Source organism: Gigantopelta aegis, chromosome 8 (assembly GCF_016097555.1).
Source record: "Gigantopelta aegis isolate Gae_Host chromosome 8, Gae_host_genome, whole genome shotgun sequence".
Classification (NCBI taxonomy): domain Eukaryota; kingdom Metazoa; phylum Mollusca; class Gastropoda; order Neomphalida; family Peltospiridae; genus Gigantopelta; species Gigantopelta aegis.
The window spans coordinates 42,530,645-42,602,733 of NC_054706.1; the positions used below are offsets into that span (position 1 = coordinate 42,530,645).

The following is a 72,089-nucleotide window of genomic DNA, read 5'->3' on the forward strand; positions in this document are numbered from 1 at the left end:
ACCTTGTCATTTTAAGGGGAGCTATAACTCGCACTCCCCATCACTCCTCTGAGACTAGTTCAGCAGTCATTTTTAGCTGCCATTAGCATGTGTATTTATATAGTACTTAACAATATGCTAATACCATATAAATGTACAATGTAGTACGAATGTTGGCAAATAAATTGTGACTTTCAAGTGAAGCTTGAGAACCACACTATTTTGGCATTAGTAACAGTCTACGAACTGTTTATTAGATTTAATAAATTTCCAGAAGTATTTCTCGCGAATCCCGATAGATTCGGATGTTTAATGCTAACGCGAATCAGATTCGGAGATTCGCGCGAATTTTTAGCCCTGCAGGATCTGCAATTTACTACATAGAGATTATATGCTCTACACAGGTTTAATAGTTTAATGTCATGACTTTCTACTGTACGGTACCTGTATGGCGAAAATGACTCTAAATCAGATGTATAATGCGCTTTCTTTGAATTATAAGATCGATTCTGCGTGCCGCTTGCTACATACATTCAGTCGAGAGCATACAACATATCTCGAGTTTCATAACAGACCATTAGTAGTGTCGTCATATGGGAGGCTATACATTTAAAATGTATTTTTAGTAACACACAAGCAGGGTTCATCTACACTAATCAATATGTCGATTTCAAATCAAGAATTAAAAATACAACTGCGAGCAATGCATACAACAATGATTTATTGGATATTACAAACTCTTCTAGGGGCCATTTTTAAATATTACTCAAAACGAAGTTTACGTCGAAAGTTATTTGACCAGATTATCGGTTGGAAATAGATACTGGATAACTGAATAGTGTAGATGAAACTGTTTAAAATTCCCAAAGAAAACATTGATATTTAGTGGTGGCAGATATGTAACAAGAAATCACTAAGATGTTCACATCTGGCAGAAAGTTCGTATATAGTGGTATTTTGGTTTATTAATTTAAAAAAATTATCAAACCAAGAAGTCTGACACACTGATTAGCCGCCATGACAAAATATCAATTGCTCAGGACAATGTTTTTGTGTTCAAAATGATCAACAAGATGAGAAGACGAGCCGCTGAGAAGTAAAGTGGGCTATCCCACTTGCTGGGCGAAAATTAGTTAGATGTACCGCAGAGTGCATTGAGGGTCTGTGCATGTTTTAATCATATTATAATTTTCAGTATTGTAATATACTGCCATATACTGGTAATTCATCCTCAACATATCATTTTCTGTGACGTTTAGATTGTTTATGTCTGTATCAATTATAGTGTACTCAGGGAAGCTGTTGGTTCTAGCATTAAATCATCTAGTAGTACCAGTGTGTTCTATAATTTCAATTTCAACAATGTCAAACATGTCTTCCAACTGGGGGAATGTATACTATATCGATTGTTAGTTTTTACCTGTCATTTCTAGAAATCTATTTTGGTAGACCGTTAATTTTCAAAGGCTATTCCACCTGACGGATTTAATTTTCTTCTTTTTTGTTTTTCAGAAATATAGTATAGCCGGGTAAAAATTTTATATGCAGTCATTTTTGTTTCAGTAAAACTAATTTTCTCATACTTCGATATAAATTCTACAAACTCAAGGATTTTTAGTTTACTTCTCAGCCCACACACTTTAATACTGGTAAAGTTTAATGAAGGAAGGAATGAAATGTTTTATTTCACGACGCACTCAACACATTTTATTTACGGTTATATGATGTCAGACATATGGTTAAGGACCACACAGATATTGAGAGAGGTAACCCGTTGTCTCCACTTCACGGGCTACTTTTTTCGATTAGCAGCAAGGGATCTTTTATATGCACCATCCCACAGACAGCATAGTACACACCACAGCCTTTGTTACATCAGTTGTGGAGCACTGGCTGGAACGAGAAAGATTAATGGGAAGTCAATGTTAAGTCAACACCAGGTGACGCCACCTGAAATAAGTGTCCTACGCAAAAACGGAAACCAGTCTAGCAAATGGTTTTTGTACACAATTAAATATTAAATCACATTAGTGACATCTATTGTTGTAACGCTCCATTATTTTTTAGGAATGGACCGCTAACCCTTCAGCTGACTAGCTCAATGGCTAATACAGATCAATACGAGTAAATGAAACAAAACTCACTGAAAAAACCAAGTACATTTTACTGGTCTACTTTTGAGAATACAGAATTGTCATTATACATTAACATTTACATTTATGTTGATGTTCTTTTTAAGATCTTTATCACATGGAACGGAATATTTTGACACTTCCCTTTCGCTCTTTATGAGGCAGCCTGAATTATTCCACTAACAATTTTCTTCTGAATATCTTTGTTCTCTTGTAATTGCGGACAGCAACGGGTCTGTGTCTGGTCACATCACATATTATCTGTTTATCTACGCCCGCTTCATAAAGACGACTAGCAGCCGATGCACGTAGCGAGTGATTTGTCCGATGTCATGTCAGACCCGCACAACTACATATTCTGGAAACGGTACTAGCCAGTTTATGCCTACCCAACGGCCGCTCCGAATACCAAATATCTTTGGTCGGTTTATCTAAAGGTCTCCAGTAAAAGGCGTCACTTTGTGTAGAAACAGAACAGTGCAAAATGTACTTTTCGAAAACATTCACCACACACGTGTCTGGTTGTTGTACATTTTCGTAAGCTACAACACACTTGTTATCTAATTTCCGATGTTTAAGTCCACTATTATTGGTTTTGGATATCTTCTCGGTATACATAAGATATCGTTCCTGTGCACTTTCGCCAAATTTAAACTGTGATAAAGCTCCCCTTCGTAAATTTCTGTGTTCTTGTCCTCGGCGTAATGCAAAATGTAATCCAATTAAATACACAACAGTACCAAGAAGCTGCCCTGGATGTTCTGTACCTAGACAGCCACAACACTTCTTCTATCTCGGCCTGTCTCTTTTCCTTTAACGTCTTACAAGCATCTTTCTTAATATTATCCAAAGTATTGCGAATCTGTGAGAACGAGTCATCCATTAGAAACTTGCAGTTTTTACCCAATGTATCTATGTATAACTGAATGCATATTACGAAACAGCATATAAATCGGGACACCGAGTAATTCAGTTCGTTACGCGTCATTTCTTCCAAGTCCTCCGAGATGTAACTAATATTCAAGTCGTCGGCCAAAAGGTTTCTGTTCATCTGCCACTCTTTAAACGTCTTCACTGCCCATCTAATTGCTATCATAGTGTTGTCTGCAAACCTTAAAATTAAATACAAACTGCATCAAATCAAGTGTTACAAATTTTGACAGCATAGCAAGATACACTTTCACTTCCTATCTTTAGCAGTAATAAAATGGAGTGAGTGCTCCGCAAGGCTCAATGGGTAGGTGTAAACCACTTGCACCGACCAGTGATCCATAACTGGTTCAACAAAGGCCATGGTTTGTGCTATCCTGCCTGTGGGAAACGCAAATAAAAGATCCCTTGCTGCTAATCGGAAGAGTAGCCCATGTAGTAGCGACAGCGGGTTTCCTCTCAAAATCTGTGTGGTCCTTAACCATATGTCTGACGCCATATAACCGTAAATAAAATGTGTTGAGTGCGTCGTTAAATAAAACATTTCTTTCTTTCAGTAATAAAATGTATTTTAAACAATGTAGATACATTTGTCAAAACGTACCCAAACCAAAACGTACCCAACCAAAAAGTACCCAATTTTGGTCAAAGCGTTCCCACGTTTTGGTCAAAGCGTTCCCACGTTTTGATCAAAACGTACCCTTACCTAAAACAGTCCTTGCCTTTTGAAAAACAAAGGCGAGTAAAAAATCGCACACCTCAAAACGCTTAGGGGAGTGAAAAATGGCACTCATCAAACTGCTATTCTTTGAGAATGGCCAATACAGCACAAAATTGAAGTTTTGAGTAAAAGTCCGTATCTATCTGTGATAGTTGTGTTTTTGCACAGTTGTTTACACTGTGTTTTTGTTTAAATCTTGAAATTTTATATTGATGTTGATCATCACTTTATTTGTTTGCATTACCATAGTTTGACACCCAATGGCCGATGTATTTTTCGTGCTGGGGTGTCGTTAAACATTCATTCATTCATTCATCAAACTGCTATGGCGAGTGAAAACCAAACATTTATTAATTTATGAAGTAATTGGTACATGTAAATGCAGAGACATATGTTGCAAAAATTAATCAATAAACCAATAATGTTTTCTTCTAATTTTATGTTGTTTGGTTCATTAGTGTAGTCTGACTTCTTTTCCATTTCAGGAATGGAGTTATAGTTTTAAAGTCCAACTAAGCCCCCCAAAAAGGAGGTTACCTGTCCTAGTTAAGGTTGCGCCGCGGGACTCATGGCGAACTGGTGGACTGCTCAGGTCTGAAGTTGGGGAGTCCTTCAGTCAGGGAGACGATGTTTCTGTCTATAGCTCCTGGATAAATGTCCTTCAAAACCAGCTTTAAAATACGATGGATGGTCGTATTGTCCATGGATGGTTTTAGGAGTCCCTGCCTGAACAGTCCGTCCCGCTCTGCCGTCACGTAAAGTTGGTCCGAGTGTTTGGCTCCTTGGATCTGGTACTTCCCTTGTCCGGATGGAAGTTGGCGCCAGTATTGATCACTCCACAGACCCTTGATTTGCGAGCAGCTAATGAAGTCCCCTTGAAACCGCCACTCGGTACCTCGCTAGCAGCTTGTCACAGACGAGAGTCCAATCGGGTTGGTCGGACGTCTTTGGTATGGTAGCCGCTGACACCCTGCTCTTGGACTCCCGCTGGACCGCCGCTGGGGCAACAACAGCCTTCGGGGGTGCTGGTGGACTCTCTGGTGGGTCACTAATGACCACATGTCCGGTGTCCATCCGCGTTGGAACTTGAGCAGGAGGGGCCGCCACTGTCAGTGGAGCTGACAGCTTTGCCCCCTCTCCCCCCCCCCCCGGCCGCTCCTGGCGAGTGCTTCGGTCGAGTAGGTGGGGGCGGCGACGCAGAAGGAACCGCACCCGGTGATTGAGCCACCGGCTTTGGATCCCCTTGCACCGCCCCTGTCGGTCTCGTCCTCTTCGGAACAGGTGGGGCCGCCCCTGGCGGTTGAGCCGCCAAGTTAGGCCCCCCCCCCCGGGTAGTCTTAGGTCGCCTCCTCCTTCTTCTACTGGTCGATCGCCGCGTCTTGTCAATGCCGTAATACAGCGTGACAATAGCTGAATCTCCGTTGTGCTCCACGCAGTACTTGGACAAAGGCCCAAGCGTGCGCAGCACAGCCCCTAGGGTAGGGTGGGGGGGGGGGGGGGGGGGGGGGAGGGGAGAGAGATATCGCCACTTTCTCAGAACACAACTTCATCGTCCGAAAGTCAGTGTAGAAGTGTACACTGATGCAGACCATTTGATTGTTTTATGCACACAAATATATAGATATATATACCTTTTCAGTGTTAGATGGTTTGATGAACGTGCAGTTAAACATATATGGGAATCAACTTGTCTTGAATTTCATTATTATGTACAACGAACGTGATTAGGATAGTTGTCACCTGGACATGGGAGTCCACGCAATGCTGTTAGATCTACTGACAGAGATAATGTTAATCATATTGACGTCACCGCTTCCTATTGGCTGACCTCTAAGTGTGTGGGCGTGACATAATGGTGTCACGGCGTGGGGTTCTGACCTCTAAGCGTAGCATCGGTGCAAATTAGGTTAATACCTTTAGCAGCTGTCAGCATCATAACCTCGGTGACCTGGGTTAATGGGCTTGGCAGCTGTTAGAGGTCTATACAGGAAACAGAACAGAGGTTGTTAATGACCCGTAGAGTGGCTTATGGAGGGGTTATCTGATTATGCATCGTTTAATGTACTGGAGACAGATTGGTCGTCTATAACTCGTAGAAGGGTATTGGGTCACGAGAAAAGAGCCAGGGTAGCTGCTTTTATGGCACAAAAACAGATGTCGGCCTGTCAGATGTCGAGATAGCGTGGGGGATGTAGACGTACTTGCGTCGGGATGCTGATCTCTAAAGTGATGTCAGTCTAAACTCTGTTAATTTATTTTGCAGCTGTTGGGGTAAGTGTGGGAAAGGGGAAAAGAACAAACTGGTTTCAGCCAGTTCTAAAAACGTGTTCAGACCTCGAATTAGCGTGAGTACGCCATTTGGAGGGTATAAAACAAAAACAGAGTTAGAACAATAGGCATTTGCTCAGAGAAGTTGCTAGATGAAAGACGTACAACGTTCATAATCTTCACGATATATAGTATACTCTTAAAAAAAAAGAAAAAAAAGAAGAAGAAAGATACATATAGTGTTTTGTTTATTATATTTTTTTTAAATATTTATTTATCTTCGCCGCGAAAAAGAAAAAAATAGCTGCATGCTATTTATGCCTAATACAAATCTACGGAAGACACCTTGGTTGTCAGCAAAACGCAAAATCTTATGTTAACCAATGAAAACGCTGCTTGATAACAAAGGCCATGGTATGTTAAAGGATCGCAATTTGCACGTGCAAATAATGCATGTGTATCACATGTACATATTAGCTCAAGTTGGATGGGTTGACGATATTGTGCTGTGTTTGTGTATGCTATACACTACTGTGAAGTCATGCCCAGATTAACAGATGCTCAACATAATAATGCAATAGGCCAAGCAGTCAATTCCTTTTCATTTTTGGTTAGTTAACGTTTTAATTTTAATTTAAAAAAAAATCTTTTTCACTAATTGCTATTCCAAAAGTATGTCCATTTCTAATTCACCTTCCCCCTTCTGTCCCGGACCCAGTCACTGGCGACGTCAGAGATTGTGCCCGAGGGAGACGTGCTTGAACCGTAATTGGATATAGGCACGTTAATGTGTTATCCAATCCAATCGTGTTTCTCATTAAAGGGACATTCCTGAGTTTGCTAAACTTTTTAAGATGTTATCGACTAACAGACTTTTTAACGATTGTAATTACATATTTTTTTCTGCATAAATTAGTAGTGGCTGTATATTAAACTTGTTTCTGATTGTTCTAATATTTGTACTAGGTTAAATTTCATTTTATTTCCAAAATATAAAATGTTTCGTATGTACGAAATTATTTGAAGACAAAATTCAGTTTGGGCTTCTTACAAATATTAAGACGACCAGAAACACATTGAATATACAGACTTCAGTTATCTAGGGCAATCTGTCTAGGACAGTGGGTGTAGTGGTCGGGTGAGAGAGTCCGTGTATAACAACACTAGCAAACTTCTGATTAGCTAATCTTGTTATGAATATATCTGGAAATCTCTGTGGCATTCTTTCAGTTCATTCTATGAACAACCCCTGCGCGTGCTGTAACGTCACCGTGGTGCAGGGGTGTAACATTCTCTTTGAGAATGGCCAATACAGCACAAATCCCTTTGTTTTTTTCTAGATATAATTGAAATTTAGAGTAACCATAGATTTAAATATGTCTGGGGAATTCTTGACAAGTCTTGTGACGTCACATCCCACGCCATCCATAGCGTACCCACGCTCAAACCAACATCTGCAAAATCCATTAAGCCAGTTTACACTGACTTCACCTTGCAGGTCAGCATCCCGACGCAATAGGTCTGCGCCCTCACGCTATTTTCACATCTAATAGACCGACATCTGTTTTTGTGCCATAAAAGCAGCTTCCCTGCCTCATTTCTCGTGACCCGATAACCCCTCTACAAGACATTAACGACTTCCATTATTGAAAAAACTAGCTTATTTATTTTAAAAAATATCTAGTCCTGTAAAATTGTGAATTGATGTTTCTCCTTCGCACTTTTTAGATACCGGGTGTTTTGATTAGGTATATATAGGCATTCTATGCTGATGCGTGTTCTTGCCATGTATGCTAACTATGTATTTGTACACTCCTGCTGTACTGTGTCAGAGTGTTCGTAAATAAATCTATCCGAATACGTTCAGTCGACATTTCAAATCGTTTAAAGCCTGAGCACTGTCAAGTGTTAGACTGCTATATTTTCTGGCCAAAGACAAACAAACAGCAAAACAAAACAAAAACAGGTGAACTGATATGGTGGTTCCTGTATGAGTTACCGCCGCATATTTGTTTTCGGTCATATTGTTTATAAGTCAGTAAAAATATATAGCTAGGTTAGCTACCAGTCACTACTGCATCATGATTTTTATTTGCTGTCTGTCGTAACTTGCTTTTTGAGAGTTATTCAAAGTTTATTACACAGTTAAAACTATATCAGTAGTAGTTAAGTTAGTATTTGCTTATTCGCTCGTCTTTTCCATCGAATATTCGAACACCATTTTCAGACCGAATACTAATTGTTATACACTTCCCCATGCATTACAGCACATACTATGGCCTTTAATATACCAATCATGGAATACTTTGTCATAGAAGTCTAGTTATTTTACAAATTTGAATGAACAAAAAGTAAATTTTGCATTTGATATACCTTTTCTTTTCTCCATTTAATAAATTATGTCAATGTATTCCATTTAATGCTGTTGTTGGTTGTGTTTTATGTTGTTGTTTTTTGCGGTTGTTCTTATTTGTTTGTTTGTTTGTTGGTTTTTTGCTCTTGTTCTTATTTGTTTTGTTTGTTTGTTTGTTGTTGTTTTGTTTGTTTGTTGTTGGGTTTATGGGTTGTTGTTCTTGTTTTTTTGTTGTTGTTGTTTGTTTTTGTTTTGTTTTTGTTTGTTTGTTTGTTTGTTTTTGTTTTTTTTTGGGGGGGGGGGGGGGGGGGGGGGGGGTCCAGTAATAATTTCATAAAGATCATGTAAAAATTACATTTTAAGAATTAAATATAATTATTGGTTAACCAGACGAAAGTCAAATTTGACTACGGTGCACAAGGTAGTTATACATTTAAAGTGATCTTAGCTCTCAGATCGCTTCGTGGAACGAAGCCCTGGATCAATAAAACTTAAGTGCATGTTCGTCTCAACACGTTTAAACCAATAATAAGTATTTTTTATTAATTAAATTAAAAATATTCCTTGGATACAAATAAATTAATGATGAATTTTACAATACTAATATCAAGCCTGAAATCCAACAGCCTATACACTGGGCTAACCACCGCTTCAAGAGAGTTCCGTGTCAAAGTTCGACGTGCACCTTCAAATATTTACGGAGTAAAAGCAGCTGTGGGTGTGATTGGTAGTAATATGTGACATTGATTATTTGTGCAAATACTATTATCCATTGACAACAAATACATACACTTTTATTTGTTATACAGTTGTTATGCAGTATATACCAGAGGTTGAAACTAATGCGGGGTACCCCCAAAAATGGAACTGCGATTTTCAGCAAAAATGACGGTTGCTATTAAAAACATTAATTAAATCTCTTAAATGGTATGTGACCTCCCATTTTCTTGCAGGTAGATTAGATGTGAGGTGCCACGCGTTTTATTGCTGTACGTCCTGGGTGTGTTGATACGCTGCTTATATCAATTGTATTAGTAAACGTTAACATTATCGGCAATAGGAATTGATTTGGTCTATTAGAACCTGTAGCTTATTTCAGAAACAATGTCATACACCAGTATATCAAGTAAACAAGTATTTCGTCGGAGACACGTGCGTAAGCGTCATCATCTGCCAAAGCTAAGTACAATAATTAGACTTCAGGACCCATATTCACAAAATATCGTAAGCCTAGTTTTACACGTAAACGTAAATCTACGACTGAAGAGCTATTCACGAAATAACGAAAACGTAAGTTACGTGTAAAGATGGACGTAAATATAAGAGTGCCTCAGGTTGCAACTAACGCTGCACGTAAGTTGTGTACATATAATAAATCAAGCACGATCGCCGTTATTTACTATTATTTACGGAAACTAGCAGTATTTCCAATAAAAGTTTGTTTTATTTAACGACGCCACTAGAGCACATTGATTTTTAATCTTATCATCGGCTATTGGACGTCAAACATATGGTCATTCTGACACTGTTTTTAGAGGAAACCCGCTGTCGCCACATAGGCTACTCTTCTTTACGACAGGCAGCAAGGGATCTTTTATTTGCGCTTCCCACAGGCAGGATAGCACAAACCATGGCCTTTGTTGAACCACTTATGGATCACTGGTCGGTGCAAGTGGTTTACACCTACCCATTGAGCCTTGCGGAGCACTCACTCAGGGTTTGGAGTCGGTATTTGGATTAAAAATCCCATGCCTCGACTGGGATCCGAACCCAGTACCTACCAGCCTGTAGACCGATGGCCTGCCACGACGCCACCGAGGCCGGTATATTTCCAATAAATGAAGCAGTTTGCGATGGCGTACGCGATATTTTTGTTCGTGATCGAACCGATGTTTTTGACTCGGCCAAATTCTCATGAGTTATCTTTTCCGTTTTAAGAAATGTCCTCAAGTTCGTACCAAAACGCGGATCCCCACCAATACCAAAATGCCATGGTTCACTGTTCGCAATGTTATTGTTAGCAGACGACAAACAAAATTGCGTTTTGCGCATTTGTTATTTACCCGGTAGCCATCGTTTCTAATGTGTTTTTATTAATTACTCCAGTGAGAGTGTTAAATCGTAGATTTACATCCAACTAAGTTACGTTTACATTTACGACCATCTTTGAGAATAAGGTGCTTCTTGCACGTAAACGTAAATCTACGGCAGACTTAAGTGCTAGTCGTAGACGTATATTTACACTTTTTTGTGAATATGGGTCCAGGCGCGTATATTTGCTCAAGTAATTATTTTGTTTTGTAAAGGTCGTGGAGGACGGGTTCTTTGTTGGGGGGGGGGGGGGGGGGGGGGGGGGGTCGGTCGATTAGCTACCGGTGCCTTTTTTTCAATATGCCCCATAATTAAACCATGATTGGGCGGGCGGGATTCCACAACAGCCACTGAGCGTTTCATTTTTAAATATTGGAACTCTTTTATGGCAAGTCTAAAACATACGAATGAATGAATGATTGAATATTTAACGACACCCCAGCACGAAAATCACATCGGCTATTGGGTGTCAAACTATGGTAATGCAAACAAATAAGGTGATGATCAACATCAATATAAAAATTCAAGATTTAAATAAAAACAGTGTAAAGAACTGTGCAAAGATACAAATATCACAGATAGATACTGACTTTTACTCAAAATTTCAATTTGTGCTGTATTGGCCATTCTCAAAGAGAATGTTACACCCCTGCACCACGGTGAGGTTTCAGCACGCGCAGCGGTAAACATACGACGAAACCAAACGGAAAGAAAGAAATGTTTTATTTAACGACGCACTCAACAAATTTATATACGGTTATATGGCGTCAGACATATGGTTAAGGACCACACAGATATTGAGAGAAGAAACCCGATGTCGCCACTTCATGGGCTACTCTTTTCGATTAGCAGCAAGGGATCTTTTATATGCACCATCCCACAGACAGGGTAGTATACACCACAGCCTTTGATATACCAGTCGTGGTGCACTGACTGAAACGAGAAATAGCCCAATGGGTCCACCGATCAATCCCAGATCGACCGAACAGTGACGAGGCTATATATAACGGTTTTGTAATTTACCCTTGAATTTATATACACGACCGCCGTGTATAGAGCCTGGCCAAGTGAACACCGGTGTAAATGGAATTTAAGTCCGGTAGGTATACAAGTCCTAGGAAAAAACAACTTAAAAATAAACCAGAAATGAAAGTCCGGGTAGGGCTATGGTTCCTAAGAAATGGAGGTCCGATAAGACTACTGTTCCCAGGAGCCTCGGTTGCCACGGACCTGCGTTCCTTTTACACCGGCTATATACATATACAAAATAACTCAAAATGTTTCAGCCATAACTAGAAGTAGACGACGAAATGACGTCATATTTCAAATGCACAGTCTGAGTTAGGACTGGAGAAGCAACGTCATGTTACGACGTCACTTCCCAAAATTACGTCATTATACTTATTATTGCACGTGTGCTTCGTATGATTATTATTAACTCGTTTATGTTGAACCATATGGATAATAAATAAATTGTTATCCGTATGATTCAATAAATAAATTATTAGCCATATGATTCAACATAACCGAGTTAATAATAATCATACAAAGCACACGTGTAGTAACAAGTATAATGACGTAATTGTGGGAAGCGACGTCATAACATGGCAGACTGCATGTTTGACACCTAATAGCCGATGTATTTTTCGTGCTGGGGTGTCGTTAAACATTCATTGATTCATTCATTCATTCAGACTGTGCATTTGAAATATGACGTCATTTCGTCGTCTCCTTCTAGTTGTGGCTGAAACATTTTGAGATGGGCCTTGTTATTCATAAAGAAAACAACAATAATGTGGATAATAAAGAAATTATTACACTCGCGTGTGAGTCGTATAGATTTTACGAAACTCGTGTCAGGATTCATATATTACTCTCGCTCTCGCTCGGGCAATACAAAAATCCTGACACTCGTTTCGTAAAATCAGTATGACACACACGCTCGTATAATAATCTCTATATAATAAATAGTCGGAATATAGTTCACGATATAAATTTTGTTAATATGATTATCATTTTTTAATTATTATTATCTTTATTTTTAGTCTATTAAAAAAAAAAAAACGTTTTATTTAACGACGCACTCAACACATTTTATTTACGGTTATATGGCGTCATGGTTAAGGACCACACAGATTTTGAGACGAAACCCGCTGTCGCCACTACATGGGCTACTCTTTCCGATTAGCAGCAAGGGATCTTTTATTTGCGCTTCCCACAGGCAGGATAGCACAAACCATGGCCTTTGTTGAACCAGTTATGGATCACTGGTCGGTGCAAGTGGTTTACACTAGGGGTGTGACGAATATACATGGTGGCGAATACGATACATATCACGAATATGAGGTGACGAATACGAATATGTATTCACATCCATGAATACACATTACACAAGTACAAAAGCTTTGCTTAAAGGAAAAAAAGGTATTTATTTTTAAAGTAAAACCTGATTAGTGATTACACAGGACCTATCAAGTTTGTGTTTATTGTCTAATCCAGGACCACATTCTTTTTAAGGAACACTAACTGTTTATGTTGTGTTAGTTTTCTGTTTGCTGGGTTTTTTTTTCTGTTCAATTAAGCAATATATTGTTTGCCGCGAGCGCTCGAATTCGAAAATATCGAAAGATAACTACTTACTAGCTGTGAACAAAATTCACTGCAACAATCCTGCAATCACCTTTTCGCGCAAAACATTTTAAAAGCCTCATACGGGAACCAAAATACTAACAAGTTAAAATATGTATATGTTATTATCGGAATTTTAAAATATACCATGGCCTTTGCAAACATAAATGTACAAATTGTACATATTTAAAAAAATATTCTTAAGTGCTTTTGATAACAATTCACCCTTTTCCATGCGTGCAAACCGTATAATGTAGACAGAAGTTATGGATTACCGGTAAATTAATTTTATTTTGAATATCAAATATATATTTTTAAGGCCATTTTGGTTTTTGGTATCTAGTATTGATCAATTTATATCCATATTTGAATTGCTAATATGCCACAGTTCTCGTTAAGAATTATACAAATATATTTTGCTTTGAGCTGCCATTTAAACGTTAGAATATTGGTTCAACATTATTGACGTTGCACTGCGTAGAATGCATACATTAACGCAGTACACTCGCCCGTGTCTCATATTAGGCTGGTTGAACGAGACTATGCGACGTCATACAGTGTTTTGACAGAAGCGCAGTCAAGCTGCATGTAGAGTACCAGTCCAACGCATGGAATAATAAAAAAAAAGGATCGGTCTATGAGTCTGACTATGCGGTTGACCTAATATAAAAAAGGACAATAAAAACTATCGAATCGTTATTGCGTTTTGGTTAGTATGAATTAGAAACATAAATTATACAGTAAACATTATATATAAGTATTCGTGTATTCGGTTCAGCTAGTGACGAATACGAATGCAACTACGATACAGATCGCTGTTCGGTGCACCGAATATTCGAGTATATCGTTACACCCCTAGTTTACACCAACCCACTGAGCCTTGTGGAGTACTCACTCAGGGTTTGGAGTCGGTATCTGGATTAAAAATCCCATGCCTCAACTGGGATCCGAACCCAGTACCTACCAGCCTGTAGACCGATGGCCTAATCACGACACCACCGAGGTCGGTCCCAGGGGAATAAAGCCACATATTCACACAATGGCATCTATCTTGTTTACTTGTGTTATGAATGAATATGGTGTTTTAGCTGGCAATAAATAAAAGGCGTTGTAACGCCGCATATAGCACAACTGTGATTGGTGATTTTCAACGCATAAAGCACACGATGAGCTATATGCGGCAGACATGTGCCTTGATCCCGCATAAAGCTCACTTTGTGTAATATATATTTATATATATATATATATATATATATATATATATATATATATATATATACACACACACACATACATACTGACACACTTTGAAAACGCAATTTGGTTTTAATGTGACATTAAACAAAATATCTAAATAAAATATGTAATGTATATCTATGACTATATTACTATAACATGCTAATGTGTATTCCTGCATGTCAACGTGGGTTTCTGAGTTTACAACGAGGATTTTTTCATGCAATTAACACACAATCTGAAAACTCAAAACAATATGTGCAGTATGTTCACAATACTTTTCACGTACAAACAAACGTTGGACGCATAAAAGGCATAATAGACTGATTGTAGGATAGAAAATACACCAACTGATTGTTGGATAAGTGAGTGTGAAACAATGCCACGATTCGGCAATGATCAGAGGGAGCGACCATTAGGAATGCTGATTGCTGGAATTTCGGAACGGAGCACTCACTCAGGGTCTGGAGTCGGTATCTGGGTTAAAAATCTCATGCCTCGACTGGGATCCGAACCCAGTACCTACCAGCTTGTAGACCGATGGCTTAACCACGACGCCACCGAGGTCTTTCAGTCTATTGTATTTGTTTGTTGTTGTTTTTAAAAAAATGTATTTATTGTTGTTATAGGGGTTTCTTTTTTTCTCTTTTTTTACGGAGCTATTGTATACAAGACCACTGCAGGCGCGTGTGCTGAAATTTTTAGCAAAACACGGGCGAAGTACACAGAAGGGTGGGGGGGGGGGGGGGTGGGGTGGGGGTTCGAGACATGCTTCCCCGGAAAATGGATCAGATTTTTATTTTATTTTTTATTTTTTTTGCTTGAGAAAGGGTTTGGGAACGCGCCTGCATCGACAGCAGAACATTGTAGCCTAATAGTGTTTGCTTAATGCACAATCAATATAATGTCCCGCGTTACTAATAGACATTATAATACAACTGACATATAAGGCTTCTTACCATTGCTTAATTTTCGTGATAAATCGGACGATATATGTACGCTGTCGTGGACAACCAAGATTTACCACGATGAAAAAATTCTGAGAACGCGCCCGATGTTCTGTCACTTAGCTTCATGGGGAGGGGGTGGGCGGGAGGGTGGAGGATTTAACTCAGTCGGTTAAGTGCTCGCTCGACGTGCTTACGTCGCAGGATCGAACCACCTCCGTGAATCCATTCAGCTGATTGGGTTTTCCTCGTCCCAACCAGTGCACCACAACTTGTCAAAGGCCGTGGTATGTGCTTTCCTGTTTGTGGGAAGTGCATATAAAAGATCCTTTGCAGTATTAGAAAAAATGTAGCGGGTTTCCTCTGATGACTACGAGTCATAATTACCAAATGTTTGACATCCAGTAGCCGATGATTTATTAATTAATGTGCTCTAGTGGTGTCGTAAAACAAACAAACTTAGCTTCATGTATGGTGTTTGCTTTAGTATATTAATTCCACATCTTCCATTATATTTAAACGTCAATATAAATAATTTTCGAAAACAATTTCCAACTTCAGATGAACATGATGTTATTATTATTATTTTATTATTATTTCGTGTCATAATTATAATTATGAACACTTCGTTAGCAGTAATGAACAATCATCTAAAGTAAGGACCGGTCAATTCGATCAGGTATAATTGTATCACAACCTGAAGTACAATATCTTTGTTTGTATCACTCTTTGGTGTCGGCCCCTTTTTGATTTTTCCCGTAGTGTGGATATAGTTAGACCACAAGCGTGTCCAACCTAAATTATAGCGATTGCTGAATGGCTGAAGAAAGTTACGCCCTACAAGTCACGTAGAGTTCAGGAGGAAATAAATTAGAACATTATTTTTAACAGTAATACTTTCACTAACATTAGTAATAAAGTTACAATATAAATCTGTAAAAAAAATAAAAAATAATAATTTTCTTTAAAAAAGACCACTAAAACTAAGTATCATTAAATAGTTTCGCTTCATTTTCGATTACATTACTTATCAACTACAACATTTATAAAAGGCACCTCCAGTATTGACGGAGTTAGCAGCGTTAAAAAGTACGCCTATAGCAAGGTCCGCACAGCAGGGGCCCGCATAGGTTGGATGTAGGACAAAATGTCAACTTTGAGCTTATACATTATTTGTTTGAAAAAGAAAACTTACTAGTGTGTGATCTTTCATTTGACCAATTAAAACAATGCTTGCATACATATGACAGCACTAAACGTGTATGTGATTTTCTTAACGACAGAACAACATGGGTGATGGAATTTTGTTTTTAAATGCCAGTAACTCGTCTTTTTTATCAGACTCTAATGAGGCATACAACCAACAATGCATCATCCTCTAATTATTCCCAATTTTGTAATGAGCAAAGAACTCGATTTTCCCAAGCCTAATACACACATCTCTTACCTGTACAATTACTTATATTCAACTATTTACTTTATAAGTTTCATAGTGCCTACCGACGAAATTAGAGTTCTGTTTTTGAACTAATATAATAAATATATAATAAAATGGGTAAATCACTAGAAAATAAAGAAAGTTTTTGTGCTGTTTTGTGACATGTCTGTCCAAATCTATAAACTTAAACAATATGGGATCAATGGTAGTCTTTTAAAATGGATTAGCAATTATATTTGTGATAGAAACCAGAAAGTGTATATCAGTGCAACTGTGTCAAATTACTGTATTCAGAAGGCTGGAGTGCCTCCAATCTCCGTTCTAGGTCTATATTAACGATATTGCAGACGAACTAAACTGTGCAATGAGACTATTTGCGGATAATACCACTATTGGAACATCATATAAAGACATTTTAAACCAAGAACATAATCTGAATATTAATTTAGCCAAACTTCATGAACTTTCGCAAAATGTTTTAGTTACATTTAAAACCGTTTAATTAGAACAAATCTAATGTGTTGTTATCTTCTCAAAGAAAAACGCTTAATGAACCTCATCTTGAGTTTGGTAAAACAAATTTAAAGCTATCTAAAGCACATAAACATTTAGGTTTAATCGTGTCATCTGATGCAAAATGGTCCAGTCATATTCAAAGTTTGTGTAAATCAGCGTCAGTAATGATTTCGGTATTATGGAAATACAAACTGTTATCAAATCGTCAAACTTTAATGCTACTATACTGAACGCCAAAAGAAACTATACAGTTTATAAATTGCCAGTTTTGAAATGACATCGACCAATTTCCACAAATTTCGTATATGGTTTCCTACAACAATATTTCTTTCAAACCACCCTTCAAAAGTTGCCCCTGCGTGTGCTGTAACCTCACCGTGGTGCAGGGGTGTAACATTCTCTTTGAGAATGGCCAATACAGCACAAATTGAAGTTTGGAGTAAAATTCGGTGTCCGTAAAATTCTGTGATATTTGTATTTGTATTTTTGCACAGTTCTTTACACTGTTTTGTTTAAACCTTGAATTTTTATATTGATGTTGATCATCACTTTATTTATTTGCATTACCATAGTTTGACACCCAATAGCCGATGTATTTTTCGTGCTGGGGTGTCGTTAAACATTCATTCATTCATTCATTCAAAAGTTGCAAACAATCAGGCGTAAAACGACCAGGTCCGAAAAACCGATTATGCACACACTGCACGTGCACAGTTAATTTAAAATATGCACGTGACTAATTCATACTCATTTAACTGGTAAATGATAGCTATTGAGCAAACTTTAAAAACATTTCACATATTGGGAACTGATAAATGGCTAGGCTCAATCAAATTCAGCGCGAACGCGCATTAGGCATGCTTCAATCTAATCGAAGCGTAGCAGATGTGGCATGCACGTTTGGTTGTACAACAGACACCATTTATGCCTTACAAAGAAGATTTATGCAAATCGATACAACTGGGGATACACCCCGCTCAGGACGCCCGGGGGTTACGACTCCAGGGGAAGACCGGTATAGCAAACTATTACATTTGCGCAATCGGTTCTTGCCAGCTACTGTTTCTGCTGTCAATATGCATAGACTTCAAATAAGTGCATAAACTGTACGCAGAAGATTACGACGGTTTGGTCTTTATGTTACCGTGGCCCCATACGTACAGCTCACCGCCTAAGTCGTGCAGACGGACGGACAAGACTGTAGATGAGGTAGGGAGAACGTACCCAGTAACCAAAGAGATCGGAAGTAAACATATGAACTAGTTACGATGCACGGTGCCTCGTCGCGTTGTTCAAGTTGTATGTTACCCTCCGACCATCTGATTATTCCACGTCGAATTCCCCTTTCTACCTTGCAACAAATACTAAAGTTCCATCAAACAAGTTTTCATGGCTTACGCGCCAGCCAGTCGGAATAAATAAACTTGGCTCGGTAATGAAACGAATGCCAACAAATGCAGGTTTTGAACAGAAGCGATTCACCAACCATTCAGCCCGGACGTTTTTGGTACAAGAACTATCAGAGTAAAATATTCCGCTAACACAAATTATCCAGGCACCACAATAGCCAGAGTGTAAACAACTACAATCACATTTCGATGTCTGAGTCTCGGCACCGGACCATCAGTGGAATTCTCAGTGGACGGGTTGACCCCAATCAGCACGATTCAACTAACACGTCGATGAATCTCGCCTCCTCCCAGTCCGTCCCTTGTGTCAGGAAACACGAAAACGTTGGCCTGTCTTCAATATTTTCTGCTCCAATCTAAGGTAGCAATATCACTATATATTTCTGTAATTCATCCAGGGAACCAGAAGCCGCCAAAGATCGCAAACTGTCTGTTGTTTGTTGAAAAAGACATCGCACTGTAACTTTGAACAACACGTGACGTTTCTTGTCGAGTTCAATTCATGTTCGAACTGTTACTTTATTGTTTGTTCATTAACATATATCGATAAGTTACTTTAAATGGTTTCATTGAAACGTCCTATCTCATCGGTTGTTTTTAGATAGGTTTCCTTTCAGAACTTTGTGGTATTAGAGTGCCCTATTTTTTTTAAGGAAAACGGATGTTAGTACAGTAATGAGTTGGTTATGACGTGGTATGTATGTTTAAAGCCAAGTATCCATACGCCATGACCCAGTTAAGCTACGTTCTGTAACAACATAATTTAGCTCATTATATTGTTTAGATTTTCATTATTTCGAGGTATGTAAGAAATAGAATACTACATTCGTGTCCTTTTGATACCATTTGGCTTACAACTCGTTGTAAGATAAATGGTATCAAACGGAAACTCGTGTATTATTCTCTATAACTCCATGCGGCGACGTCTAACGGCGTTAATTCGAACTAACGGCGTTAATTCGAACTAACGGCAAACATACGCGATATTAAAGACGCAGGAGCGCCTGTTTAACTGACTTCCAACTGTTCCTATGCAATTTACCTTTTAAGTTTGCATCGATATTTTTAGTTTGTCAAATGTATTGCGTGTTACATTTTTGTTTTTACCCCCTATTCATTTTCGACATGAATAAGTGTTGTTCTAATAATCCACATTTAATGGAATTTGCGGAAGTGTTTTGTTTGATAATGAAATCTGGTTTGCTATAACAAATGTTATGATTTTTTTGTGTATTGCGAGATTAAATCTCAACAGCATTCCGTATATAGTTTCTTTCAATCTAATTAAAATTATCTCTACTGGGTCTACCAGTAGATCTAACAGCATTGCGTGGACTCCCATGTCCAGGTGACATTTCATCCATAAATAACAATTTAAATATCGACCAATTACACTTCGCCTTTTATAGCGTTATTTGGGAGCATACAAATTCTACAAATATCGGGCGAGACTATTTATCCAATAGGCGAACTTGTTGGTCTATTTCAACATTGAAAAAACAGGGGGGAAAATGCAGTAATAAACTCTGGATTGTATACTAGTATAAACAGATATTATGGCTATACAATCACGGGTTTTTTTCGCCTTGAAACGAATTTTATATAAATTTTTATATTGCAATTATTTTCCGACATATTTCGTAATTCACCCGAATCATTTCGTATACCCTCGGCATAATCCCGAATGTTTTCAAATTCTTTTCAAATTACTGGCATGATTTTGCAATTAAGGTTTGGATTGGTCGAATGAAAGGTCAATTGGACACGAACTCCACATGGCATTCAATTATATAACTTTCAAACGACCTATTTTAGAATAGGCTTCTGAGGTATGGTACGGCTATTCCCAATTAGATACAGACAAATTAGAAAAAGTACAGCTAGATGCAGCTAGAATAATCACTGGCATGCTCAAATTTGACTTACGTATTTCGTCATATATTGAAACAGGTTTGACTATTCTAAGTAAAAGAAGAAAAGCAAAATCATTATGCACATATTTAAACTAATAAAAAGAATGGCTAATGATTTCGTAACTGATTGTATTCCAGCAAGTGTAGAACAAAGAGAGGGACTCAACACCGTTCTTGGGAACAAGTTTATTAAAAGCTTCATTTATTTATTCAACAGTTGATCTTTGGAAAATTTAAATCCAGTAATTAGAAACTCTGAAAATATATCATTATTTAAAAAAACAAATCCAGTGGCGCCAACGGTAGATGTGGTTCAATCATACTGTTGATGTGGGAAACGAAGATATACTATATTACACACAAGATTACGACATGGATGTAGTGCAGATCTTTACACATGTGAGCTTACTACAGATCCTTCGTGTAACTGGATATTATACAGAAAACAGTATTCACTACTTCTTTCAATGTAACACAACTATGAGCAACAGAGGCAGGTTCTGTGTAACTCATTACAACATGTACAACTGCTTATATTATGTTCGAAATACCTTAAGTGATCTCTGTAATATAAACTGTTTTAGTGTCCACATAGTTTTGATTAAAATAGTCTAATGGTTTGATTGCACATGCATTTCTTTATTTCTTTTCGTGTATCTCTAGGTTCTTTCAAAATCATGTTTTGTCAATTTGTTATTACATGTACATATATGTATACATATCTATCAATCTAATTAAAATTAGCTCCACTGGTTAATTATTATTACCAGTAGAGCTAATTTTAATCAGATTGCATATCTATTATATTATAGTTAAATAATTGTCGCCATTATATTGTGTGTCTATATAGGAGAGGGCCTAGTAAGTTGGAAAACTTGTGCCCAGTCCTTTTGTTTATGCAATCAAATATGTTTTTAATCCCCCCCCCCCTCTCTCTCTCTCTCTCTCTCTCTCTCTCTCTCTCTCTCTCTCTCTCTCTCTCTCTCTCTCTCTCTCTCTCTCTCACACACACACACACACACACACACACACAGATGTTGACATTTTTACACACACACACACACACACACACACACACACACACACAGATGTTGACATTTTAACCTAGATGCCATATTATTGGTAGACATTTTGTCCATTGACATTTTGTCGGTTGACATATTGACCATAGACATTTTGACATTCTGTCTACACACCGCATAGGTCAAGACACATCACCCACTGACGCTGGGTTAAACTCTCAAAAAGCTCAAAGGTGACAAGGTGTCTCCCGGCATTTTGAGCAAAACAAAAGAAACTATAGACAACACAACCTGGTTCAGCCCCACAATTGGGTTTGGCTGTCGGACTATGGTACTGAAGTATACCAACTGATCACTCCTGGTCTTTTTCAGTCAAGCGTGTAAAGCGTGGCGTGGTCAACAGTAATGTGGACGTGGTGCTATTTTTTTGTTGACGTGTGTGCATTCTGGTATATTTAAACTACATATACCCTGCATTTACCCTGTCCGTTAATAGTGGGAGATATGCACTGAGAGGTGCTCTAAAGATAATCTGTGTATATTCTCTTCTCTCTTCTGTTGTTACATGTATATATTTCCTTCCACAGGAGACCTGCTGTGTCGCGTCGTCAACTTCTTCCCTCTGTTCTGCATCATGGTGTCCATCTACTCCATGGTGACCATCTCGTTTGAAAGGCGCCGAGCGATCGTCTTGTCCATGGACCAGAACCCCATGAAGATCATAAAGATGGTTCTACCGGCGCTCTGGATCGGATCGTTCGTTGTGTGTATCCCTACCATCATCGAGTACAATGAGTTCTTGACCATTAACCCTTTGACGAACGAGACGGACTGGCGGTGCGGCAGCATCCAGTCTAATGTTTATTCTCAAACCAACGCCTTTATGCTCATCTTCGTCGCCTACATCATTCCACTCTTCATGGTCGTAATCAACTACATTGTTATAATCAAGTAAGTAAGTCATTACATACATTTTAAAACCTTTATGTCATATGTGATTGATTAATTAAAAGCATATTTGTTTTATTGTATAAAGAACAAAAGAATTGGGTACAAATTTGTTAACAAACGAAGCCCACTCCTATATACATACAATATACGTGGCGATTACATTATAAAAATATATATTTAAATAGAGAATAACTAGTTAATAACGTCGGATATCTATTTTATCCTGTGAAGATAAGAATGGAAAAAACCGCGAGAGATAAAGCAGATATCCGACGTCATTAACTAGTTATTATTTTTATCCTGCAGACCCCAAAAATTAAGGGAAAAAGCTATAATTTCTGTTATTTCAGCAACATTGTACGATGACCTAGAGGTCAAATGAGCAATTTTGTCATGTAGGCTATGCGTGTGACGTCACAAGTGCTAGTTGCAGGATATGTCTTTGCTTTATCCGTCATCCTATTCTGTCAGTAGAAACGGTGGTTGCAGGATAAACTACATTTAATCAGTCAGAAGAAGAAATTTTACACAATTTGTGACAAAATAATATGAAGAAAAAAGAAGAAAGAATAGTGAATGATGCAAGCGGATACACAAATAATACTTCATGTGCAGTCAAACTCTCGTTGTCACATTTACAAATAAACCACATGGTAATAAATATGGTGTTCGAAAAAAAAACACCCACACCATGAAATGCTCTTAATTATAGACATATTTTCTAATTTTTGACAATATCTTTCGCTTTTTGTTAATATATTTTGATTATCCTATCGAAAACACGTAACTCTATGATATATTTCTTCCAATGGAACTTTCTCAGAACATTTACTTGACCATAGACTTTTAAAAGAAATATGAATAAAAATTATCATTATTTAATTATTAAGTTAACATTTATTTACTAATACTGCTGTGCAAACATACCTGACAAAGCGATCCTCCTAAACCCCCAACAAAAACGAGACAAAGGGAAATAATTTAATCAGTAACTTTAAAAAAATGTAAATACGATTTCTATATTTTCACTCAAGGTAAAATACAGTAAAAATATTACTTTTCACCGGATATCACTTTTATAGTTTCCGTAGATCTATATATTTCATTGCTATGTATATAATAAAGAGATTTATCTAGTCATAATATCTTGCCAATGATTACATACACACACATACACACACACACACACACACACACACACACAGACATGCGTGCGTGCGTACGTGTGTGTGTGTGCCTCATCCACGTTTTAGCACCTTCCTACGCCCCTGACTGTATTCATATATATATATATATATATATATATATATATATATATATATATATATATACACACGGTCAGACCTCCTTAAACGACCGTCGTTACTACGACATTTACACCATCCGACCACAAATTGTAGGGGGAAAACGTACATCAATGTTATTCTGTTGGCAGTACACACAGCCATTTGGCATCCTTGATCTCGTCGTGGGCCGAGATAGTCACATGATGTGTTACCGATGTCTGCTAAATATGTAGACGTGTATTGCTTTTGAAAATAAGCCTTTAGTCAGTCTCTTAAAGAAGTAAAGGGACATTCCTGAGTTTGATGCAATTTTTAAGATGTTATCGAACAGAGACTTTTGACATATTAATGGTACGAAATTAGTTAAAGACAAAATCCAGTTTGGGCTTTTTACAATTATTAAAACGACCAGAAACACATTGAATATACAGACACTGATATTCTAAACAAGAAAATATATTTAATATGTAAGTTTAATCGTAGAAATATGTTATTAGTGGGAAACATCTTACAATGCAGCAAACTCGGGAATGTCCCTTTAACTTCGAACAATCAAGTCTTCTACTTTTATGTGATTTTGTAAACAAAGTAAGTACCAAGTGTAGATGTCGTTAACCATGGTATGATTAGATTGATAGTGAATGCGCATTGATTAATAATAATATATTTAATGATGTTTTGTTTTTTAAAAATATATTTATTATGTACGTGTATTTGTTGTTTTTTATAATAATAACTATTAATCATTATTTGTTCTTACATCATTTTCGCAAAAGAGATAACACCGTCGGTGGGCCAATCGGGCTATTTCTCTGGTGTATCAAATGCCGTGGTATATGCTCTCTTGTCTGTGGAATGGGGCATATAAAATATCCCTTGCTACTAATGAAAAAATGTAGCAGGTTGTCTTTCTAAGACTAAATGTCAAAATTACAAAATGTCTGACATCCAAAAAGCCGATGATTAATAAACCAATGTGCTCTAGTGGTGTCATTAAACAAAACAAACTTTTATAACTCAATTTCGATATAACGACAATGTGACCCAAATACGAACGTGGTCGTTGTGACTGTAATCGATTACAATGTTTTACAATGCCATCGCAACCATTGGTGAATCAGAGTAGGCAATATAACTGATATCCCAATGTCTTCTACTCTAATAGTAGAACTGTCCGTATATATATATATATATATATATACACACACACAGTCGAACTTCGATAATTCGATCTTGAATGGGACGACGAATTAGTTTGAGTTTTCGAAATTAATATATAAGAGTTAAAATTAGCTGGATGCTTTCGTTTAATATTGTAAGACGCCTACTTCTAAACTCTGAAAACTATGCATCGCCAGTTGAAAGGCGAATTAATATATAACTGTCACCCCACCCCTTTTGTTAGCATCTTCCGACTCCTGTGATACACTTATTTTGCATATATTGTAAAAGTAAGTAAATGATATAATGAACGTTGGTGTATTTTGCAGATGTCAAAACATGGCTGAACGTAACTAACCAATAAAACACTGAATGCCGAATAACACTCAGTAAATTTGTTCACAAAATTATTTTAATAATTTTTATCATTTTAAATAAGAAAAATCGTTAAAAAGCACTAATGCAAATCAGAAACTAACATTTTTTTTTTTTTAAACCGCTAACAATTATCACAAGTGCTCTTTGAAGTTAACCAGACTGTATCTGAATTATGTATGACGCCATGTACGAACAATTCAATTTAATTCAATTCTTTATTCTCTCGGACCATATACATGGTACATGAGGTAATATAATAATATAATATTTACGAACACCGACACCCAAACACAGGATCAGTGCGTTCCGCGTAGCCGGCGATCTATTATTCTGTAATTATCGCCTTAATCCTCGACAGTCCGGATCACCCGAGTCAGGCGCGCTTCGTCTGATTGACTTGATTGACAAGTCAGTCGTTTTTAAAATACTACCAGCAACGACAGTTTGATCAATCCACACGCGTCGAGTTTTTGAGATGTATAAACAATTAAATCTTTATGGCGGGACTAAAGAATTGTGTCGAGAGATCGAGGTTATCGAATGTTCGAATTTTGAGTTTTCGAAGGTCGTTATTACTAGTTTCGGCCGGGACCGTCGCTTCAAGTCGAGAGATCGAAATTTTTGAGAGATCGAAGGTGGAGTTATCGAAGTTTGACTGTATATATATATATATATTTTTTTATCTATATCTATATCTATATCTATACCGATTGAAATGTAGCATCAGTGTTGCATTTTATAAGAAACGCACACTAAATTGTTTTATTTAGAAGTTAGCACAATGTGCTTTTAAATATTTTAGACTTTTAAATGTTTGGAGTATCTCGTGAACTATTTCACTGGATGCTTTCCAACCTTTGTATATATTCATATATTTATATTGTAGGATTTTATGTATAGCATGTGATACAATAATAAAACAACTTGCCTTCTTCTTCCACTACTATCAAATAGAATCGGCATGACTGGATTATCAAATGAATGAAACCCAGGGGAATAATATATATATCCAACGTATATTGTATATAACAGTTGTATGTGTGTGTGTGTATATATATATATATATATATATATATATACACACACACACACACACACGCAGTTGTATATATATATATATATATATATATATATATATATATATATATATATATGTTTTTAACGACGCCACTAGAGCACATTGATTTTTTTATCTCATCATCGACTATTGGACGTCATACATATGGTCATTTTTAGAGGAAACCCGCTGTTGGCACATATGCTACTCTTTTACGACAGGCAGCAAGGGATCTTTTATTTGTGCTTCCCACAGGCAGGATAGCGCAAACCATGGCCTTTGTTGAACCAGTTATGGATCACTGGTCGGTGCAAGTGGTTTACACCAACCCATTGAGCCTTGCGGAGTACTCACTCAGGGTTTGGAGTCGGTATCTGGATTAAAAATCCCGTGCCTCGACTGGGATCCGAACCCAGTGCCTACCAGCCTGTAGACCGATGGCCTAACCACGCCACCGAGGTCGGTCCCAGGGGAATAAAGCCACATATTCACACAATGGCATCTATCTTGTTTACTTGTGTTATGAATGAATATGGTGTTTTAGCTGGCAATAAATAAAAGGCGTTGTAACGCCGCATATAGCACAACTGTGACTGGTGATTTTCAACGCATAAAGCACACGATGAGCTATATGCGGCAGACATGTGCCTTGATCCCGTATAAAGCTCACTTTGTGTAATATATATATATCTACTGACACACTTTGAAAACGCAATTTGGTTTTAATGTGACATTAAACAAAATATCTAAATAAAATATCTAATGTTACGTATATCTATGAATATATTACTATAACATGCTAAGGTGTATTCCTGCATGTGAACGTGGGTTTCTGAGTTTACAACGAGGATTTTTTCATGCAATTAACACAATCTGAAAACTCAAAACAATATGTGCAGTATGTTCACAATACTTTGCACGTACAAACAAACGTTGGACGCATAAAAGGCATAATAGACTGATTGTAGGATAGAAAATACACCAACTGATTGTTGGATAAGTCAGTGTGAAACAATGCCACGATTCGGCAATGATCAGAGGGAGCGACCATTAGGAATGCTGATTTCTGGAATTTCGCAATAACGGGTGCTAGGAATTTTCAAGTGCTCCCATCAACAATTTCGAAATTGAATGAGTGAAAGTGTTTGTGACCGTCTGCGACCAGGCAATAAGGTCACTTCTGGTCATGATCATTAGCAAATTGAAGTGTAGTAGCTCGGCGTCATGAAGTCACGATGTTTACATTGTAAGGTCAGCGACATCTCATTCCAGTTGCTATGAGTAGTCGAATTACTGTAATTATAATTATGTCTGGCGAGTATGGTACTAGTTAAAAAAGAAACACACGTACACTGAATCGAATGTGACGAAACACACTACAGGTCTGGCAGCAGAAGACATAAAACATGTTCTATATTTTGACAGTGCCAAAAAAATAAAGATAAAATTCATATAAAAACATACTAATTTGTTAGGTCTTAAACCCATACGATCTCAAATAACATTTTATTGGGGGGGGGGGGGGGGGGGGGAGAGATAGAGGGGGAGTGTAAATGTGAAAAAAAATATTTACAAATTACCATCAAACTGCATAGGTTAACCCTTTTTTTTTTATACAGGTTTTAAGGCAATTGATGGAACACCCAAGGTAATCTGAATGATCAAAATAGTGGATGATTCCTTGGATCTCTATCTAGTGCCTCGTCTGTAGGAGAACAGCCACCCCCGAGGAAATAAGTTACTGGGAATTTCACCCCTCTTGCATCGCCACAAAGTTTATTCCATCCCTCTTGCATCGCCATAAAGAGGTCTGCCACTCCCAGACTCGTTTACGAAAGAACGCGCAGTTCTACATGTAGTCTCTTTGTACTGCATTATCTTTTACTTCAGAAACAACGCAAGTCAAGTAGCATACCTTGGGTGTTCTAGCATTTTGTTTTCACTACCGGTATTAAAAATGAGATTTAATATGTATAATTTAATGGTATTTTGTAAAGTAATATTTTTATTTATACTTTATTTCTTTTTCAATTTGTTTTGTTATTTGAGTTGGTATGGGTTAAACATTTAATGACATGGTTTTATATGAATTTTAACTTTATTCATTATGAAATTAAACGCCAATTGATCGGTTTTCTTTTGACGCAAACGGACTATACGGTGAGCACATGGTCATTATTTTTAAAGAAAGTCTAGTTTTGATTTTGGTTCTTCGGTTAAACTTCAATGTGATAATTAAAGGGCTGGTTGAATTTGAGAAGGGCCAGTAAGATTTTTCTTCAAGTGGCCCTGCTGGCGACTATGGTTTTCATGTTAATTTTTAACCCTGCTACTACTGCTGCTGCCGCTGCCGCTGCTACTACTACTACTACTACTACTGCTACTGTTACTACTACTACTTCCACCACCACCACTGCTGCTGCTTCTTCTGCAGCAGCAGCAGCAGCAACAGTAGTAGTAGTAGTAGTAGTAGTAGGGTATGGAGTCGGTATCTGGATTAAAAATCCCATGCCTCGCCTGGGATCCGAACCCAGTACTTACCAGCCTGTAGACCGATGGCCTAACCACGACGCCACCGAGGCCGGTCATTTCACTACGAGTACATATTTGTTGAAATGTAAACATAATTACTGAGATAATCGCCATCGTAATCGCCTACTTTCAGTATTCTTGTAATCGTAATCGTAATCGTAATCGTGACATTCTATATGTATATGTATATAAAAACCCAATCTAATTAAAATTGGCTCCTCTATTACAAGTGGATCTATCAGCAGCCCGTTGGAGCTCATGTTCAGTTGACCCTTCATTCGACCAATCAAAATCTTACTTGCAGAATCATGCCAGAGATAAGAAAAGAATTTGAAAACATTCCGAAGTATGCCGAGTGTATACGAAATGATTCGGGTGAATTATGAAGTATGCCGGGAACTAATTTCACTGCCGTGATATACAATTTTAATGTTGAACTTTAATATCAAGACGGACAAAACTCCGTGACAGTATAACCATAAAAGCTCTTTATTCTAGTGCACAATCCAGATTTTATTACTGCACTTTTACCCCCGTTTGTTTAACGTTGAAATAGGCCAACAATATAATTGAATTGGAGCTCGGCTATATGAACCACGACCGTAACAACCGAGGACTACGTATATAACCTTAAAGCCGCACACCCTAGTTCCATCCAGCGAAAATAAATTATAATTTGGTTAATCTACAAACCTGTAACACACTTAGATCACGTTTTTATCAAATGGAGTGAAAAAGCAGGTTTTATATCGATAAATACCATGGGAATCCCCATGTCCCAATTGCTTGAAATAATTTTGAAAGTTAGTATTCTGATGTCACCGGTAGATGTCGCTCGAAGCACAACAATGCCTACGTCACGACAAATTTCACAGAGTGCGCACAGACTTGGGGTGTGTTCTTTTCACCTCTCCAACTGTTCTGTCCTGGTTGTATCCCCTCTCCAGATATCGTAAGACTTAGCAAAATTATTGGTTTTAAGGGTTTGTAACGTTTTGTATTGAGACACTTAGTTGTCTGAACTTTATTGTTACTGAAAATGTTCACGAACTGTGAAGAAAAATCTTACAAATGAACAACAACAAATCGGATGTTGATTGCGCGAACCGTGCACGAGAAAACAAACCGAACCAAAATGATAACGGTCACGTGGTATACCAACGTCTGTGACATTGAAATGGAAATATCCCGTCTAAAAATAGATTAGACCTTGTCTGCTCAACGGTTTTTTCTCAAACGCGCGTGCGTTTTTAAGAAATACGAAAAATGCATTTTGTGGTATTACAAAAACCAGGATTACCAGGATTACCAAAAAACACTTCAGGTGAATGGAAATGTATATTCTAAATAATAAACGGTAAGTAAAGTGCAATTTTATTTGTGAAAAAATTGGTTTTATAGCGAAAAACAACGCCGTAATGGTTAACAACTAGCCGTAACTAGGGTGTGTCCCTTTAATGCAAAATGTGAAAGCTCAAGATAATATGTTCAGCCCTCAACATCAATATAGTAAGTGGAGATCTCAATATTAACATTATCTGCGCGCGGAAACGTGCATTTTCATATCTACATTTTTGTAATTTGACGTCATCAAAGTACTTTTAAGTTACAAGTAAACATCGATCAACTGTTTTTTCTGCGCATGCTGAATGCATACTGACTTATTATCTCGAGTTCTCGACTTATTATCTTGAGCGCTCGACATTATTTCAAATGCTCAACTTATATCTTGAGCGCTTGCATGACTTTTTATCTCAAGTGCTCGACTTATATTAGCACGCGTTTGACTGATTATCCCGAGTGCTCAGCTTATTATGTTAAACTTTTGACTTATTATTACGAGTGCTCGATTTGCTATTCGAAGTGCTTGACTTATTATCGCGAGTGCTCAACTTAGTATCCTTAGTCATTAACTTATTATCTCGAGTGTTCGATTCATTATCTCCAGCACTCGACTTATTATCTTGCGCTTTCAACTTCAGTATCAGTGCTATACAGCCAAAAAAGAGAATTGCAAAAGAAAAAGACATGCCTGTTGTCTAGAGTTAATATGCTGAGCGCTTGACATAATTCATCGATTCAAGCATCTAAGGCGAACACTCAACCGACTGAGCTAAACCCGGTCCGCGCCCAGCCAAACAGAGGATTGCAAAAGATAGACATACTTGATGATGAGAGGTAAACTGTTGAGCGCTCGACATAATAAATCAATAGCACAAGATAAAGTTTCCAGTAGCAGCAAGGGGTCTTTTATACACACTTTGTCGGACCTTGGATATACCAGTCAATGGACATTGGTTGGGACGGGAAAAAACATTGACAAAATAATCCACTGAGGAGATTCATTCCTATAACCAAAGAAACTCTGGACCCATATTCACAAAACATCGTAAGCGTAGTTTTACACGTAAACGTAAATCTACGACTGAAGAGAAATTCATGAAACAACGAAAACGTAAGTTACGTGTAAAGTTGGACGTAAAGTGCCTCCGGTTACAACTAACGCTACACGTAAATCGTGTACATATAATAAATCAAGCACGATCGCCGTTATTTACTATTATTTACGGAAACTAGCAACATTTCCAATACTTGTAGCAGTTTGCGACAGCGAACGCCCACGGATTGAACATATTTTTGTTGGTGATCGAACGGATGTTTTCGACTCGGCCAATTTCTCCTGAGTTATCTTTTCCTTTTTAAGAAATGTCCTCAAGTTCGTACCAAAACGCGGATCCTAATCAATACCAAAATGCCATGGTTCGCCGTTCGCGATGTTATTGTTAGCAGACGACAAACGAAATTGCGCTTTGCGCATTTGTTATTATCCGGTAGCCATCGTTTTTAATGGGTTTTTAAAAATAATTTCCCGGTGAGGGTGTTAAATCGTAGATTTACGTCCAACTATGTTACGTTTACATTTACGACCGTCTTTGAGAATAAGGTGCTTCTTGCACGTACATAGATATACTTCTGGTAATTCGAAGCCATGGTTTAACAAGGAGTGTAAAATAAAGAGAGATGCATTTCATGAAGTAAAACACAGGTACTCAGCAAATAAGTCTAATGATGTCAAAATATTATTGAAAAAAAGATCCAAAGAATACAAGAAAGAGCTTAATTTAAATTATAAAAAAACATCAAAAAAAATGTGCCAAGGAACTTGATTCATTATCAAAATCTAACCCAAAAGCCTTTTGGAATACTTTGAATAAATTTTCAAATAATAAGCGTAAAAACCATGATATTCCAATAAATACATTATATAAATATTTTAAAACGTTAAATGCAGATACGCATGTTGATATAGATGATATAACGGACAATATAAACATAAACGAATTGTGTGAAAATCCCTTGTTTGACAACATTCTTAATGGTGTTATAACTGAAAATGAAATATCTGAAACAATCTTAAAGTTAAAAAATAACAAAGCTCCAGGTGCTGATGGAATACTTAACGAATATCTAAAAAAATCTTCTCCTCTGTTAATCCCAGTCTATTTTAAGTTGTTTAATATTATATTAGACACGGGTATCATACCAGACAGCTGGACAGTGGGGATAATTAAACCAATATATAAAAATAAAGGTAACCCACAGGATCCCGACAACTATAGAGCTATAACTCTAATCAGTTGTGTTGGTAAACTGTTTACTGCCATTATTAATAACAGACTGAACCTTTTTGCTACTGAAGTAAACTTAATAAACAGGAATCAGGCTGGATTTCGCAAAGGTCATTCAACGAGCGATAACATATATTGTATGCATGTTTTACTGTCGATATATCTGTCGTTTAGTAAAAGAATTATACTGTATTTTTGTTGATTTTCGAAAGGCTTTTGACTCTGTCTGGCGCGAAAATTACAAAAATGTCAGATTAAAGGTATTTTTAATTTGTATAGAAACATTAAATCATGTGTTGAAATTAATAATAAGAAATCTGATTTTTTTTCCTTGTCTAACAGGCGTGAGGCAGGGGGAAAATTTATCACCATTTTTATTTTCAATATTTCTAAATGATCTTGAAGATTTAAAAAAAAATGCTTCAAGGATCTCCTCTGGAAATAATTAAAGAAAATTGCCAAAACAAATTACATATATTTATTGAAATTTTCGTACTATTGTATGCAGATCATACTGTAATTTTCTCCGAAACTCCTGAAGGTATGCAACATGCTTTAGATATATTTGATGTCTATTGTAACTCTTGGAATCTTAGCATTAATGTGAGTAAAACAAAAGTTGTGATTTTTAGCAAGAGGAAGTCGAGGTCTAATGTTAAATTTATCCTGCAAGATGAACGATTGGAAACTGTTGATTATTATTGTTATTTAGGAATTTGTTTGAAATATAATGGGAATATTTCTAATGCAAAGCAACATCTTGTAGACCAAGCTCAAAAAGCACTTTTTGCCATATACAAAAAAAGTACGGAACAATAGCATACCAGTTCATATACAATTAAAACTTTTTGATTCAATGGTTCAACCGATTTTATTATATGGATCAGAAATTTGGGGTTATGAAAATTTACAAATAATAGAAAAAATTCATCTCCAGTTTTGCAAACGGATTTTGAAGGTAAAACAACTGGTTAAAGACGAAAATAAACTTAGTAGTATTTTATATAAATTAATGTTCTCTTTAAACAGTGGTGAAGGAAATCAATTTAAATTCATAAAAAGAATTTTCGATAACTCGGGAATGGGGTACATCTATACCAATCAAAATAATGATTTCAAATCGTATAAACAAGAATTAAAACAAAACCTCTGTGATCAATTTATACAACAGTGGTTCTCGGAAATTACAAACTCTTCTAGGGGTCAATTTTATACTTTATTTAAAACAGAATTTTATTTCGAAACCTATTTGTCGAGATTATCATACCAAAATAGATGCTGGATAACTAAATTTAAGATTACCAATCGAAACTGGCAGATGGTTCAACGTTCCTAGAGAAAATAGAATATGCAAACTTTGTAATACCGATATTGGAGATGAATACCATTATTTATTTAATTGTAAAAATTATAATATTGAAAATATTAGAAGAAAATGTATAAAACAATATAGAATTAATCCTAGCGTTTTTAAAATTAAAGGTATGCTATCATTATGTTATGCACCATTATTAAAAAACCTAGCTATATTTATTAAAAGATTATCTTGTCTTGTGAACTGACGTTTCTCCGCACATTTTAGCTATTTTGTTTGCTTATCTTGTGTTCTATGTTAATTATAGATACCTCTATGTTGACGCCTGTTCTTGTCATGTATGTTAATTATGTATTTGAAAATGTCCTCTTGTTACACATTGTAATGTGTCTGAGTGTTGTTTAATAAATCTTGAAATCTACACGCAAATCTACGGCAGACGTAAGTGCTAGCCGTAGACGTAAACTTACACCTTTTTGTGAATATGGGTCCAGATCTCTCCCTTGAAATAATAAGTCGAAATAAGATAATAAGTCGAAAGTTCGAGATCTTTAACGTAAGAAAATATTAGTTTGTGTCCTAAATATACCACTGTAGTTATTGGTAGTCCGTTAAAAAATATACACACACACACAAACACACACACACACACACACACACACACACACACACACACACACACACATACTGGTTATAGGCCATGGAATGTGCTTTCCTGTCTGTAGGAAAGTGCATATATAAAATATGGTATGTGCTTTCCTGCCTGTGGGAAAGTGCATATATAAAAGATCCTTGCTGCATTAGAAAAAAATGTACCGAGTTTCCTCTGATGACTACATGTCAGAATTATCACGTTTGACAACCAATCTGCTCTAGTGGTGTCGTTAAACAAAAAAACAAAAATCATGTATCACACCAGACCGATCTCGCATTAAATGCATTAAAACATGTTTTATTTTATAAAATGAATAATTTGTACTGTAAAATAGAAGATTGATTTAGTTCTTTAAAAGATAAATTGAGCTGTCACATAACCCGGCCCGTACGTATTGGTATCGTCCGCGGTACGGTGGCCGCATAAATAGTCTCGCTCGATAGTGTTATTTCAAAACACGTTTACTTTTCTTCTTACGTCCAACCGAACCAAAATTAATTACAGAACAAAACATTTCTATATGAGGATGGGACGGACGGATGTGAAATAATCGAGATCACGGCACTACATTTATTGACATTTTTAAGCAAACGTATTACGATGACACGTCATAATTGACGATGCATTCATAGTCATCAAACAAAAAATCATTTCTGAATCCATAGCAACGTTACACTGAAAGCTGTCCAGCATTAAAAAAAACACAAAAAAAACAACATTAATGAAAAAAACGGTAATGTATTATCCTCGCATAATACAATTTTGATTCCTAATATATGATATTGTCGACACTGAAGGGTGTATACTACCAAATCAAATCCCATAGACGACAATAGTAACATGTGGCTAAAACTTTTACCTGCAGCGTATCAATCGATATAAACGCCACGGATATAAATACTACTACACCTCACTTAAAGTGAATCGGAAAAAATTGGGGGTCAAGCTGCTTGTTTCTGAGATAACGGGTAGCGTCTATGACTACCCTAGTTCCGCACAAAATTCGAGTACTTTTTTTTTTACAGGTACCCCATACATGTTTCAAGCACAAGGCTACTTGACACATTGGTACTAGATGAAATAAAATTGCATATTCGTTTTACCGAGATGAAACTATTATCTTTTACAACCAACACTCACATTTATAACCAAACACAGGACTTGTGGTGTTCACTTCTCTATCAAAAGTTCGGTGCACGTCGAACTTTGACCCAGCCGGAAGTTATTTGGTTTAGTACTACCTGAAACACACTTCGGTTTGTTTGAAACATATTTTATTGCACATAATATACAAAAGGATTGAGCACAAGCTATCCAACTTACGAGGACTTCTCCTAGTTACAAATATTGTAACATTATAGGCGACTACTATTGCTACAAATATTTGAAACAAAGTAAATAACAAAACCATCAAGCAAGACAAATTAACAGTGTAGATAAAGTGAAACCGGAAGAAAGACTACAATAAATATTCAGAACAAAGTTAAACACTAACGCATATGTTTGACTATTATAACCGTTTTTGATAACTTAAATCATACTTTACTTAGATTTTATTGTTTAGATTATCAATTTCTGTACATTCGAAGTGTTTTTGGTCATCCTGGTGTTTTTAATATCACAATATAATTTTTCATATTTAAAAACGCACGTGCGCCTGAGAAGTAACAGTTAAGGAGTCGAGTTTTTATCTATTTTAAAGGGTATTTCACCATTTCAAAGTCACAGACTCATGTTTCACTCAATTGTAACTTTATCCAAATGTGTTACAGGTTTATAGATTAACTAAACTTAGTGTTAATTTTCACGGGTTGAAACTAGGGTATGTCCCTTTAATACATAGAATATCAAGCAAAATATATCTGTAGTGTGAATAAAGTGCTAAAAAATAAAAAAAATAAAAAAATAAAAATGGGGAAACAAAAGTAGTTTATCTTTCTAATCAGACGGCGCGGCTTTGACGTGGGATAGTCGATAAATTTCGCACATTTTGACATATTTTTATCGAGTCATAATGTATTTATTAAACCATATTTTATTTATTAAATCTTTCTGTTTGTATACCGAGTCAAATTAAAAACTTCACAACCGTTTCATCTTGGCTAATTAGCAAATATGACAGAAGAACGTGTTAAATAAGGTATTTTTTTAATTGTATGACGTCCAAAGAAAGAATATGAATAAATGTTGAGTCAAAACAATCTGTTCGATATGCCCACAGCATTCGTCAAAACCACAAACAGTCAAAATGGTAATTCACAAGCAGGGTCGACTGCTGAAATCACAGGTTCAGTAGCGCATATGCTCTCCATGTGTACCCACAACTGTAAGATAACGCCTCCTCATTGACTGCCTGATGCGTGCATTAGGAATACGGCGACATTGTTCCACTAACGAGGCACCAAGTTCCTGCAAGTTCTGTGGAAGGTTCCAGTGGGTGCACAGGCGTCTTCCCAGCACATCCCAGACGTGCTTGATGGGATTCAGGTTGAGCGACCTTGAAGGCCAATCTATGACATTGATGCCCGCGTTCCTCAGGTAATCCCTTGTCAAGATGGCCGTGTAGGGTCTGGCGTTGTCATGCTGAAAGATCAGGCCTGGACCATGAGCTGCAATGAAGGGCACAAGTTCCTGGGCCAGCACCTGGTCTCGATATGCAGCAGCGTTGAGGTTAGCACTGATGACAAGATGTCGAGAACGTCGATTTCCACAGAAAGCACCACAAACCATTACACTCCCGTTTCCAAATCTGTCAACTTCACTGACACAACACTGAGCATGATGTTCACCACGTCGTCTCCAAAACATCTGGCTGCCATCGGCAAATCGCAGTGTGAATCTTGATTCATCGTTAAACACGACTCTATCCCATTTCCTCTGAGTGAATCGCAAGTGGCGTTGTGCCCACAGTTGACTTTGATGTCGATGAAATTGGGTCAAAATGGGTCCAACATATGGGCGCCGTGTATGGAGGTGAGCGGTTCGCAGCCAATGTCGGTTCGTTTTTGCGGACACCCGACGTCAGAAAAGTTCATTACTGGTTGCTGTAGCTGTCACGAAACGGTTGCGGAAGTGACGTAACACAATATGACGGTCATCTGCCTATGACGTCACACGTGGTCTACCCGGTCGGGGGCGATCAGCTGTGGTGCCCGTTTGTTTTACTCGTTTCCTCAGATCATAAATTGCCCGTCGACTGCAACGCAACGCCCTTGCAACGTCAGCTATTGACGTTCCCGCGTGCAACATGCCGACGGCACGTTCATGCTGCACATTTGTGAGGCGTGGCATCGAAACAGGTCGTAACAAATATCGTTTTAATGTGTTTTTCCGTTGTGTCAGACTACTGTGGACAAGTAACGATGAAAACACGTGTGCTATTGTGATCACGTGACCAGTGGCACGTTTAAACCACTTTTGCCTCATTGGTGCTGTGCACGTGCTACGGATCGTGTCACGTGGGCTGTGATGGGCTTCAAATAGAATGTAGACATTGCCATTACAATATTTATTCCTGAAAAATACCTGCTTTCAAAACTCATTGACTTTATTCAAATTTTAGATTGTAAAGTTTTTAATTTGACTCAGTATATAATGTATTTTTGAACATAATGAAATATTTGCTTGTTTGTGTCGTCACTTAATGTGGTTCTATCGTTTAGTACTAACTGGAGGTTTATTGGTACAAATGTACAAAGAGTCTAATAGATGTTGTCTTTGCTGGGTATAAAGTTTACACTGAAAGAAGTAATGGATGCTGCTCTCATAATGATGCCCATATTTGCAGGATGGATCTGTAACTAGTCCACATGGATATAAATAAGCATTTCGGTAGTAGTAGTAATAATAATAATAGAGTGGACACATTAGCATATTTGTTTAATAGCGCGTGAATCCACACATGGCGCATTCAACACATCTCTGTTTTAAGCTGTTGATCAGACGTCTGAAGAAGTCTTGGGGCATGGTCTGCCACAAGAAGTTGACCCACATCTTGCAGGTTGGCGGGAGGGGCCTTTTCCTCTATTGGAGCGACGTCAGTCGAATATGCTGGCCAGTCCATCCTGGCGACATCATGTTGCCCGAGAAAGTGTGTCACCACCCTAACGCCGTGTAGTCTGGCATTGTCGTCTTGCAGAACTGCCCCGCCCCAAAATAATAAGAAGCCTAGTCTTGAATAGTACCATGGTGAACCAACCAATTTTCATCTGAGATATAATTCATTTCATTGTATTGTATTGATACACCCCATGGGGCAACATACAATATAATGAACATACAAACATGTTCAGTGTTAAATATACTTAAATTGATATATAAACGTAACAATAAATAGCTTAGGATATTCTGACTTTGTTTCTACATATTATAAATCAGTTATAAATACACTGAACCCAATGGTGAGAGCAAAGTAGAAGAATGAAGAATTGATGTTTCGTGTAAGTTTTAACTGACGAGAAAATATAAAGTCTTTGAAATAAATCATTTCTAATATTATAATATTATTATGAGGTTTATGCAGGTTGCAGGATAAAAATGCATCTCATCGTATATTTGGTTATTATTACAATACTGACGTAGTCTATGAGAAGGAAAGGAAGGACATGTTTTATTTAACGACGCACTCAACGCATTTTATTTACGGTTATATGGCGTCAGACATATGGTTAAGGACCACGCAGATATTGAGAGAGGAAACCCGCTGTCGCCACTTCATGGGCTACTCTTTTCGATTAGCAGCAAGGGATCATTTATATGTTCCATCCGACAGACAGGATAGTACATACCACGGTCTGTGTTACACCAGTTGTGGAGAACTGGCTGGAACGAGAAATAGCCCAATGGGTAGTCTATGGGAGTTTTGTTATATCAACATATTTCAGTCTGAAGTGGACGAGAGCTTAAAGTCGTAATGCAGTTAGATATTACTTGTGCTTAGCGTTTGAAATAGATAGTAAGTATGGTGACGGTACATTTTAGCTGCTTTGTAGAATACATCATTAAAGCAGTTGGTTAATTCATATTCATCATCTTTAATAACAGATTAGTGATTAAATGGGGGCATGTCAGAATATGCCGAATACTTAAAGCTTTTAAATAAGTTGCACGCAAGAAAACTATGATAAATTGGATTGGTATTTCAAGGTATTCTAGTCTTCCATCAATGCTTGATATACAGTGAAACCCCTCTAAACCGGACACCCTCGGGACCAAGTAAAATGTCCGGTTTTCAGAGGTATCCAGTTTAGAAAGGTTAATTTCTGTACTAAGTTTTAAAAAAGGACCTCGAAAAATGTCCGGTTTTGGGGGGAATTCCGGTTTACAGAGGGTCCGGTTTTGAGAGGTTTCACTGTAGTAGAAGGTTAGAATCTAAGTCGGTTCCAGTATTTGATCATGTTTACAATAATCTAAATTAAAGTTGGCTGCGTAATGATAAAAGCGATTTACATGCTTTTATTTTGTAATATTACATATACTTTTCCCCACTTGTTTAATAAACTGTAATATTTTTAATACGACCCCATATCTCAGAAGGATGCATACTTATAAGCTTTTGCAAGAGCTAGACGGACATTATTGAAGGGGGTTCCTGTTCGATTTCTTTGAAAATTATCAATGTAATGGTATTTAGCGTCAAACATATGGTTATTGTTGTATTAGAGCGGACATCTTTGTCTACCAGGTGGTAGGCAGCAATTTCCTGTTTTCGCTACAAAGATATATCTGGCTGAGAGAATAACTGTCCAAATGTCCATCTAGCTCTCGAACTACTGAATACTCGGGCTAAGTGACTACACGATTACGGTATAACACCCAAAGATAGAAACAAGGTGGTACAATTTAAAGGTAATGACTGATGTTGTTTAAAAAATCTGAGACGTTTGTATGTATGTTGTCCTGAATACTATACAAATTATTTGTTTGTCTTAAGTGAGTTTCCAATCATCACAAAACAGGATAAATTGTTAGATACATTTGAAAATTAACCTCCTTATCGGAGAGATTCCCAGTCTGGAGCTCCACGCCGTAAGACGTGTTTGTTTCGCTTATGCACACTGCACGTGCTTTCGTGTGCTCGACTTGGGGTCCTTCATTTTGTTGTTTTTGTCAGCGAAATGAAGTTTTCTACTGGGATGTATGCGGCCATTGGAACTGATTGAACGCTGGGACGCTTCTCGTTTCGACAGCCTGCACCACCAGGTTGGATTCTTTTTTAGCGAGATTCCTTGCCTCCACGTCATTTCTCCGTCTGACTGTCGACTGGTATTTTTTTCGTGACTCGTTCGCGTCTAGTCTCTACATGTCCGAGCCTGTCCTAGCAGCACTGGAAGATTGACCGCCCCACTCTAAGAAGAAATAGGAAGCGGGTCGGCCCCTACTACTCTTTTTCTAGACTTTACCTTGCTTTATAGTGATACCATCTCGTATCCTCCGGAGTCGGGCCCGTCCGCACCACTATACCAACCCATGACGACTGGACTATACCCTAGTCTGATACTCTCTCTCGTTCAGACGGATCCGGCTTCTCAAGATCTGTATTTCAGCACAGCACTACACCTGCAACGTCTATCGACTGTCAATCTAGGGGTTTTCTTGACGGGATGCAACCCATCTCGTCCCTTTAAGCTGCGCACCCAAACGGCCTTAACGAGGCCACTCGCGTGGACATATCGATCGGACTTTAAACTTTTAGATCTGCGTTCAAAATTTTATGTCGAAATTATTTATTTATTTTAAATATTATTAAATAGTCCAATCCTCTCTTCTTTCTCTTATTTAATTTTGGACTGTCCTAAAATGCTCCAAATTATATAAATATTAGGCCGAGTAGTCAATTCTTTTTTTATTTTTGGCTTGTAACCTTTTTATTTTTTTTATTTCATCTATTAACTTTTTTACTAATTGCTATTTTCAAAATTCTGCCCATTTTGTAGATCACTGGAATATAATAAGATTATCTTGAAAAGCGTGGGACTACATGTACATCCTTGTTTTACTCCAACTGCAGAAGACAAGGTTTATATTAATAAATTATGAAAGGTTGCGACTGGCATCACATTAATTGGATATTTATTCTGTGATATTTTAGGTTCATATGGAAGAAGTGTAAACTTGATGGGGCGACAAACCAGCGATGCCTGATGGTAAAAAAGAAGTTACAGATAATTAAGATGATGGTATTAGCAGCAGTCTTTTTCGCCGCCGCCTGGGCGCCATATTTCACATCGCTGGCAATTGGAGTAAGTTCTACGTCACAGATACATATCAGTTTGACAAAACACCGTAAGCCTAGTTTTGCGCGTAAACGTACATGTATGACTGAAACACATTATATATATATACATATACATATACTGACGGAAAAAAACAAACGCAAAGGTTTTTTTCGGTGGTAAATATTTCAAATGTTTTATTGATGATTATTTCATTGTTTGGATTTTAAGTTTTGTCTTCATTACTTAATGCATTTGGACAGGTTTTGTTGTGTTATCACAGACGGCGTTTGCATGGATAACGTCGAAATGTGGGTACCGTACGCCATTTCCTGATCCAAATCAATAGCGTGTGTGCCCACCCGGGCTGCAGTTGGTCTTCTAACTCTCCTTACAATTGACTCCATCAAGTTGTTTATGGTCCTTTGTGGGATGTTATCCCACTCATGAAGAAGGGCCTGCGTGAACTGAGCGACGTTGTTTAGGACGCTGACGCGCTTCCTGGCCCTCTTGTTCTGAACGTCCACTTCAGAACCGATACTCGTCAGTGAATAACACACGTCTTCAGTGGGCCAAGTGAAACAGATTTGGTGCGTGTGCATGCAGTCATTGCAATCGACGTTGACGTCGCCTGGGTGTAAGTTGTGGACCAATGTAGGAACGTCGTGGCCTTCAGTTGAACTCTCGCAACCGATTCCTAACCGTTCCTGGACACTCTAGGCAACCATGAGTGCCTACAACCTGATCGCAGTCTCCGTAGTCGTCTGGAATCGGCTACGGAGGTGTGTTAAACGCATTCCTCTATACTGAGTGGGAACGTAAAGCGCGGACGTCCGCTCCTGGGACGGTCAGCTAATCTTCCTGTGGCTCTGAGACGCTCCACTAATGCCCGGCGCAGACGAACGTTTTTTAACGCATGCGTCTTGCGTTAAAAAACGCATCCGTACGAACGCAGTAAAAACGCATCGTGTGCGACCCCCTCTGCGTTGCGTCTTTTTTTAGCACTGCGTCGAGTTTTCAAATATCAAACATGTTTGATTTTAGACGCACAGACGCATCCGTCTCCTGCCGCATCCGTCTAAAAACCACGTGTGCGCCTACTTGCGTCGACGTTGCGTTCACATTTTTATATTGACCAATAATCTGTCTATTCAGTAACATGCCTTTCGAAATGGCCTCTCCAACTGACAGTTTAACAATTAACAATTATTGGTTTCAGTGATGATTAGAACTGTGAAAACAGACCTGACCATTAAAAATGACTAACATGTAAATGTTTCAACACAAATAATTTCAACTGCTCATCTTTGAAACAAAGACTAGGCATGTTTAATTAATGACATTTCTAGATAGATGAAATTAAAAAATATAAATGATTGCATTCATTGTACTGTGCCCCTGCGCGTGCTGTAACCTCACCGTGGTTCAGGGGTGTAACATTCTCTTTGAGAATGGCCAATACAGCACAACATTTAAAATTTGAGTAAAAGTCAGTATCTATCTGTGATATTTGTGTTTTTACACAGTTCTTTACACTGTGTTTTAATTTAACTGTTGAGTTTTTATATTGATGTTGATCATCACTTTAGTTTTGCGTTGTCCATAGTTTGACACCCAATAGCCGATGTATTTTCGTGCTGGGGTGTCCTTAAACATTCATTCATTCATTCATTCACTCATTCATTGTACTATGCCTAATAATAATAATTAAAACAAACAATTCTGAAATAAGAAAGATTTATATCGTAATAGTATATTGTACATAATGTTTTAAATCAAGTTTATTATGTTTTAAAATGTATTAATAAATTACATTTAATCTTTATTATTTTTCCTAGAGTAAAGTATAAATAAATAAATAAATTTAAAAAATCGTCAGTGGATCGCAAGAATGCATCGCAGGTAGGCGCACACGAGACGCATCCGTCTGCGTTGAGTCTTCGTTTTTTAACGTCAACGAAGGCGCCGGGCATAAACGAGCTATCATTGACACATGTATCCAAAACTGCTGGGCGACGCGACGGTTCGATTGCCCCTGCATAATTAGAGCATTCGTGGCATTTTGCTTTTCAATCGTGTTGAAATGAAATGATGTGCACTCGATGTGTTCTGTTCAAAACTTGGTATGGTGTTCAAGTCCATAGCACGTGGCAATGGCCCGGCTGCACGCTTAGGTCAGGTCAGGTCATAGGGTTTTACGTGCACATTCAGAGCAAGCTGTTGTAGCGCACGCCTGTCCTGGGCACAAGAGCCGGACTTGGCCGGCTCCTCCGTCCAGGACAGAAACGGTTGGGGTGGTAGAAGGAGGCATTAGCAAGTGATCACCAGCAGCCCGACCGTGGCGGAGGGGGGAGGGGGAGGGGTAATGGTGCTATGGAATTTTGAGTGGAGCAAAATTATACCAAAGAGAAAAAGTGCGCAATTTTGATTGAGGAATTTGGGCGCAATTTTGAACGGTCGGTCAAAAAGAAATTGGCAGAGCTAACATAGGTTTTGACATTAGTGAATCGAGAGTAGCTCGTTAATTAGACCTCTATGCTGCTGTGGTGTCTCCCTAAGTTGCCCATAGGGGCCTGACCGCTTCTGGTCGTGGCATGACAACCCAGGCTGCACGCTTACTTGACAAATCGGTAAAAAGCATGAAGCTTTACACGTGCTTAGGGTTAACCCAATTTTAACCAATGATTCTTTAGACAGTACAATGAGGTAGCTATGTGTCAAATGTTGCTACATTTGGTATATGGATAAAACGGTTATATTACCAAAACTGAACTTGCGTTTGTTTTTTCCGAGGTCAATATCAATTCCTGCGGTCCATAAAACCTAATATTGCCCGAAATAAGGTCAATAATTGTTTTATTACATAATACAATCTATAAATTCGTACATTACTGCTTTATTTATTAGAATCGAAATATGCTAATTCTTATAATTTTCTGATGGGGGGGGGGGGGGGACCTCCGAATGAACAATATCAAAGGGAGTTGAAGCGTGTCTTTTGAAGGCAACAAGCAGACGACCGACATACGTCATTGATAAATGGACTCGTCACTTTAATACTTCTGGCACGTTCCTGGAAGCACGCTCTTTGTTTAGGCCTAAAGTGTGTAATATCCATGGTGTACGAAGACAGTATGACGATCAATGAGGCTCTGTCAACATTAGTATCATACATTTTCCTGTCATAAAAGCTGGCATACCTTTATCGAAATACCTCACGACTGGTATATCAAAGACCGTGGTATGTGCTCTCCTGTCTGTGGGAAAGTGTATGGAATAGATCGCTTGCTGCTAATGGAAAAATGTTGCGGGTTTTCTCTAAAAAAACCAAGTCAAAATTAGCAAATGTTTGACATTCAATACCCGATGATTAATTAATCAATTCGCTAAAAACCAAACACTTTAATTTTATTGAAATAAAACATATTTTTCCCGTTTTGTTAAAGAAATAAAGTACAAGACATTTTAGTGGTGATAAAATAATAAAACAAATGCTACACACCTAACAGACGACTTCGGAGTTCCGAACTGCGCAAGCGCGACATTCCACAAACTCAGCCGGTCCAATGTCGATACTTCCTAGAAATAGCTTGTTTATGTTGAAAGTACCATAACCGTGATTATTTTGAACCATTGTGTTTTGTATAACCGAGTGGTTTAACAATCTGGTTTTAGGATTTCTACTTTGTTTTAGAGCTAATTCTGGGGGATGTAGCTAGGGAGCAAATAGGAGTCGACCTAAAAACAAGAACAAGAGATGAGTCACTGTGGGTCCGTCGTTTATGTCTCAGTCAGATGTGTGTGTTACCTAAAAACAAGAACAAGAGATGAGTCACTGTGGGTCCGTCGTTTATGTCTCAGTCAGATGTGTGTGTTACCTAAAAACAAGAACAAGAGATGAGTCACTGTGGGTCCGTCGTTTATTTCTCAGTCAGATGTGTGTGTCTGGATCTGAACTGTACCCGGTTTATATGTGACCCGACTCAAATCGGTTACGTATGCAGCTAGGTGGATATTTTATTGTTATACGTTTTAATTGCCTACTATTTATTTATGCCGTAATAGTTTTAAGAAGCTTATGGCATGTGTGTTACGTATTATATTGTTTATTGTGGTTGGTAGATCGGATTCGCCCTTAAGACGTATTGTAAATTATATTCTGTATCCCATTTGTTAGCTAGTTCAGCTGATTGATGATGTTGGCAGGTTTTAGTTAATTGTTATTTATCCTTCTTAGCAGGTTTAATGCTTAAAGTGTAATTAGTGTCATTCATGCTTCAGTGTTCTATTTCGATTCTTGTTTAACTTGAATATATTAAGTTTGCCACTATGACAGTACCCCCTTGACACTAATTGGTTTGATTGGCAAGTCACTAAGTGCATACCTTGGCAGATGTCAGAATACCAATCAACTAATTCTAATTAATGCACATGTAAAAATAAAGATATAATCCGTATTGTTTTAAAGTTGAAGTTTAGCACTGTGGCAGTTATCCACCGCCCGAAAAAAATGACACGTCCTCGTGTCTAACGAATAAACTTGTTAAGGTAGTTTGTATACAGTGCTTGAAATAGTTGTATCGCGTCCGAAATGTGGTATCACAAATAAACTGTTTCATCTATTAGAACAGTTTTTCGCTTGTATCGTAATCTCGTTGAGTCAGTTGGTTAACATTGACGTCGTCTGAAGCAGATGTAGTTGACAGGCTGTTTATCTCGAGTTCGAATCCAGGCACTGATGCTGATGGTGCTGTCGTCTGTATAAACGTATACATGGATTTGGCTATGTGAATGTCAAGCTTACGTTCTAATATCAGTTTAGGTATCTCAAGATTATGAATTTATTGAAAATTAACACGTTTACTGTTTATATTATTTATTCCGAAATACATTTAATAATCAAATGAGTCGTTATTTACCGTCGGTGATATTTGTCTCGTCTTATGTACTGTCGTGGATAAGTTGTATTACTCAATCTATTTAGTCTTTGAACTAGTTCATAATTTTCCCGTCTTAGATTTTCTAACTCAGTGTTTTGTTGAACAAGCTTATCGTAATAACTGGTTGATTGTTGATGTAAAGAATCAATGTCTGTTTGCATTTCATGACACACAATTTTGTTATACTCTTCAGTATTTGCATTACTGTTACGAGAATCTTTTAAGTCTTCTGTCAAAATATTTATTATACTTTGTAACAATGCTACATCCTTTTCAGACTCTTGGAGTTCTTTTGTATTTGTACGGGTTTGTTCTAGCTGTGCTTTTAGTGAACTGATTCCCTGAGATTGGTTCTGGATGGTTAGTTGTGCTTCTGTCAAATCGTTGGTTGTTTTGATAAAATTATTTTTGGCTTGATTTATTTCCCTACTGGACTTTTGTTTGGCCGTAAGAGCATCGAGTTCTTGTTTTAGTGGGTTATTTAAGCTGACAACGCTAGTGAAAGCCTTAGCACCTAAGTTAGAAAATGGCAGTTGCCTAGTACAAAATGTTCGAAATTCGTACTGAGATTTTCTAATATTGTCCCTTTCTCTTTGTTTATCCGATTTGTGTTCAGGTTTAGAAATGTTGTTGACTTGGGTATCATGTTTGGAGTATTTATGACAATTTATGTGGTTTACATCTGAGTGAGCATTTAGATTAGAACATTTTAAACAGAACATTTGTAATGGACATAGATTTGCATGACATTCACAAATTCTTTTGCCAAATAACCACTTACCGTTTTGACAGACCGTGTCGCTTGGGAAGTTCCGTTGTGTAGAATTCCGTGTTAAGCTAGTCGTCCGGAGTTTGGGTTTTCGTTGACACGAATATTGATGCATTTCTGTTGGTCCAACAGCTCTGTAAGTTCTACTTCTGTCAAATCTTGATTAGAAAAAGTTCATTTTCGCAAGACTGTGCTCGTTCTATTATTCTTGATTCAGTTGTACTTGGCAGTACCTGGTTGCAGAGTCAACTTTATAACAATACGGATTATATCTTTATTTTTACATGTGCATTAATTAGAATTAGTTAATTGGTATTCTGACATCTGCCAAGGTATGCACTTAGTGACTTGCCAATCAAACCAATTAGTGTCAAGGGGGTACTGTCACGTAGATTTTCATGTACTCGCTTTTCTGTAGAATAAGGTAGATTTTGATGTACTCACTTGGCCGTAGAATAAGGTAGATTTTGCCCTGCATCTCCACAGCGTAATTTTACTAATGTTAATGAAGTAACAGCAGTCTCAAGTTGGTGATGTAGTTTCTTGTATTTTACTTTCCAAACATGAAACGTGATTAATAAGTTAACAACATGGTAATACAGATAATATACAAGTCAGAGCTCTTGGGTAAATGACACACAGGTCTCCCGATAGAGCTGACATTGCTTATGTCACAAAACTATCTCTCGGATCTTCCAGTAGAGTTTGTGCGTTGTGAGAGAACTTCAAGGTGTGTGAACAGTATCTGTTCTCCCCGAGTCTGTCTTTCATGGGTAAATTATCCTTATTTATAAGACACATACTAAACACGTATCTATGTAATATGCAGTTGTCATGGTGTACTCGTTCAGACACCTGCAATAGCCGTGGCAACAATTAAATTGCATTGTATTATATTGCTCGTTACATATTTAATTAGTGCTTGACACTAATTGGTTTGATTGGCAAGTCACTAAGTGCATACCTTGGCAGATGTCAGAATACCAATTAACTAATTCTAATTAATGCACATGTAAAAATAAAGATATAATCCGTATTGTTATAAAGTTGAAGTTTAGCACTGTGACAGTTCGTTGCCGGCGTGTTTTGAATAGACTATTATGTTGAATACTTGCGGCATGTTTCTCGAATTTTGTAGATCTACATGAAAGAAATGTGATGAAATTTGTCTTTATAGATTATTAGAAACTGTAAAGATTTGTCAAAGGTTATGGCTTCGTCATATGACATCTAAAATAAATCTTGTCTAACTTCACTATGACATTCGCCAGTGGAGCGTTTCTAGTAGATCCTAGTGATGTGTTGGTATACAGCGGCGAGGTAAGCCGGGTTTCAGTCTCCTGTTTAGTACAAATCTATGAAAATGTATAGTAGCACTGACGTAGTCAGAGGCACAGCTTTTCCATTACTGGGATGATAAAATAATAATAATAATAATAATAATAATAATGAAAAATTGAAATTCTGAAATTCTGAATGAAGCAAGTAAAAGTGACCACTAATCAACATAATACCGAATTAAATAACGGTTGTTTTGTTTAATGACACCACTAGAGCACATTGATATAAATTAATCATCGGCTATTGGATGTCAAACATTTGATAATTTTGACATAATATAGTCTTAGACAGGAAACGCGCTACATTCTTCCATTGGTATTACAGTAACAAGGGATATTTTATATGCAACATCCCACAGACAGGATATCACGGCCTTTTATATATATTTAAGGGTCAGACGATATTTTCGACATTATTTTCTGAATGTCAATTATATTAGCTAGACCATAATGTCACGCATGGTATTGTTCCATTTTGACGAAAGTGGGTCTAAGCAACCCATAAATGAATTAAAATCCACTGTCATTGACACTGTCGACTAGTTCTAATGGCGAAAACATGCTTACATTTGCACGTAAATTAGGGCGAAAGCGAAAGGTCTGCTAAGTGCCCATAACTTGCTTTTTCACAAAGCGCTTCATTTGCACGCTTTGCATGTGTATTCCATGTTCCCAATGCTGAATTTCCGTATAATTGGAGATTGCGTTCGTGTACGGTGCACACTCCAAATTCGACAATGGTACGACGTCAACTGACTATCGAAGATCGAGGAAGGGCTATTGCTTGGCTTCAGGATGGCAATACGCAAAGAAATGTTGCTCTGAGACTTGGTTACAGTCAGAGTGTCGTTGGCCGACTGTGGCAACGGTACCAAGGAACGAATTCTGTTCGAAATCGTCCACGTTCGGGAAGACACCGAAGCACTACAAATAGAGAGGACCGCTACATCACCAATATGGCTCTACGTCAACGCACAACCACTGCACGCCGATTACGTGACAATCTGCGGACTGCGACTGGAACTCGAGTGTCTGATCAAACCATACGCAATCGTCTGAGAGCCAATAATCTACGCTGCCGTCGCCAGGCTGTTCGACCACCACTCCTACCACGTCACAGAACGGCCAGACGTCACTGATGCATGCTTCATCTGCGGTGGCAACGTGTTCAGTGGGGTCGAGTGATGTTCACTGATGAGTCCAGGTTTAGTCTCCAGTTCAACGACGGTCGGGTTCGTGTCTACAGACGTCCTGGGGAGCGCTTCGCTGACGTTAACGTTAGACAACGTCACCGGTTCGGTGGTGGCAGCGTCATGGTGTGGGGCGGCATCTCTATCCACCACAGGACCCCCCTCTATGTGGTGGATGGCAATCTGAATGGAATCCGCTATCTGAATGAGATTATCCGGCCGTTGGTTCTCCCAGGCCTTCAGCAGATTGACGGCGGGGCAGTTCTGCAGGATGACAATGCCAGACCCCACCGCGCCAGGGTGGTAACGGACTTTCTCAGACAACAAGGTATCGCCAGGATGGATTGGCCAGCATATTCGCCTGACTTGGCCCCAATAGAGTATGCCTGGGACGAATTAGGCAGGAGAGTTCGGGATAACCATGCCCCTCCGGCCAACCTTCATGATCTGGGTCAACTTCTTATGGCAGAGTAGCAGGCCATTCCTCAAGAGTTCTTCAGACGTCTGATCAACAGCATGAGGCAACGATGTGTCGAGTGTATTCGCGCCAGGGGTGGATTCACACACTATTAAACGAATGTTCTAATGTGTAAAATCCATGTTTGACAACCTTCAACTTTGACAGCATGTCATGTGACTTTCTTGTATACAGTGACGTTTATTTGTGTGTTTTTTGTAAATATGGAACAATAAATAAAAAATTTGGTGTAGTTTACATCATCAATCTAATACACTCTGAAACTTATTTGGTTATAAATTTTTGACCCTTAAATTCTTTTGAGTAGTATATATACCAGTCGTGGTGCACTGGCTGGAACAAGAAATAGCCCAATGGACCCACCGACGGGGATCGACTCCAAAACCAACCGTGCATCAAGCGAATTAATGCATATTTGTCAATGTGCAGAAAATTGTACGGTGGGGTAGACCGTTGAACTAAGTTTTTAATGACGGTCTGGAAAAATTAAGAAGTAGAAAATGTGCTTGGAGCAGGAGTGGGGTGTGGTTTGACCCAACTCTTTCCCTTTGCACAGGCGCATGTAATATGATATGATATCAGACGTCGCGTGTGATAGTGAAGTAGAAATTATACGTGATACATTAGTTCGGTAATATTTCGTAGTATTAGTGACTTTTACTTGTTTTATTGATTTTGGGAAAATCAAGTTTATTTTATCATCCGATAATTGAGCAGGTGGGGTGGGTGGGGGCATTCCCACATCACACCTCTTTCCCAGACTATCTTTTATAGTTGCCTGCCACTCCATAACACAGCTCTTGAGACAGTGTGGGTGCCTCCTGCCGACCCCATATAAAATGCTGACTACACCAATGCACGGTAGTAAAAAAAATGAATGAATGAATGTTTAACGACACCCCAGCACGAAAAATACATCGGCTATTGGGTGTCAAACTATGGTAATGCAAATAAAGTGATGATCAACATCAATATAAAAATTCAAGACTTAAACAAAAACAGTGTAAAGAACTGCAAAAACACAAATATCACAGAATATTACGGATACTGAATTTTACTCAAAACTTCAATTTTGTGCTGTATTGGCCAATCTCAAAGAGAATGTTACACCCCTGCACCACGGTGAGGTTACAGCACACGCAGGGGCACGGTAGTAAAGTATTATTTAGTATGCCCCGATGTCTGCATTAGCACAGACTTGCGCGCGCACAGACACACACACACACACACACATACGCATACGCTTACACATGCGCATACGTACACACTGCTTTTGCATGGGTTTTAAGTACATGATCCAAATAATGCATCCACGCCCCCCCAAAAAAAAAAAAAAAAAAAAAAAAAAAAAAATAAAACCCCCCCCAAAAAAAAACCTACCAAAAGAAACAAACAAAAGCCTAAACAAACAAAACAAATAAACACAAACACAAAACAAGAAATAACCAACAACAACAAACTAACGGGAATACAGTTAAAGTTTGTTTTCTTTATTATCCCACTAAAAGCATATTCCAATAAATGAAATAGCTACAACATGATTACAGGTTAGACCAAGCCCGAAAATAATTATGGTGTTTTATTCATTACAAGAAAGATGCCGGTGATTGCTGGTGATATGAGATGTAAATGGCACATTATTTCTAATTGTGCTTGGATTTCTTCAGCGAATCTTTTCGTTTACAGTTGTCTATTATCCATCCATTGTCCGCCAGAAATAAACTATAGCAGTTATTAAATAATGTGTTTGGATATCATTATTATTCCTTCTTTTGTTTCTTGTTTTCTTCTCCTCCTTATCGACATCATCAACGTAGTCATCGTCATCGTTGCCATAATCATCATCGTCGTTGTGGGCGTTGTAATCATCATCATTAGCATGACAACGGCAATAGTAAGCACGACGTCATTCACCTCCTCTTCGTCTAGTTGCTGTCATCGTTATTATTACACCGTAACACGATCATCTCACCACAATAATTACCTTTAATTGTTTTTGTTACAGTTTGTTTTGTTTAACGACACTACTAGAACACATTGATTAATTAATCATCGGTTATTGGATGTCAAACCTTTGGTAATTCTGATACATAGTCATCAGAGGAAACCCACTATATTTTTCCTGCTCAGGTCAGGTCATAGGTTTTAACGTGCACATGCCTGTCATGGGGTTGGGGGTGGGGGGTGACTTTTCCTGATCTAGCAAGGGATCTTTTATATACCGGCCTCGGTGGCGTCGTGGCAGGCCATCGGTCTACACGCTGGTAGGTACTGGGTTCGGATCCCAGTCGAGACATGGAATTTTTAATCCAGAGACCGACTTCAAACCCTGAGTGAGTGCTCCGCAAGGCTCAATGGGTAGGTGTAAACCACTTGCACCGACCAGTGATCCATAACTGGTTCAACAAAGGCCATGGTTTGTGCTATCATGTCTGTGGGAAGCTCAAATAAAAGATCCCTTGACGCTAATCGGAAGAGTAGCCCATGTAGTGGCGACAGCGGGTTTCCTCTCAAAATCTGTGTGGTCCTTAACCATATGTCTGACGCCATATAACCGTAAATAAAATGTGTTGAGTGCGTCGTTAAATAAAACATTTCTTCTTCTTCTTTTATATGTACTTTCCCACAGACACAAAAGCACCAGTGGAAACAACCCCAAAAAACCCCAATCAGTAGAATGGATCCACCGAAGTGGTTAGATCATGCGACACAAGCACCTCACACGAGCACTCAACCGACTGAGCTAAATTCCGCCACCTTAATTATTTTTGTAAATATTTTAAGTGTCTAAAAGTGTATTAATTCCGTCGTTTTTATTCCAGAAGATAACGGGTCTCGACGGAACAGAAGAGTCTGGCGGAACTCTGAATCTGATTCGCCTCACCCTGTCTGCGTTCAGCACGGCGTACAACGTGTTCCTCTATGTCATTTACAACCAGAACTTCAGGGACGGATTCAAGGCCATGTGCCCCATATGCTTCTCCAACCCTAGAAATAGTGTCGTTCCTGCACACATACGGGCATTTGAGATGCCAGTCGTAGTGTGTAATAAACAATACAGTGAGGTGTGATCTCGTCTGTCATAAACAGTCCCTATAGTTCTGCTTCTTTTGTTGGTGCTGTTATTTAGTTCAACTTCATACACACCCTTTGGAGAGAACCCTTGTGTGTACGTATGAAAACAAAAATGCAGTAGGAAATAAAATTAAGTTTTAACTACCACTAATGTTGACGTTGAGTGCTAAGTTCCCGTATGTTAGACATGTTTTAAAATGTGACGAGCGTTCGTTAAGAAAACATTCCTTCCTTTTTCTTTGACAACCAATTTACACCACTTTTAACCTCGAGTTGCTTATTATTATGTTATGTGCTTTGTAGCACCGTTATTTCGAGCCATAATGATAATATACTTTGTAGTTAATCGATGAAGAGTGGAAAAAACAATCTTATTACAAATCCCTCCTCCATCTAACACAAGATCGTGTTACACAATTATCGCAATAAAAGAAACTTTACACTTTTCGAATGAAGAATATCAAAGTAAGTTAATCTTTGGTTTTCTGATCAGTAGGATTTTCCTTTATGATGGATTATGAGTTTTGATAGTTGACATTAACTGATTACCTGTTTTTAAATATATTTGTAATAATCAATGAATATAAATTTAATCGACTCGCCCGAGTCAATATGTATTCGATAAGTGAACCAGTAATTAGTGAGAGGAATTACTGAGCTAGAAGTCGGTTAAATATTTAACCGAAATATTACCGTATGGTTATTTGTTTCTTTTAATATTCGAGTTACCCCCCCCCCCCCAGCAGTAACATATGCTTAATTATAACATTTAAGATAATAATATAGTAAACATGCAGTGAGCTCAGTTTGCTCAATACAAACAATGCAGACACGAGTATTGGCGGAAATGCCTCACCTTCGTAAGATTGCCAATTTATTTATATGACAGAATTTCAAAATTGAGAAACTTGTAATCTTGAGTAAGTGTAAACACATTTTCCGAGGATATTATTCGCTAAACGCTTATGATAATTGTTTCTGACTGAAGGTCCGACAACTATACCGCCACATGGACATCCTGAAGACTTAGGTTTTCAGGATTCCGCCGAAACCAGAGCTGCTTGTATATCATTGTTTAGATGTACAGTTGTTAAACAGCTGAACAACGTGTTTCAATTATATGCTTGTACATGTTTATAATTGCGTACGGGCCTGCTAATACCACAAATTTACCCTTTAACTCATACAAAATCCCAGTCAAATCCATATAATTTGATCCGTTTGAGTATAACAAAACGGCACGTACTGTTGAACGCACGCCATAACTCGCGACACGACATCTGGACATACATTCGGTCCCAGCCTCCATGAACAATGAATTTTGTAAATAATTTCAGTTTGATTTGACATAGTTTCAGTAAGTTGTGCTGTTTGTAATTATAAGAATTGTTCGTCATATTTTGCGAATTTATCGATATATAACAGTCACAAATTTAGTATAAAATCGCTTCGCCACGCTACGCGATTTTATACAATTTATGACTGTTACATGGATAAATTCCCAAAGAAAAAAGACGAACATTTCTTATATGCAAGTATATTATTGAAACACGATTTTCACCTATTTAATAATTGGACATCTTATAAATTATGAAATCTGTAAATAACAAGTTAAAAGGCGATATATTGTAGAATACACAATCTGACCAATGGAAAGAAATGTTTTATTTAACGACGCACTCAACACATTTTATTTACGGTTATATGGCGTCAGACATATGGTTAAGGACCACACAGATTTTGAGAGGAAACCCGCTGTCGCCACTACACGGGCTACTCTTTCCGATTAGCAGCAAGGGACCTTTTATTTGCGCTTCCCACAGGCAGGATAGCACAAACCATGGCCTTTGTTGAACCAGTTATGGATCACTGGTCGGTGCAAGTGGTTTACACCTACCCATTGAGTCTTGCGGAGCACTCACTCAAGGTTTGGAGTCGGTATCTGGATTAAAAATCCCATGCCTCGACTGGGATCCGAGCTCAGTACCTACCAGCGCGTAGACCGATGGCCTAACCACGACGCCACCGAGGCCGGTAGGTCCAATGGTAACATGAAACTAAATGGAAACGAAAAACCTGCTTGTCATATTGTGGACATATAGGAAGGGCGACCCTACACAACCTTAGAATTTCCACATAAAGACACGGAACATATGTAAGCATACAACGGATATAGTAATGGTGGAAACCTGCTTTTATCTGTGAATAAACCGACGTAATTATTTTAGTATTTGGCAAGTAACAACATGAGATATTCTAATCAAAAGGTATACAAACTGGAATGAGCGCTTCCACTTAGATACAGTCCACACATTAAATCAGGCAGCCAAAGAAACAATTCCTTATTCAAGGTTTAACAAGCACGTAAAACCATACTTGTGTAAAACAGTTAAGGAATGTCATAACGATAGGTCACATTATAGGCGATTGTGGATTGCAGCCGGCAAGCCCCGTGGGTTTTACTTTATAATAGAGCAAAATATTTATTTCACACGAAATTAAATAAAGCTTATTTAAACTATGAACGCGACTTCTATGGTTCCTTGGATAAAGATTATGAAGCAGATCACAACATGTTATGGACAAAATTTAGAAATAAGAAACAAAGTAGCTACATTATTTCTTTAAAGGTCAACAATACAATTATTAACACAATAACACGAAATGTGTAGTTCTATGGCAGAACATTGTAGTCGAGTATTTAGCGACACAGAAGATGAACATTTTAATAATAATATTAAATCAACTGTTGAAAAGAAAATTTCAGAACTGCCACTACAAGTAAAGCTAATATTGATATTTCCCCCATTCCTGTCAACAATCTGCTCAAAGCTACCGAATGACAAGTCTTGTGGATAAGACAAAATATTGTATGAACATTTAAAATATGGAGGTTCTTGTCTTTATTTTTGCCTTGCTCGGTTATTTTCCTTTGTAATTAACAGTGGACACATTCCAGAAGGCTGGAATTTAGGGGTTTTAGTCTGTTTATTTAAAAGTCAAAGTTAATAGAAATCCAACAGACTTGTTTAGAGGTTTCATACTTCTATTTGTAATCTTTAAAATTTCTGAAAGCGTGCCGGAAACGCTAATGAAAGAACTGAACTCTTCAGAAAGAAAGTTTTCCTAATACTAGTATTCACCAATGTGGTTTTCAGAAAGGCCTTTCTAGCAGTGACATTTCGTTCATTCTACAAGAAACCATCAATCACTATAGAGAATGAGGCGATGGAGTAATTGTTACCTTTCTAGATAGTGCTAAAGCCATTGATACTGTCTGATACTCTGGTCTTTTTTTTAAAACTTTCTGAAACAGGTATATCCCCAAAGTTTGGCTTACTTTAGAAGCGATCTACTCCAATTGTAAACAACAGTTTCTCTTCATACTTTCCTCTGAAAAGAGGATTGTGCCAAGGAAGCATACTAACCCCAGCATTGTATGTATTTTCATTAATGAATTGCTGAATAAGTTAAGTCAATCCAACAAAGGTGCAATGATTCTGGCTACGGGAATGTCTTGCCTAACTGAAGCAGATGATCTCTGTTATTTCATCAACTCCACATGACATGCAAAATAGTATCTCAATATGTGACCGATATAGCGCTAAATGGTGTTTACATTCTCTGCTTCTAAAACACAAGTTGTTGACTTCTGTAAGGATTTGGATATACAACTTATTCTGTATGGAAAGCAATTGCCATGTTAACCACCATAAAGCATATTGGTATTAAAATAAAAGTCTTTAAATAACTGGGACAAAACACTCGCAAAACACGTGTATAAAATCCACTGCCATGTCTCTAGTTCAGGCCGGTTGTCACTGCCGTGGAATTAATCCTTTACCTAGCATCAAGCTAGTTCATTCACTGTGTCTGTCAAAAGCCCTGCGCACGGTAGTGAATTATGGAATACTTTAAATACAAATGAATTACTGGCAGAAAGAGCATTTAGATTTGTAATAAAGATTATCCAGGGTCTTCCTAAAAGAACACGAACCGATTTTTGCCTTGAACTTCTTGGCAGTATATCCCTTGAAGAACATATAGATAGAAACAAATAATATTATTTAGGATAGCTTTTGCGATGCACCGTGTAGACGTTGGCTTACAAAATAGCAATAACTCGAATACTAATTTTTTTAAATCAGTGTGTTCGTTCAAATATTGGCTTTGCAGCGGACATATACACAATTCTTCGTAAATAAATCCTACTGCATTACCTCAACAATGTTTTTCTAACATCCGTATTTCCTAGTAAGCAAATTTGGAATTGAATTGCAGAAAACATGTTTTAGAATTTGAGGAAACTAACTGGCTGTTACAAATTTCCTTAAACCCCGATATAACACATTTTCTAAAATTGTACGCCAATCTCGAAGTGCATAGAGCTTGGTCAGTTACACGACCAAAGACCTCACTAAAGGAGCAAGCACACCACGTGATAAATACATGTGCTACATGGAGATCAAACTCAGACTGTCTGTCCTGGTGCAAGTGTGCAGGTCTTCATATAGGTGTGTGTGTGTGTGTGTGTGTGAGAGAGAGAGAGAGAGAGAGAGAGAGAGAGAGAGAGAGAGAGAGAGAGAGAGAGAGAGAGAGAGAGAGAGAGGAGTGAATATATATGAGCGTGAAAGTAATCAACCAACAACCCTTTTAATGTAATGTTGTTTTTTTCACCATGCGTTTATTCCCACGTCATTGTATATTGGATATTATGTATCGTGTATCATGCATCATGTATCGTGTATGTTGTATTATGTATTATGTATTTTGTATTAAGTAAAAGTGATTTGTATTAAGTATCCATTGTGCATCATGTATTATGTATGTATGATAATCTGTACTGTTCGAACTATCTAAAAGAGGTAATGTATATAACTATATATATAAATATATATATAAATATATATATATATATATATATATGTTATAATAATGCATATGGATATCGGACAACGACGACCATACAGTATATATCTAAAAGAGGAATGAATTATATATATATATATATATATATATATATATATATATATATATATATATAAACATATGTTATAATAATGCATACCGATGGATGATCGGACAACGACGACCATACAGTGCCAATCGAACTATCTAAAAGAGGAATGAAATATATATATATATATATATATATATATATATATATATATATATAAACATATGTTATAATAATGCATACCGATGGATGATCGGACAACGACGACCATACAGTGCCAACAAGATGTTTGTCAATCATCGAGTAAAAGGCTTTGGCGCTTTACTTCGCTCAACAGCATATTCGCTGAAGAGCAGAATCGAAACAACTTCAAACGACCTACTTGCCCACCTGTGGTGTACAACTGTGTACGTCAAATCTGTATGTGTAAATCGCTGGCACAAGCTGCTGTATCTTATGTAATTAGTTTTGTATGTGTATATATGTTCTATGGATCTCTGATCTGAAAAAAAAAAAAAAAATTATTATATTTTTAAACTGCTGCCTCGTCCATGTCTCGAGATTCGTCTAGTTAGACCAGGATTATCGCGGTCGTTGAGTGACGGGTGTAATAGATCTCGGGCTACGCCCTCGATCCTTACACCCGTCATTCAACGACCGCAATAACCCTGGTCTAACTAAACGAATCTCGCATAAAAGGATGATGTATCTATAACATATTGAAGAAAGCAAACAACCATTATAAATCAGTTTATTTTATCTCACAGATGAAGAAAATTGTTGATGCCAGTCTTGAATTTTTGGCAGGGCGTCATGAAATATGGCGGCCATTTTGAATTCCTCAATAATCTAACATTAATAACAAAACTTATTTCTGGGTCAATCTTCAAAAACAAGATGTTACAATGATCAGACTAAAGAGCTTAAATAGTCTATATCCATATAACGATAAAAGTGTGGCCATTTTATGGTGGTGTGGAGGTCGTAAATGAAGTTTCTGTTTGTTTTGGTGTATTTTAATACAATCTAATGGTAACTATTTAACAAACATCAACATTTGCACAATTTTGCTTTATTCGATGAATAGAAAATTGCTCATCTGTATCTTGTATAATAGTACTGTATTTTGTCCCAAGGGTAATTATAATTCACATATTTAGCACCATAACGATATGCAGTCAAGGGAGATAAAAGTAGCCACAGTATAGTCATATGCATAATAACGGTAGTCGCATTGTAGATGGCGCTGTCAAGACTATAGCCATTCTGTGTCTTGCCTAGAAACCAAGGAAAAGAGGAATTGGCATTACAAGAATATTTACCCCTTCCTGAATATGCAAAGAAATGTTGTGTATACATTTCCGGCTATTGCAGTGTCTATTTTTTACAGTGATTCATAAGTGCACGTCATCACAACTATATTTATTCCAACAAGATCTGTCCTCTACTTGTCTTGATTTAGTAAACTAATTTGAGTGATGGTCCTAGCCTGTTTGTGGCGATGCAGGAAGGATGTATTGTCCAAGTTAGTTATGCACTTCAGCTGATCTTAGCTTTAAAACTGCTTCGGGGAACGGGGCCCAGTAAACGATCTCCCCGGGAGTGGCTCTCCTATAGACGAGGCACTAAATAGAGATTCGTGGAATAAATCACCATTTAGTCAAATGCCCTTTCGACTGTGAGGAGATACGGTCATTATCGTGGATAATGGTTTTGACGTTCAGATTGTTGTTGTACCTCTCCTCCTCTTCGACTTCCTTCAAATGCTGAGATTGAGATCCTCATTAGTTCAGACAAATATTGCTGTCCATCACATGTTCTCCCTGAGGCGAATAGTCTCTCAATCAGGGGTTCATCTGGCACTGGTAGGTGGGTCAATATTGCAGAAAATGATACACATGTATAGATGTTGTAATTGGATCTGTAGTGGGCAATTCATCGCCTGGTCTTCTCTGGAATGTTTGTGGTAGCTCTCCTTGTTATAGTCTGGTATTGTTGTCATCATCTCTTGTATGAGCGCTTTACTGAAACCTTCAGCTCCTCATATGTGACTTGTTGCTCATCTTGGGGCATCTGGAATCCCCCTCCTCTACTAGCGTACCTGCTTCTTCGGTTTCTTGAATGATGCATTATGATGGACTCCATTGCATTATTCTTTGTTCAGTGACGCAGCTTAGTGTAAAAAGCTTTATTTGCTTAGTGTAAATTGCTTTATTGGGGGGGGGGGGGGGGGGGGGGCATTTGAGAGTTTTGGAGGATAGAGAGAATATCTGAGAAGATGCCTTGTAACGTTTGGAGAACCGTCCTGTTGCAATGGACATCTAAATGGTTTCCCCTACTTTGAATTTTTTAATCTCGATTTGGATCGCCCTACCGACTTTGATTGCTTCATCAACTTGGTCTGGTGTTATTTGTAGACATCATAGACATAAAAGTCACTTCATAGTCGTTGAAATTGAAGATTGTGAAAATTATAACACGTCATTACATTGCCATACGCGTAAGTCCACCACCTTAATTATACCCCCGTTATTGTTCCTTGAAATACGCAGCGCATATATATATATAATTTTAAATCATTTTTATTTTATTCAGAACTAGTTCTTTGCCTAAGTTAGCAAATGCCTGTTCGCTTACCTCATTAGAATCGTTGAAAATGTTTCTGAAAAATAGTTATCCTGTCCCACAGATGTTCCTGTCTTATAAGGACCAGAAAGTGTATGGCGTGTGTACGCACGTGTGTTTGTATGCGCGCGCGTGTATATGTGTGTCTCTCTCTGCCAAGATACCTAGCACATATTTATGTTTTGGCTTAAAGAATATGATCATAAACATTTTAGTCATCTCTAGAAATGCTGTGTCATTTGCGAATTGTTGAAAACGTTTTAAACAGAGTACTTAAACATTGGTATCAAATAAACTGTTGTTAGCGTGTTGCTACTTCTGACTATTGCTAAGGTAACCAGCTTTCTGCAGGGTCTGACGGTTGTTTGAAAGCAAAGAACGTGGAGCTGCGAGACAAAACGTTATTGAGGGGCATCCTTAATGCATGATGTCTTATGCAAGTTATCTCACCAATATTCCAGTATTCCATGCATTTATGGTTATCGATACCACATAAAACTTTATGAAAGAACTATTTTTTCAAAAGGTTTTCAATTATTCAAACGTTATGAACAAGCAAACAGTTTTTGATATAAGAAAAGTAATGGTTCAGTACATAATTAATGGAATGATATATGTATGTGCAGTAGCCTACTACAATTTCAAACAACAATAGCCAGTGTATAAGAATTTGGGGATGTTTAGGAGAAAACAAACATGATGTGATAAGTTACCGCTAACACGAACTGCACGAGTATATACAGGGCCGTATCTAGCGGGGGGAGAAAGGGGGGGGGGGAAAAAATCCGGAAAGCATTATAGAAACTTAAAGAAAATTCTCTTCTTAACTGTTTAAGGAGTTTTAGACTATTAACTACTCAGTTACCCACCCCCCCACCCCCCACCCCCAACAAAAAATCCTAGCTACGGCCCTGATATATTCACTTTACAAAGTTACCAACGTACATAGTATTTTCTGTGTTTGCACTTGATGCTATTACAAACACCTTGATGTTAGATGTAATACACACACACATTTTACAGTGCTTAACAACTAGGGTTACCCTGTTTGTGCCTTTAATTACCGTTAGATTTCCCCCACATTTTGTCCAGACATACATCTTGAAAACACTATTATAATGACAGATTTCACAAAATAAATTATAACCATGTCACCTTGAAGAAAAAGCCTGTAATTTTTCGCCGTCTGTCATTTTTTATTATTATTATTTTCTATGGAATACTTTTCAAGACGGTGGAAGCCTCCGAACAATGTGACATAATGAATGTACAGCGTACGCGCATAACTCGTTCCGTCGGGTGCTACTAACTAATCACCCATACGCCAGGAACCGAACGTCCGTGGGCACACACACGCACACACGTGGGCACACCCCCGCCTACCCCCCCCCCCCTACATACACCTATTTATACAGCGTATTTAATTTGTCTCTCCCCCCCCCACACATCCCTACAATTACACCTATTTATACAGCGTATTTAATTTGTCTCTCTTGCGCTCGCTTTTAGGTTTCAACTAGTTAATATTAAATCGATTTATAATGGTCGTTTGCTTTCTGCAAAAAATCCCCACGGGATCTCAAAATTGAACTAATATTGCCGTAATCTCATTTAAAATATTCTGTATTTGTACATTTTTGCTTGTTTTACACAATCAGGTGCATTAGTAATTTTCAATAGCAATTTTGTATTGGAATTTCCCCGGCATTTTGAAGATGGAAATCATGCACTGTAGGATCCGCTAGTGGTTCACCTGTCCACTAGTGTAACAGTGAACACTAGCGGTTGCAATGTTGACCGCTAGTGTAACAACGTGAACATTAACGGTTAACTATGTACAATGTCGACCGTTAGTGTTCACATAACTGGTTTTGATGTTGGACATTATTTTGATTTAGTCAATTTATATCAATGAAATGCGAAAGAAACATCACATCGTATTCAATATCGTACTGCAACAAATAATAAAAAATCAAAAAAATCATCAAAACCTATTGTTGTACAAGAGAGAATTTAAGGGTGTTTTAGTCAATAGCCGATGATAAGATAAAATTCAATGTGCTCTAGTGGCGTCATTAAATAAAACAAACTTTACTTTTTCAAGGGTGTTTAGTAGTCCTCTACCAGCCTAACCGGAGGGGACTATAGGTTTTGTCTCCAACATCTGTCAGTCTGTCCGTCAGCCTTTTCCTAGACTTTTCTTTGCAATGCGTCAAGATATTGAGCTGGAAGTTTGTATATATCATGTGGAGTTACAGACACAGTTTGAGTTTCATGACAGAATTATGGTCCTTGAAGATAGAAGATATTAGAATATTACAATATTTGTGAAAAGGACACCCCAGCGTACTGTTTTTCCAGAGGCTGTTATGTGTCCAACATATAAGGCAAATCCCCAAAAATTCTGTACGAAAGTAATAATATAGACACAGTGCAAGTATCTACTGGTTTCGAATCCAATTATCTATCCAATACACGGACAAGAATATTCAATAATTAAATGAATTAATTGCTGTTCTAATCGTTGGCGTTGTTACACTAACGGTCGATGTAGTAAAATTAGTCGACTGTGTTGACTGTTACTGTAACATTTTAAATTATTACACTAGCGGTCAACATTGCAACCGCTAGTGTTCATTGTTACACTAGTGGACAGGTGAACACTAGTGGACCCTACAATGCACCCAGTTCAGGTAGATGACTACAGTTATTTGTGAATCGTCAGCTGAGATTTATGCCTACCAGCCCATGGCATCCTAAATGCCCACCTGTGGTATAAAAATAAAGAAAGGTACAGGTAGTTTTAGTCTCAAGGAAATTACAAAAAGGTCATAATTATAAAGAGGACTTATTTTAAATATTTTTAGTTAAATATTTGTGTTACTTTCGTCATAATGTATCCAAAATGCATGATTTTGTGTGCATTTTGGACAATGTTCACACCAATACAAACTACATCCAAGAGGCAGTTGGCGGATATCAATCACATATTTATGGAAACTTTTCTCGTCAAACCTTACAAAAAACCTCATTTGAATAAAAGTTTAGCTATTCAATTTGTCACAAAATTAGATTGTTTGAAAATTTACCGAAAATTATCACACCGCACTTTTGTCACAGGAAAAACCCGGTGTTTGAATACCAAGCCTCGTTACAGCTAAACCGTTTGCACTGCTGGTGATAAAATAATTGTCATTTTAAAAAATAACTCCTTGGCTATCACTTAGCTTAACAATGCTAAGTAATTAACCTTCAAACATGGATCAGTGCAAAACCAAAACCAATTCTTTGGTACACAAGAGCTAACTGTATATTGCTACCTTATTTTTATTGTAAAGTGACGTCTTTGTAATACTGAAGTCATTTCAATTCAACAAGCTACCGGAGTATTATTGTCTTATATAAGCGCGGCAGTTGTGTGCGTAAACAACACCCGAATATGCCTTAAATGTATTAATTGCTGATTACGTCGTGTCAAATATGGATATTTTTTAATGTGTCAAATATATAAAATTAATATTTTAAAATTATTTTTTGTTTTAATAGCAACGCTTGAATGACATATAATATGAACTTTAAAATAATATATATAGCAAGCCTTTAGGTCAAATATTAGCCGGGATACAGCTGTTTGAAGTCAAGAGGTCAAGCTAAATCAATAAACATTCGTTAACCCATATCTCTAAACATTATTAACAGAGGAATGTGTAATTTGGGTTCTTTGTGTGTATCAATGATGCCAATCATCCTAAAAATATCAAGAAATTTAGTAACGATGTCAAAAAAATGTGAAGAATGTATAAAACAATTTCCCCTAGACAAATAGCCTAACCTAACACTAATTAGTTATAAGCACGAACATCTATTAAAATAATCAATTAACGTACACTGTCGTTGAATTCAGTCATTAATTATTGTTACACGATGCAAGGTTACACTCTTTATTTTAAAATGTCGATAATGACTATTTGACGTTTCTAGATCAAAGGGTAAAATCAACGTCAAATATATCATACTCTCTCTCTCTCTCTCTCTCTCTCTCTCTCTCTCTCTCTCTCTCTCTCTCTCTCTCTCTCTCTCTCTCTCTCTCTCTCTCTCTCTCTCTCTCTCTCTCTCTCTCAGGACAGGAAAGTTGGGGTGGGTTGGAGGGAGGACCGCCTGCACTGGCAGGTGCAAGGGAGCACCAGCAGTCCGACCGTGGCCGGTAGCAGGCGGAGGGTCGTTTGGTGGTATGGAATTTGGAAAGTCCCGTAGGATTAAGCCAAAGAAAAAGGGTGCGCGTTTCTGATGAAGTATTTTTGGCGCAGTTTGGAACGGTCGGTCTAAATGTAAAGGGAGGGAGCTACGTATAGGTTTAGAATTTAGTAGGCCGAGAGTAGCTCGTTGAAAATGTTTATTTCACACTATATATAGGCCTGTATACGTTACCGGTACGATTTGGGGTGGAGGTGGGGGACGGACTAAGCGTAATAAAGGTGACCATCTCAGTGATATATTCCGATATTATGGACATCTCATAAGGGCCATTTCAACCCAAATGTTCACAGTCAAATAAAGGTCACCATTTGTGAATACATTTAAGCTGTATATCACACTTTAGAGTTCTCACACGAACTTAAGTATACTGTTTTACAGAGATGTGTAGTGTACATATATTGGTGTTGCTGCACTATTTGTGTTTTATTTCAGAATGAATGAATGAATGAATGTTTAACGACACCCCAGCACGAAAAATACATCGGCTATTGGGTTCAATATGGCTGCCATTTTAGTACATTTGTCTTATAGCTCAACTCATGGTTAATGGAGAAGCACAATTTTGGTGTCTAGATGTATATTTCAGTGGTCAATGAATCTTAATTCTTTAGATTTATAGTCATCCAATTATGCCAAATATCTTAAACTTCAAAATGGCAGCCATATGATATGAAAATTCAAAATGGCCACCAATGTAATCATTTGGCAAATACCTCTTCTCTTAGTCTACATACAAATGCAACGTTTGCGTTCATTATTACATTTTTAGGTCAAATAATTATAGTATTACAATACTAATGACAAACTAATGAAATAAAGGAGCATACCAACTCTAAATTGTAATTCATAATGGCATATTAGGCATCTACTTCATCTGTAATAGTATGCATATTGCAGCATTCCTCATCAGTTTCACGCTTGCAACGCTCTGTACACTGAAGGTTGTGTCGCTTACACTAAATTACCGTACATCTGTCTGACCACTTACTGACACCACAACTGCATCTGATCAGTTCTACCACAGCTTCTGGTGCAGCTTGCACCTCCAACAGCAGTTACAAATATACCAACCCCCTTGACCCAACCAAGTTTGCATGAATCAAGAATGTCCAGATGTAGCATGGAATCTTGAGCTCAGAAATGTGCTTGGAGATGTGCTCTTTGGGTATGAAGTAGGTGGCAGTGCTTCCACACTTTGGTTTTGGTGATAGTTTCTTGAACTTCTTTCATCTTAGAGTACCTGCATCAGTTGTAGAAATGACCCCTTGTGCTTGGTTCCATGCAGTAAAATCTTCACATTTTTTAATTACCTCTCTCTTTGTATGGTTCATTACCGATTCCAAGCTGACTTTGGTGTTACTTATCTGTGGAGCTTTCATGAATACATTGAATTCTCTTTATTGATGTCCACCATCACCAACTGTCTTGTTGTGTCATATTCAGTTACAGCATGAACATCTGGTAATCCGAGTCTATCTCTGGATACAGTTCATTATACAATCTTTGCAGGTTGATCTGGTTGTGATTTACATATAATTATTTGTGTAACCTAATGGTGATAAAAACCCAACAGTCTGTGTCTTTGGTGTAGAAATCCACCTCATTGCCTGGCCCGATTACTTCACAAGTATGAGGAATCATGATCATGTCTGCTTCTTCTTGTGTACTGACACCTGTGGTAGGATGGTATTTTAGTACACATTTTGTTGTGTTTGTGACTGTTATTAGCGTTTTACATCAGTAAATAACTTTATATGCCAGATCAGATCAGATGATCATTTGTATATTTAATTGATGTCATTGATAGGAGTAGGCTTTCGCATATGTCATTGTCACATCATGGCCTGCAATAGTTTTCGATATCGTAGCGCTCAGATAGCTTTGAAAATCTGTAGCCTGGTTAGTGGAAATATCTAATGTCATCTTTCATAAATATTATTGTGTTAAAAAATACATCTTACACCCATCTAACCATCTAATAACGAATCAAAGCATGCAGGAAATGCTTCTGATCACTGATAACATATATGGCAGATTAGAAGTGAATTTCTGCACCAGACACAGACTTAGTTCTTATCATGAGAAGATCACACACACTGATCCCAATAATTATCAGTACAGACATCAGTCGCAACCATATCAACATTCAACTAACTGATGATGAACTGGGTTCAGAAAAAAATCAACATTACCAGGGTTGCATGTAGTAACTGGATAAAACAATAGGACAAATTGATTCTATATGCAAACAAATGTTACTGAATGCATTTGAGAAAGCTCCACTGGCTACATCTGAAGATCTTAACCAGCTTGGAAGTACTGATGAATCATACAAAGAGGTCAGTACTCCATGGTACTAAGCTCAAGGGTCATTTGTACAACTGATGAAGCTATTCTGAGAGGAAAGAAGTTCAAGACACCATCACCAAACCAAACTGTAGAAACACTGCCAAATATCTAATAACAGCATACCCAAGGAGCATATCTCCAAGCAAACATCCTAGCTTAGGATTCCATGCTATATCCAGAGATCTAGACCCATGGTTGGATCAAGGAGGATATATTTGTAAATGTGGTTGAAGGTGCAAGCTGCACCAGATGCTGTGATAAAACTGATCATATGCAACTGTGGTATCAGTAAGTGTTCAGGTAGACGAACCTGCAATGTACAGAACTCTACAAGTCGTGATGGTTGCTGCAATACACATGCCATTACAGACTAAGTAGAATATAATTAGTTTTAGTAAATTTTCAGATGCATGTATGTTGGGTATTTCTTTAGAAATTATTAAAATGTGGCTAATTTAAACAACATTCTATTAATCAGATACTAAATATTGTAGCCACTTTGTATAAAATAATTAGCAATTTGCTAATTTGGCATGAGCAGGGTGAACCCTGCTACTGTGTCGTTGTGAATTACAGTTTACAATTGGTCTGTTCCTCTATTTCATTAGTTTAAAATCTAGAACATGAAAGTCATTAGCAATGCAGTATTTTAATTATTTGACATAACATGTATGTGGACTAGGAGGAAAAGTATTTGGCCATTTTAAAATTTCCATATGGCTGCCATTATGAATTTTAACGTGGGTCCATGATTGGAGCATGGTTATAAAAATGTCCCCCTTTAATTTATTGATCCTAGAAATGTACAATCAAAAATAATTGTGCGTCTGCCTTAACCGGAAGTTACGATATATGAAAAATACATTAAAATGGTGGCCATTTTGAATTTCAAGATGGTTGCCACGATTGGATGACTATAACGTTGTCATTAATAAATTCATGACAACATAAATGTACATATAGACAAAAAATATTGTGTTTCTATGTTAACCAAGAGTTTAGATATATGGGAAAATATATTAAAATGGTGGCCATTTTGAATTTCAAGATGGATGCTAAGGTCACACAACAATTTTTGTTTTCACAACTTCATTCACTTAGCTCATAAATGTAAACAGATACCTAAATTGTTGTTGTGGGCCAACTGTGAGTAAAGATATATATATATAAGTATATTTAATTGGCGGCCAATTTGAATTTCAAGATGGCTGTCATGCCCAAATGACTAAATACAATGTTATCAGTGAGTTCATTGACTTCAGAAATGTAACCAGACACAAAAATTGTGTTTCTATTTTAACTGGGAGTCAAAAATATATGTAAAATATCCCAAAATGATGATCTTTTTAATTTCAAGATGGCCGCCATTGACAAATGACTGGAAAAAATGCTACCAATGGATTTCTAATTCTGGATAGTCTAAAGAATAAAAACAAATACATTATACTGACGAGCAAAAAATATATGCAAATTTACATAACTCCTTGGATTATATAGGAATGCCAGTACCCAGGGCTTTGATTAGCCGTAGTTATGGTGTGATGTGTGGCATGTCAAATCCAAGACATCATATTAGGGTTACATGGTCGACACAATGGCACATTCATGTGTGATTATGTTTCCTGTTGTTGGTGTTCTTTTCCTGAGGCACACTGGATCACTCAGGTAGAGCTACAGTTGTTTACAGACAGAGCTGGGGCAGCAAAGTTAGGTTGCCTCACATACAGAAAGCCTCAGTGGGTAGTGTTTACTTGGCCCAGGTAATGGGGAAACATAATTGATTTAGAGATTATGTTTTTAAATTGGTTCTCATTGTCCTGGCTTGCCACAAGTGGGCATCACAATTGAAAAACGAGCAAAATAATTTGCATACTGATAATAAATCACTAGTTACGATATTGAAGAAAACGTCTTCAAAATCAAAGTGAGTAATACTTTGTCAATTAGTATTGCAAACTGTGATAAATAATATTCAGTGTAAAGCTGGTGTAGACAATAGTATACCGATGCTATTTCTCGTCAACAGTGCCATCGGTTTCGCCGACTGGCCCAAGCAGCAGAGAGGTACGCAACACCAGTTCCATAATCTTTCCTGTCAAGGGGCGGGACGTAGCCCAGTGGTAAAGCGTCCGCTCGATGCGCGGTCAGTCTGGGATCGATCCCCGTCGGTGGGCCCATTGGGCTATTTCTCGTTTTAGCCAGTGCACCACGACTGGTATATCAAAGGCCGTGGTATGTACTACCCTGTCTGTGGGATGGTGCATATAAAAGATCCCTTGCTGTTAATCGAAAAGAGTAGCCTATGAAGTGGCGACAGCGGGTTTCCTCTCTCAATATAAGTGTGGTCCTTAACCATATGTCTGACGCCATATAACCGTGAGGAAAATGTGTTGGATGTGTTATTAAACATATATATTGTCCCAGTTAAAAATCTTTATACAATTTTGCAAGCCATCAAAATCAGACTGGTTGTAGTTATAAATTTTCCTTGTATAATTTTTTTTTTCTTTTTGAACTACAAAACCCCGTAAATAGCACAACGATCACTACAAAACAGAGACATTATTCTTTGCTCTTCAACACATTCGTTAGACGAAACAAAAGCAAGATTAATAAGAGTACTAGTATTATCAGTAATCCTTGTTGCCTGGGTAACAATTTGAGTCAATCCATGCAACTGACAGATGCTGTCGATATGGCGGTGGTTTTGACCTAATAAATCTTCATTGAAATCTCCCACAATTATAGTTTTCTTCATCTTATCTTTAGCAGCTGATATTGATTAAGACATTAATTCCCAGTACGCATTACTGTAATCAGATCTATAGAAGTGAAACGAAACCCTGAGTTCACTTGAAATCATGTGACTCGGTGTTTACAAAAAGGATAAATTCCCACGCCAGGTCCGGCCACCCCTTTCGGTTGTGGACTTCCAAAAGGTTCTACAACTTAATACATTTTATAATAATGGTCTGTCCAGTAATCTAACGACCTGCCACAAGGTTAACCCAAAACACAACAATTTTAAAACATTTATTCAACACAAAGACAAAGAGCTCTTAACAAAATACTGTTGACATTTGACAAGTTATACAATAATATTACCCTGAGAGATTCCGACAAATATACTTATTTGAAAGTTCATACCAAATGAAACACCGGTCTACATGAAAACTTATAATTCGGTTTTTAGGCTACCAACTCCTATTACAAATAAATTAGTCCCTATCGGAAACTATCAATTGATTTGAAAGATGATTTACACCAAAATCCAAAACTACAATTCTTCCATGTTACAATTAATTTCCGCAACAGCCCTATTGCAAATGTGAATATCTCACATAGAAATTCAACAATTGGGTTTGGAAAGCCGAATTATCACGGAGTTACTACACTTCCCAAACCTCAAAACAAAATTATCGGAAAACAAATAACTAAAATTTGTCTGCATGTTTAGAAAATAATTATTTCCAAGAGAAAATAAATGGCGTGCACGCCCCATGCACAACCACACAAAATGACAACAATTCTTTTACTAACAATGTACAACGATTAACCCCCCAAAAATAGCCAGTAATGTGATGGAAACGGAGAGAGAGAGAGAGAGAGAAAGAGAAACTCTAAAATCTAGGCTTTAACACCCCCTAAAACTTTAATTTTACCCAAAACCATAATAACTTACGTGTTGACCCTATGAAAACACATCAGAAAGTAAAGTTCCAAGTTTTGACCACACGGGCAACACGAGGACGAAATCGCTCATTGGTTCATTAAACAATCATATAAAAATTATTACCCATAACAATTACGCCTAAAATTCACCAAAATATTCTATTATTACTACAATAGTGTATCCACTTAACAAAATAAAAAAATTAATTAAAAGAAAATACAAATAAACATATATATATTTTACTTCCTGTTAAATTACCGTAAAACCTTTAAATATTACCCTACTTAAAATTTTATCTTAATAACAATGAATTCCATGTTTTTATCCCAGCAGTATTATTCAGTTAGTAAACAGTGATTAGTATAGTTAATACAGAAGAAATAGAGAATATAACAAAATAAAATTACAACTAAAAAAAGAAACTAGGACAGAAAAGTTAAATGGATAAAAACATGGTTCATTACAGAAGCACCCAGTAAGTATATTTTGATTTTTAATTCTAATGTTTACCCATACAGCTTCCAGACCATTTACATCCATGTCCAACTTATGCTTATAAAATATATATTATTTAACATAAACAGCTAGTCATCATATCTTTACGAATTGGAGTGTGATAAACAGGAATTGCAATATCTTCAGCATCGTCTTTATGTAGCCATATTTCAGAAATAC

General features: G+C 37.5%; 1 protein-coding gene across 1 annotated transcript; it reads left to right on the forward strand.

The window, feature by feature from the left end:
• Positions 1-22,002: 22,002 nt before the first annotated feature.
• Positions 22,003-53,676, forward strand: LOC121380234 (neuromedin-K receptor-like). Its single transcript, XM_041509062.1, has 3 exons — positions 22,003-22,534; positions 41,638-41,788; positions 53,301-53,676. The coding sequence occupies exons 1-3, from the start codon at positions 22,149-22,151 to the stop codon at positions 53,547-53,549; spliced, it is 786 nt and encodes a 261-aa protein (XP_041364996.1). The 5' UTR covers positions 22,003-22,148; the 3' UTR covers positions 53,550-53,676.
• The last annotated feature ends 18,413 nt before the right edge of the window (positions 53,677-72,089 follow it).

Excerpts from the sequence above, each read along its gene's own strand:
- LOC121380234 (XM_041509062.1), top strand. The coding sequence starts at position 22,149 with ATGTATATATTTCCTTCCACAGGAGACCTGCTGTGTCGCGTCGTCAAC. Across the intron at positions 22,535-41,637 it reads AACTACATTGTTATAATCAA|GTTCATATGGAAGAAGTGTA; the intron begins GTAAGTAAGTCA and ends GTGATATTTTAG. Across the intron at positions 41,789-53,300 it reads TCACATCGCTGGCAATTGGA|AAGATAACGGGTCTCGACGG; the intron begins GTAAGTTCTACG and ends TTTTTATTCCAG.